We start from the raw sequence: 72,089 nt of genomic DNA, 5'->3' as shown, positions 1-72,089 counted from the left end.
ACTAGAACTGTGCATGTGCCACACAAAACTGGTCATATATAAATCGGGTACATAATTGAGGTTATACTTATTATACATAGTGCTGCTGAAATCCGAGCTGTCGATCTTACCTAATAAAAATAAAAACATATTTAGGCGCGTTTATTCACAGGAAGTAAAAATATTCAGACACGCACAAGACACCTTTCGGTACTAACATGGGAGTTTGGCACTAATATAACATGATGACACTAACAAAGGAGGATGACACTAACAGGAAGAGGATAACACTAACATAGGAGGATGACACTAACATAGGAGGATGACACTAACATAGGAGGATGACACTTATATAGGAAGATGACAATAATATAGGATTATGACACTAAAATAGGATGATGACACTAACACAGGAGGCTAACACTAACAAGAGGGGGATAACACTTACAAAGGAGGATGACACTAACATAGGAAGATGACACTTACAGGAGGATGACACCAATATAGGATGATCAAACTAACATAGGATGATGACACTAACAAGAGGATGACACTAACAGGAGGATGACACTAGCACAGAAAGATGACACTAACATGGGGTGACACTAATATAGGAAGATGACAATAATATAGGATGATGACACTAAAATAGGATGATGACACTAACACATGAGGATAACACTAACAAGAGGGGGATAATACTAACATAGGAAGATGACACTAACAGGAGGATGACACTAACATAGGATGATGACACTAGCACAGGAAGATGACACTGACAGGAGGATGACACAAACATAGGAAGATGACACTGACAGGAGGATGACACTAACATAGGAGGATGACACTATCAGGAGGATGACACTAACACAGGAAGAAGACACTATCAGGAGGATGACACTAACACAGGAAGAAGACACTAACAGGAGGATGACACTAACATAGGAGGATTACACTAACAGGAGGATTACACTATCAGGAGGATGACACTAACACAGTCAGGAAGATGCCACTGACAGGAGGATGACACTAACATAGGATGATGACACTAGCACCGGGAGATGACACTGACAGGAGGATGACACTAACATAGGAAGATGACAATAATATAGGATGATGACACTAAAATAGGATGATGACACTAACACAGGAGGCTAACACTAACAAGAGGGGGAAAACACTTACATAGGAAGATGACACTAACCGGAGAATAATACTAACAAGAGGATCACACTAACATAGGAAGATGACACTAACAGAAAGATGACACTAAAAGAGGGTGATGATACTAACAAAGGAGGATGACACTGACATAGGATTTCGACAGTAACAGTGATAATGACATTACCTTTGAATGATGACACTAATATAGGAGGATACTGAACGATCGAGCCTGGGACAGTCGTTACAGTGATCATAATCATGAGCAATGATGCATCGCCATACACCAAGCCTGATCATCACCATCCGATCCATTAAAGTAAGTGATAAGAGGTGTGATAACTCCCCGATTTGGTCATAATGGGGGGGGGGGGGTAGGTCATCGCATCATGCTTACCTAGCGACGCGTCATGTATAGTACATTCCTCTGAATGTCAACGTAAAATGTCTGGGATGACTTAACCAGGCCTTAATCAAGGTGTGTCTTTCAATGGAATTTGAATAAATGCACATGTTCTGAAGTACCTAGGCAAATGAGAAATTTAGACGCCATATGCTATTGCTGATGGTATATTGCTCTAGATGAAGGGTAAATTCACGACTGGAAAATCGGAATCATCTTCTAACTGTTTTGGTCAGAGGTGTTTCCTCTGGCTAGACCTCGCGCTTCCTGTGTGCAAGAGGTTCATGTCACTTGGAATTCAGGTTGGAAAATGATGCAATGTTGTCAAAAACACTTTAAAGGTTGCACTGAACATATTCTGAACAAAATGCAAAAATGCAAAGGATTTGTACTGACAAATTCATCAAATACATATATTACATGTACATGTATGTCGTCATTTCGATTGGGTTGGGTTAGCATTATGCCAAGCAACATCTAAACTCTATCTGCATCATGTCTGCATTTTATGTGTAACGTATCCGTGTCTCTGTTTTGTTTGTTACATGTCGGTGTCTGCATTTTGTATGTAACATATTGGGATGTCTGTATTTTGTATTTAAGATGTCGGTATCTGTATTTTGTCTGTAGCACATTGGGATGTCTGTATTTGTTTGTAACATGTCAGGAAGTCTGTATTTTGTATGTAACATATCGGGATATTTGTATTTTGTATGTAACATGTCGGTGTCTGTATTTTGTATGTAACATGTCGGTATCTATATTTCGTATGTAACATATCCGGATGTCTGTATTCCGTATGTTACATGTCGGTGTCTGTATTTTGTATGTAACATGTCGGTGTCTGTATTTTGTATGTAACATGTCGGTGTCTACATTTCGTATGTAACATATCCGGATGTCTGTATGCCGTATGTGACATGTCGGTGTCTGTATTTTGTATGTAACACGTCGGTGTCTGTATTTTGTATGTTACATATCCGTGTCTGTATTTTGCATGTAACATATCCGTGTCAGTATTTGGCATGTAACATTTCGGGATTTCTATATTTCGTATGTAACATATCCGTGTCTGTATTTTGCATTTAACATTTCGGGATGTCTGTATTTCGTATGTAACATGTAGGTGTCTGTATTTTGCATGTAACATTTCGGGATGTCTGTATTTCGTATGTAACATGTAGGTGTCTGTATTTCTATGTAACACGTCATCAATATTGAAGGTTATTGTAAGCAGCGCGAAGCGCGTGCTGTTCACATGGTTTTTGCGTGGGTTTTTACATTCGAACCCAGTCCATCCAGTGCCTCAAGTTGGTAGATATTCATGGCATAATTCATATGAAATATGTGCACCACTAGTATTTTGTATGTTTCGTGATCGTACATTCTATGTGACATGTTGGTATTTGAATGAAACGTGTTTGTAATAAATGTAAACTATTATTGTAATTTGTTGATATGTTCATATTGTGCATGTGGCGTGTATTTTGTATTGTTATTCATAAGTATATACTGTAATTGTAATTTGTGTAAATCAAAACGACAAAACACTTCCACGGTCATTGAGAATTATCTACTAAAATATTCCGACAATATCATAAAGCATGTTTTTAAGATTCACTTTCAAATAGTGATGATAGCAAAAAGCTGAGCCCTGAGTTTCCTGCCCTCCAGGTAGTAGATAAACTTCCATTGCAATACATACTCCCTAATTACAATTCAGAGAAACACAAGGGTCAATGTACACATATGTCAACAATGGCCCCAATCGTATTACAGCAATTAATCACAAGAGCACTTGACACGTTCACAGGCTTGGTGTTTCTCGTTAAATACATTTAAAGTCAATCAAGATCAACTGTGTGAAGCAATCTCGAGTCAAACAAACTTTGGTGTTGGATTTTTCAAATTTAAATATTTTTTCTTACCTCATGTGACGCCCTGGAATTGCATTACGTCGTCCATTTCCTGGAGGGAAAACAACACAAAAATAGCATGTTCTTGTGACTGATATATACTTCACCCTCGCCCTCCTCCCTTGCTACCAGAGGCTAATATATACAGTGTGAGCGTTGACCCCGCTCACTTCCTCACACATGTTTTTAGCAAACAAACACACTTTCCCTGGCTTCCGTTACCATTTCCTTACTGCAAAGCACAATGTGAGGGCAGAATGGGGCAATTAGGCCGCATATTTCTGGCATGAATGTCACGATAGCTTTCACTGGTTTGAAATCCAAGATATGAACTACCTATTTTTATCTGCATATTAACGGTTGATGATTTGAATAAGTACATTCCATTTGGAAAAAAACATATTTAACTAATTTGATTGAGACTGTGTAATGAAACGGTGAGCCTGACAAGACCGTATAGTAAAACAGTAAAGCTAAATAGACTCTGTAGTAAAACAGTGAATCTGACTAAACCGTTTAGTAAAACAGTGAACCTCACTAAGCCGTGTAGTAAAACAGTGAACCTGACTAAACCGTGTAGTAAAACAGTGAATCTGACTGAACCGTGTAGTAAAACATTGAACCTGACTAAACCGTGTAGTAAAATAGTGAAACTGACTAAACCGTGTAGTAAAACAGTGAAACTGACTAAACCGTGTAGTAAAATAGTGAACCTGACTAAACCGTGTAGTAAAACAGTGAAACTGACTAAACCGTGTAGTAAAACACCGAACATGAAACGACCGTGTAGTAAAACAGTGAAACTGACCAAACCGTGTAGTAAAACATTGAACCTGACTAAACCGTGTAGTAAAACAGTGAAACTGACTAAACCGTGTAGTAAAATAGTGAACCTGACTAAACAGTGTAGTAAAACATTGAACCTGACTAAACCGTGTAGTAAAACAGTGAAACTGACTAAACCGTGTAGTAAAACAGTGAACCTGACTAAACCGTGAAGTAAAACATTGAACCTGACTAAGCCGTGTAGTAAAACAGTGAACCTGACTAAACCGTGTAGTAAAACAGTGAAACTGACTAAACCGTGTAGTAAAACACCGAACATGAAACGACCGTGTAGTAAAACAGTGAAACTGACTAAACCGTGTAGTAAAACATTGAACCTGACTAAACCGTGTAGTAAAACAGTGAAACTGACTAAACCGTGTAGTAAAATAGTGAACCTGACTAAACAGTGTAGTAAAACATTGAACCTGACTAAACCGTGTAGTAAAACAGTGAAACTGACTAAACCGTGTAGTAAAACAGTGAAACTGACTAAACCGTGAAGTAAAACATTGAACCTGACTAAGCCGTGTAGTAAAACAGTGAACCTGACTAAACCGTGTAGTAAAACATTGAACCTGACTAAGCCGTGTAGTAAAATAGTGAAACTGACAAAACAGTGTAGTAAAACATTGAACCTGACTAAACCGTGTAGTAAAACAGTGAAACTGACTAAACCGTGTAGTAAAACAGTAAAGCTGACTAAACCGTGTAGTAAAACATTGAACCTGACTAAACCGTGTAGTAAAACAGTGAAACTGACTAAACCGTGTAGTAAAACACCGAACATGAAACGACCGTGTAGTAAAACAGTGAAACTGACTAAACCGTGTAGTAAAACATTGAACCTGACTAAACCGTGTAGTAAAACAGTGAACCTGACTAAACCGTGTAGTAAAACATTGAACCTGACTAAGCCGTGTAGTAAAACAGTGAAACTGACAAAACCGTGTAGTAAAATAGTGAACCTGACTAAACCGTGTAGTAAAACAGTGAACCTGACTAAACCGTGTAGTAAAACAGTGAAACTGACTAAACCGTGTAGTAAAACAGTGAACCTCACTAAGTCGTGTAGTAAAACAGTGAACCTGACTAAACCGTGTAGTAAAACAGTGAAACTGACTAAACCGTGTAGTAAAACAGTGAACCTGACTAAACCGTGTAGTAAAACATTGAACCTGACTAAACCGTGTAGTAAAACAGTGAACATGAAACGACCGTGTAGTAAAACACCGAACATGACCGGACAGTATAGTAAAACAGTGATTGTGACTAGCTACTGACAGTAAAACAATGAACCTGACTAAACCGTGAAGGAAAAAGTTGAACCTTAATGTTTCTAGAATATGAAGCAAAATATCGAACCTGCCTAAGAGGTGTTGAAAAACAGTGAACCTGTCTGAAATGTGTTGAAAAAGAGTGAACCTGACTAGAATATGTTGAAACACACGAACCAGTCTAAACTGTGGCATCCAACACTGAACCTGTGCTGTCCGCTATATGGCGAGTTATTGTCGATGTGACGTTACAGTTTAACTCACCTACCCCTTGAATGTGTTGACACAATAACGACATGTTGAAATAACCTTTTAAGTACTTCTCTAACCATTGTCGGCGGGCGTGTACAGTTATGGGTTTCAAATGCAGAGCAATAGTTACAACATTTGGCAATACATAGTGGGCAGAAAAGACGATATGAAGCCACGAAGACTTCGTGATAGAATGGGGTACGTTGCGCGAAGCCCGTAATGGTGCCCCCAGCCGGGGTATTGCTGGAATATTGCTTAAAGCGGCGAAGAAAACATTCACACTCACTCACCAGTAAGATCGTTCTAGATTCAATCTTGCGAGGTCAAATCTTCAGGTGACAGAGCTCTACATTAAAAAGAAAGTTTGTTTATCTACTCTAATATGTCATGGGGTTTTGTTCAGAGAATTCATTTAAATCTCACTTGTCTAGTGTTAAATAACGTTCATGGACAAAATCTCGAACTACATTCACGTGGCATGTGGAGACTATGATAAAGATGGACCAGCTTCCAAGTAATGTCAATAAAAGTGTCTGGATACTGACGAGTGAGTGGGTATAGTTTTACGCTGCTTTTAGCAATATACCAGCAATATCACGACGGGGAACACTGGAAAATGGGCTTCACACATCGTACCCATGTAGGGAATCGAACCCAAATTTTCGGTGTGACGAGCCAAAGCTTAAACAACTAGGCTACCCAAACCGCCTGTCATATATTTTGTATTGAATGTAGTTCATATCATTAATGCACTTATTTATGTACTTGTGTCATTGGAAACCCGTACAGTACCCTCCTGTGCTAATCCAGTTGAGGATGTTGGGGAGGTTGATTTTGAAGAGCCTTATCAACATAACGTTCAGTTGATTTCATAAACTTTACATTAACATGATGTAATAACGAGGATTTACTTATATTTTTAATAAACCAACTCTATCTTAACTAAATTGCAGTTAAAATAACCTGTATACGAGGAAACGTTTCACTATATATACATGTGAGTGAGTGAGTGAGTATGGTTTTACGCCGCTTTTAGCAATATTCCAGCAATATCACGGCGGGGGACACCAGAAATGGGCTTCACACATTGTACCCATGTCGGGAATCGAACCCGGGTCTTCGGCGTGACGAGCGAACGCTTTAACCACTAGGCTACCCGACCGCCCCTATATATACATGTAGAATAAACCACCAAATAAGTGGTTTCAATAGTGAAGAATTTTATTGTATCCTGTTTAAAGACGAATCTTTTCATTAAATGCGATATGTGCTGTGAATATGATTTTTTTACCTCGCTGAACATTTTTATTTAAATGTGCCTCCTGATATACAACTATGTAAATAACTTAGTACGCTGGGTTACACTGCTTTAATGCTTATTGCACGCGGTCATCATTTAATATCTCTCATTACAAGAAATGTGATAAATAGATGACATACCACGTGCGCTGATATATGGGTTGGTATGCCACGGTTAGGGAACTACCACTGCATAGATCATAGTTAATACATGCCACTCTGATTGTGACAAGGACTTTGATACTTAAATATACTGTACTACCAGCATACGCATCATTATCATAGTTGATACATACCACTTTATTGTGATAAGGACTTTGATACTTAAATATACTGTACTACCAGCATACGCATCATAATCATAGTTGATACATACCACTTTATTGTGATAAGGTCTTTGATACTTAAATATACTGTACTACCAGCATACGCATCATTATCATAGTTGATACATACCACTTTATTGTGATAAGGACTTTGATACTTAAATATACTGTACTACCAGCATACGCATCATTATCATAGTTGATACATATCACTTTATTGTGATAAGGTTTTTGATACTAAACTATACTATCCGACTTATATAAACATAATTACTACAGTTGACACTAACCACTTTAATTGTGATAAGGATTAGGATACTTAAATATACTATTCCTCTTGTATATACATAAGTATCATGGTCGATACATACCACTACAATTGTAATACGGCCTTTGATACTAAAATATATTATACTACTTGTATATACATAATTATCATAGTTGATATATACTATTCTTATTGTCATACGGCACAGGATACTAAAGAATACTGTACCAGTTGCATATACATAATTATCATAGTTGATACATATACCACTACAATTGTGATAAGACCTAGGATACTGAAATATACCATAACATTATCATCCTTGTTGATACATAGCACAAAGCCTATGGTAATGACATCAACACAACTAATTCATATACACATGGACCTATCATAAATCATCAATTTGGCGTGTCAGAGATTCTTAGTACTATAGTTGTCAAACGTTGAAATGTTTGAAATGTCTAGTCAAGAAAATAGCATACACTATACATATATATACTAGAGTTATGTGTCTAATTCAGTTTGTTGACCTCGATAATGTTCTACAAATAGCATCATTTACAAGTATTTTCAGAGAGCACCAATGTCACATTTTATGTTCAGAGTTGATGAACTTGCATTTCTTTAATCAACACATAACCTGTTATACGAAGGATGAATCTACACATACAGATCGGATGTTATAAAACCATATCTTGCAGCTTCGGTGTGGAAATTCCGTATACACTGAAAATGATCATTGTTTACAAATACCATACTGCAATTGGTAAACATTCTTACCTCACCTCTGCCCCGACCATAGCAATGTGACAACGTCTAAAGCGGAAACCTCGACAGTGTGTCCCAATTTTACGTCCAATTACCAGGTTTAAACGACTCTGCTGGTAACGAAAGGTCACGGCTGTGTGGAATTGCCGGAGTGTGAGGAAGAACGTCCACGTCCGATGCTGAGTTGATATCAGAATTACAATGAAATGTGTTAAAAGCGATAACCAGGTTTGCTCACATTTCCCTTGTGAGCCTGTCAGGATTCATCCCTATCGTAAGCACTGGTCATAGGTACTGATGGTTACAGTGAGCCACGTGACGGATTGCAAGCCATCTTGTCCCTTCTCTTGTAAATTGATATTCCTTTCATATAGCTGGCGTAGTTACTCAAGTACTCAACCATTCATGTGCGAGGCATAGGGATTGTTTCTGTGAGCTTATTATTATGTTCTGGGGGCACGGGTGGCCCTGTCGTCTAAGGCGCTGCAATTAGCTGTGCATAGTTGAGTCCCTTGGGGACGCCAGAAACCTATGATCGTGGGTTCGAATCCATGTCCGACCTGATGTTTCTAGGTTTCTCAGCACCATACTCATGCCCGTGGATTTCCCCAAAGTGGTAAACGTCTGAGATCGGCATGCCTTCGGGACTTTCCTCCCACATTAAACTGACACGCCGTGATATAACTGGAATACTGTTCAAAGTGGCGTTAAACCCAACATTCTCACTCACTATTCACTGAGAGGTAAATCAGATTGTCTGTAATCAAACACTACTCATTTAATCTGCCTCACACCTCTCACTCGTCACACTGAGAACCTTCGATTCTATGCCTGACGTGGGTACATCTGTGTCGCCCTTTACCCGAAGAGTTAGTTGTGTTTATGGCCGCTTCATGGGTAAGAAAGGAAAGTGTGAATTTACAACAACAAAACATATCCATGTCCTGCTAAACGCAATACAGCACCCTCCGTTTAGTTCATCGTTACATACGTGGTTTAGCGGTTTTATGTTGTATTGAGTCGTTATATCATTTAAGAATTGACGTTCACTGTATTGTATGGACTCTCAAGCGGAAATCAATTCCTATGTTATGTCACTATCTGGTGTTTTGTAGGATTTATTTTGCCAAACTTCCATTGTGTACACTACTGTATGTGTATTTTAATGTTAAACAAGGGTTGTAACTGTATTCCTTTGTTTCTGGTCAGGTTCAGTAGAAGCTCATGGCCTTGTATTTGAACAATGATTACTTGTCAGGAATGTAGTACGTTTTAATGTAAGCAGAGGTGAGGAATTATTTTTAGATGCTATGGTGATGTGTTAACTTCAGAAACAGGGAAGTCTGATGTTGAACATTGGAGAATAGTTTGCAAGTCAGGAACAGTGACAGTGCGTTGTTATAAATTGACACGACGACGCCAAACTGGTCGATACAATTACGCGTCGGGAGGGATTTCCAAAGTATTGGCACTGGACGTCCAGTCATCATTGCGACATTAAATAATATTAAAGATACGTCGAATAGGTACTGAAATAATTTGACAGATAATCACAGAATGCCGTAGACATAATCAGGTTTAACAACAGTTCTTTTAATATCCAATTACATACAAAACTCCTGCCCCTCAGTATATTATATTATTTGTATCAATTGAGTGTATCATAGAAATGTGCTGAAAAATCCTGTCTTAACTCCCTATATAGCCTTTCATATCCCTAGTAGTGACTGATTATGAACGTTGAACGAATGTGAGGATACGGTGACGTCAGCCCTATATTTCTTGTGTACGCTCTGACATCTGACGATTAATGGTAGCCACTGTTACTTCTTGCCCGTCAATGCTCGACAACTATGGTTCCTCTCTTTCCATCGATTAATGGTAGCCACGGTTTCTCTTCGTCCGTCAATGCTCGACAAGTATGGTTCCTCTCTTTCCATCGATTTATGGTAGCCACTGTTACTTCTTGCCCGTCAATGCTCGACAAGTATGGTTCCTCTCTTTCCATCGATTTATGGTAGCCACGGTTTCTCTTCGTCCGTGTATGCTCGACAAGTATGGTTCATCTCTTTCAATCGATTCATGATAGCCACTTTTACCCTTCGTCCGTCAATGATCGACAACTATGGTTCCTCACTTTCGATCGATTTATGGTAGCCACTGTTACTTCTTGCCCGTCAATGCTCGACAAATATGGTTCCTCTCTTTCCATCGATTTATGATAGCCACTGTTACTCTTCGTCCATCAATGCTCCACAAGTATGGTTCCTCTCTTTCCATCGATTTATTATAGCCACGGTTTCTCTTCGTCGTCAATGCTCGACAAGTATGGTTCCTCTCTTTCCATCGATTTATGATAGCCACTGTTACTCTTCGTCCGTCAATGCTCTACAACTATGGTTCCTCTCTTTCCATCGATTAATGGTATCCACTGTTACTTCTTTCTCGTCAATGCTCGACAAGTATGGTTCCTCTCTTTCCATCGATTTATGATAGCCACTGTTACTGTTCGTCCATCAATGCTCGACAAGTATGGTTCCTCTCTTCCCATCAATTAATGGTAGCCACTGTTACTTCTTGCCCGTCAATGCTCGACAAGTATGGTTCCTCTCTTCCCATCAATTAATGGTAGCAACGGTTTCTCTTCGTCCATCAATGCTCGACAAGTATGGTTCCTCTCTTCCCATCAATTAATGGTAGCCACTGTTACTTCTTGCCCGTCAATGCTCGACAAGTATGGTTCCTCTCTTCCCATCAATTAATGGTAGCAACGGTTTCTCTTCGTCCGTCAATGCTCGACAAGTATGGTTCCTCTCTTCCCATCAATTAATGGTAGCAACGGTTTCTCTTCGTCCGTCAATGCTCGACAAGTATGGTTCCTCTCTTCCCATCAATTAATGGTAGCAACGGTTTCTCTTCGTCCGTCAATGCTCGACAAGTATGGTTCCTCTCTTTCCATCGATTTATGGTAGCCACGGTTTCTCTTCGTCCGTGTATGCTCGACAAGTATGGTTCCTCTCTTTCAATCGATTTATGACAACCACTGTTACTCTTCGTCCGTCAATGCTCGACAACTATGGTTCTTCTCTTTCAATCAATTAATGTTTGCCACGGTTTCTCTTCGTCCGTCAATGCTCGACAACCATGATTCCTCTCTTTCGAGCGATTCATGATAGCCACTGTTACTTCTTGCCCGTCAATGCTCGACAAGTATGGTTCCTTTACTTCTATCAATTAATAGTAGCCACTGTTACTCTTCGTCCGTCAATGCTCGACAAGTATGGTTCTTCTCTTTCCATCGATTAATGGTAGCCACGGTTTCTCTTCGTCCGTCAATGCTCGACAACTGTGATTCCTCTCTTTCGAGCGATTCATGATAGCCACTGTTACTTCTTGCCCGTCAATGTTCGACAAGTATGGTTCCTCTCTTTCCATCGATTCATGATAGCCACGGTTTCTCTTCGTCCACCAATGCTCCACAAGTATGGTTCCTCTCTTTCCATCTATTTATGGTAGCTACTTTTAGTTCGTGCCAGTCAATGCCCGACAACTATGATTCCTCTCTTTCGAGCGATTCATGATAGCCACTGTTACTTCTTGCCCGTCAATGTTCGACAAGTATGGTTCCTCTCTTTCCATCGATTCATGATAGCCACGGTTTCTCTTCGTCCACCAATGCTCCACAAGTATGGTTCCTCTCTTTCCATCTATTTATGGTAGCTACTTTTAGTTCGTGCCAGTCAATGCCCGACAACTATGATTCCTCTCTTTCGAGCGATTCATGATAGCCACTGTTACTTCTTGCCCGTCAATGCTCGACAACTATGGTTCCTCTCTTTCCATCGATTCATGATAGCCACTGTTTCTCTTCGACCACCAATGCTCGACAAGTATGGTTCCTCTCTTTCCATCTATTTATGGTAGCCACTGTTACTTCTTGCCCGTCAATGCTCGACAAGTATGGTTCCTCTATTTCCATCGATTCATGATAGCCACGGTTTCTCTTCGTCCGTCAATGATCGACAAGTATGGTTCCTTTTTTTCCATCAATTAATAGTAGCCAAGGTTTCTCTTCGTCCATCAATGCTCGACAACTATAATTCCTCTCTTTCGAGCGATTCATGATAGCCACTGTTACTTCTTGCCCGTCAATGCTCGACAACTATGGTTCCTCTCTTTCCATCTATTTATGGTAGCCACTGTTACTTCTTGCCCGTCAATGCTCGACAAGTATGGTTCCTCTATTTCCATCGATTCATGATAGCCACTGTTTCTCTTCGTCCGTCAATGATCGACAAGTATGGTTCCTTTTTTTCCATCAATTAATAGTAGCCAAGGTTTCTCTTCGTCCGTCAATGCTCGACAACTATGATTCCTCTCTTTCGAGCGATTCATGATAGCCACAGTTACTTCTTGGCCGTCAATGCTCGACAACTATGATTCCTCTCTTTCCATCGATTAATGGTAGCCACTGTTACTTCTTGCCCGTCAATGCTCGACAACTATGGTTCCTCTCTTTCCATCGATGCATGATAGCCACTGTTACTCTTCGTCCATCAATGCTCGACAACTATGGTTCCTCTCTTTCGAGCGATTCATGATAGCCACTGTTACTTCTTGCCCGTCAATGCTCGACAACTATGGTTCCTCTCTTTCCATCGATGCATGATAGCCACTGTTACTCTTCGTCCGTCAATGCTCGACAACTATGGTTCCTCTCTTTCCATCGATTAATGGTAGCCACTGTTACTTCTTGCCCGTCAATGCTCGACAAGTATGGTTCCTCTATTTCCATCGATTCATGATAGCCACTGTTTCTCTTCGTCCACCAATGCTCCACAAGTATGGTACCTCTCTTTCAATCGATTTATGGTAGCCACTGTTACTTCTTGCCCGTCAATGCTCGACAACTGTGATTCCTCTCTTTCGAGCGATTCATGATAGCCACTGTTACTTCTTGCCCGTCAATGCTCGACAAGTATGGTTCCTCTCTTTCCATCGATGCATGATAGCCACGGTATCTCTTCGTCCACCAATGCTCCACAAGTATGGTTCCTCTCTTTCCATCTATTTATGGTAGCCACGGTTTCTCTTCGTCGTCAATGCTCGACAAGTATGGTTCCTCTCTTTCCATCGATTTATGATAGCCACTGTTACTCTTCGTCCGTCAATGCTCGAAAAGTATGGTTCCTCTATTTCCATCGATTCATGATAGCCACGGTTTCTCTTCGTCCGTCAATGCTCGACAAGTATGGTTCCTTACTTCCCATCAATTAATAGTAGCCACGGTTTCTCTTCGTCCGTCAATGCTCGACAAGTATGGTTCCTCTCTTTCCATCGATTTATGGTAGCCACTGTTACTCTTCGTCCGTCAATGCTCGACAAGTATGATTGCTTTCTTTCCAGCGATTTATGATAGCCACTGTTACTTCTTGCCCGTCAATGCATGACAAGTATGGTAGCCACTGGTACTTCTTGCCCGTCAATGCTCGACAAGTATGGTTCCGCTCTTTCCATCGATGCATGATAGCCACGGTTTCTCTTCGTCCGTCAATGATCGACAAGTATGGTTCCTTTATTTCCATCAATTAATAGTAGCCACGGTTTCTGTTCGTCCGTCAATGCTCGACAAGTATGGTTCCTCTCTTTCCATCGATTTATGGTAATCACTGTTACTCTTCGTCCGTCAATGCTCGACAAGTATGATTGCTTTCTTTCCAGCGATTTATGATAGCCACTGTTACTTCTTGCCCGTCAGTGCATGACAAGTATGGTAGCCACTGTTACTCACCGTCCGTCAATGCTCGACAACTATGATTCCTTTCTTCCATCGATGCATTTTAACCATACCGCGTCTCTTTTCATTAATATCTTGTTACTGTGTATCAGTCTTTATGTATTGGTACTATGGCTCTATCTCATAATTTTCGGATACTTCAATCGGTGCCCCAATTTGTCCATCAATCCACGTTAGCCACGGTGTTCTTTTATCCATCCTGCCCATAATATCTTATTCCGCCTCCCGTCGTGTCTCCAATGTAATTCTTGCGACATTTTGCCACAGCTCCTGCAGAGCGGAGCTTTCTCGAATCACAATCGATCTCTCAGATGCAATCAGCTGATCATAAAAAGTAACAAGAACCCACGAAAAATTGCATTTGGGCCGTCCAAGCAGAATATTCATGGCGGCGGTGACAGTCACGCTTCTTTGATGAAGTAGCGTTGCCTGATCTCCTTAGTAATGGTTAATAGCATAATGTCAATACATCAAGCTGAGATTATTCGTTGTCCTTTTCAAAAGACGTACTATCTCGTTCGGAAAGAATTCGTGTATTCGTTATCCGCAGTTAATGTCATTTGATTCAGTGAAAATCCTGTAATCACAGGACACTGCGTTTTGTTTAACGGTCAACACACATTTGTTGATGGCCAATCGGTGACACACTTCTATATGCCTTACTCCCGTAATTACAGTTAAGACAACTACTTGCAGGGCAATTCAACAGCCTGTGGTGATATTGTTTGTGCTATGTGAACACAGGGAAGCTTGATACAATCAATGATCGCTGGAATGTAGAATGTAGTTTATAGCACAAAGTTAATAATGCCAATAAAATTAGGTCAAAGCTCTGCAGTATGTCTGAGCCCAAACTTCTCCCTGAGTCAATACGGCAACAACGTTGTCGGCGTCGTAGACAATGTAGACGTTATAGACAGTGTAAACGTTGTAGACAGTGAATGTGTTGTAGACGTTGTAGACAGTGTAGACGTCGAAGACGCTGTAGACGATGTTTACGTTTCAGAATTCGCGCCAATTGGTTCTCTACACTTCACCGAGAAGTGTTAATCACAAAAACGCGTATCAACATACCAAGGATTATGCTCATGTCGTTAGAGTATATGCATTGCAGTCATACCTTCAACAATTAACACACATAAACAATATATTTTATCTAATTCAATCAAAGTGCATGTTATTCTCCTATATGTGAACTAACCATGTCTACAGTCACCTCCCTGCAACTAACCCATGGAGGAACACTTATATTTAATTCTATCAAAACGAGTGAAACAAATTATGAAATGAATGACAGTCGTGGTACAATCACATTCCCACAATGAGCCCCAAATCTGTCAGATGTACTGTCAGACCCTATTGTGACACGTGTGGAATGTGTGAAATTAAACAGAACACTCTCTCGTCGCTTCTGAAAACAGCGCACTGAAGTCAACACCAGTCAACACACGGGCACCAGCGGCCTAATGGCGCCGTTATTCGATGTGCGGCCTCCAATAGTGGGTTCGAATCCCAGAATGCGATCTTTGGTTTGTCAGGATCAAACCCGTGTTGTGAAGTTTAGTAAAATGATACACGTCCTGGACATTCTCTCCCACAGAGGGACCCGTAGTGATGTAAATGACACATTGTTAAAACAGCATTCAGCAGAAGTCCCTCACACATTGAAATGACCAGCATACGGTGGGGCTTCTGGTTTTGACATAATTCACGAAACACGAAAGTGCTATTATAGAAATACAGATTAGTGAATGTTGGAGTCAGGGGTAACCAAGGACATCCTATAAAATATAAACGAAAACACTATATATTAGTTTCTCAGAAGATTTGCGGATGTCACCATGACTACAAGGACTGGAGATTTCCCACACATCGCCCGACCTAGCGGTCGCTGGATAACAAAAAAAAATCACATCAAAAGTTGGGTGACTGTAGTGCCAGGCTGGCACTAACAAGCGACAGAAATCAGATCCGCAACAATTAGAGAAACTATGTCAGTTCACAACCCACAGTTCATGTAAAGCACTGCTTCCTTTGTGGTGTTGCAGACCGCGGTACATTGTGTACGTGGCCTATATAATTGCAATACAGCGTCATGCACTTCGTTTCGTTAGTTTCTGTTGAAGACAAAATACTTTTTAGCTCGCAAATTGATGCATTTGTTTTACAAACCAGGACAGTTTATAGATTTATAAACTTAAAGTCCAAAAGAATTTTACCACTTTAATAATGAAATTGCAAAAAGTTAAAAACACAAGTTCAAACTAAATAAATGTTCCATGCAGAAATTGATATACGTCCATGGCACGTTTTTTGTGACGAAAATGCGAAAAAGGGATAAAAGTGCCGCCTTGGCGGCCGATATATGAGCATGTCAGACACTCACGCTGATAAAAAAACATCACCACGGAAATGCCACGACTGACACCCGAACAACGCGAGCTAGCTCTGGGTATGATACAGATGGGAGCCACCCATGCCCACATTGCTAGAACATTTGGTTTCTCCTGTGTTGCTGTAACTAACCTCATGCAACGTTACAGACAGGCCGGGCAGATATCAGACAGGACAAGCACAGGCAGACCCAGGGTTACTAAGCCCAATGAAGACCGGTACTTGCGTACTTAGTATCTCCGGAATCGATTCCTGATAGTGACGTCATCAGTGACGAATACCTTAGGGCATACGGCTACTAGACAGACAGTGACCAGGCGAATTAGGAATCACATACCTTACAGACTTTACGTTGGCAACGACGTGACTGGCAGAGGGTCGTCTTCACTGATGAAAGCCAGCTCTGTTCAGAGCTGATGGAAGACAGCAAGTGTGTACCGCCGAAGGGAAGAACGAACGGCGGCATGTTGAGTTCAGGGGTCGTGCCGTGTGGTGGAGGGCGTGTTATAGTGTGGGCAGGAGAGACATACTGGTCATCGTTAACGGCAATTTGACAGCTCAGCGTTACATGGATGACATTCTTTGTCCGACTACGTTTCTACAACAGCTGCGACGTGGTGTCCTTTATCAACATGACAACGTCAGACCCCATACAGTCCGAATCGTACAGAACTTCCTTGCAGCCAACAACGTCAACGAATCGCCGTGTCCTTCACATGTCCCAATAGAACACCTCTGGGATGTCATGGATCGTCGTGTTCGACAGCGAACACATCTCAAGCAAATCGACAAAACCTTATCCAGGCCCTCAAGAAGAATGGCGACGTATCTCACATGACATCATTAGACGACTGACTTTTTTCTGTGCGTCTATCTTTTATGGTTTTCAAACTAGAGTGATTTAAAACTATGGTAAAGATTCTTTTGGTCGTAAGTTTAATTAAAGGGGGGCTATGTTCACTGGTGTGGTCACCAGTCCAGGCTGGGTCAAGACATTGTAAATAGTGCCACATGTGAAACTGAGGCATTGCCCCTGTGTACCTAACACAATCCTCAACAGGTTGATTGATAGTTACAATATAGTAGGGACGGGGGCTAGCTTAGTGGTTAAAGCCTTCGGTCGTCACGCCGTGGAATTGATGGAATATTTCTAAAGGCATGCCTGCTCCTCATTCACTCACTCTGTAGGACGGAGACGACCTGGTTTTGGTCCCAGTGCAATCCCCCTTGAAAAAGAGCAAGTGAGATCCTGAGTGATCGAGTTGGGTTTAACGCTGCTTTGAACGGTATTTCAGTTATGTCATGGCATGTCAGATTAATGCCAATCAAATAGACTTTTATCACTTTTGTGGGAACTCACGAGTATGGCTATGGTGCTGATAAACCTAGAAAGATAACTAAGGCGAACCTTGATTTGAACCCACGATCACAGGTTTCTGGGACGAAATTTGACGCTTTAGACGACTGGGACACCCTTGCTGCTAGCTTCAGAGTGAGAAAATGATAATGGCGTAATAATGTCATAATTATAGTCAATCAAAAGACACTCAGATTCGACTTGTTCATCGTCATTTGGAGTCGATGCTAAAATAGTGTGATCTTGTTGATTCGCTTCATCCTTTTGTGATGGAAAACTAAAAATCGTTGAATGTTAAAATGCATTTTATGTTGGAGGAAGGTAAAAAGTTTAAATTGCGCATGCACTGCGGTGTAATTGTCAGATACCAAATCATCTTGTCCGATTCCAGTATAATTTGACTCGTGATACAAGAAACGTGATGCCTTTGTAGTGCAAAATTGAATTTATTATCCTTTTTATTCCGTGGATGTGTTATTTCCCCGACAAGGAGACTCAGAAAAGACGTAATCGCGCCATAAAGAGATTCTAAATTGCCTTTCAATTGATAAAAACGTCAAATGCATATTCAGCTGAAATTTAGTTTTTCTTCTTTGGTTCACATATAATTACTTTAAATTGAAAACTTAACTTTTAAAACTATTGTCATCCAACAATTAACGCGACGAATGTACACACGGTGTATCGGCATGCAAGGGATGAAATAATAAGAAAATAATAGGCTTCGACCTATATTTATGATTATTATATAAAAATTATAAATAATTTGGTTCTGAAGTATCTGTAGTGCTGAAATATAAAAACAGAAACAGAAATAGTCAATTAGTTGTAGATTAACCTTTTCAATTACACTATATTATCAGTTCATCAATATGTGATCCCATAATATTATTTTAATGTTCTCGTAATAAAGATATCCTTTCTCATAAATTAAGTGAACTAGTGTGTGAGTTAGAAGATCAACATTTGGCGTTTTTTAGACTTTTCAGAAAACAAATACAAAGGTTTTCAACTAAGGCGAGGATACCAATTTATCAAAGGCTCAAAGATTTGTTCACGCCAAGATATAAGGTTCAACTTAATTGTGCAGTTGACCTTTAGCGCATGAGGGTTCATCTAAATACAATTTCACCAAGGTGTATAAGAAGGAAAAACAATCTGTCTAGATGTTCTCGGTACTGTACGTTCCACTATTGATGTCAAATGACATTTATAGAAATTAAACCAATTAAACAATCTGTCTAGATGTTCTCGGTACTGTACGTTCCACTATTGATGTCAAATGACATTTATAGAAATTAAACCAATTAAACAATCTGTCTAGATGTTCTCGGTACTGTACGTTCCACTACTGATGTCAAATGACATTTATAGAAATTAAACCATGTTTAAACTCATGGAATTGAGAAATATTGAAATAAGAAACATATGCGTAGTTAATTTTGAAGTCACTAAGAGGGCTGTGTCAATATAAAACATGTATTATCCAATCAAATTGGAATGTTTAACGTCCTTCCTTTCGGCCATCACATTTAATTTTCAGAGTAGAAATAATACAGTGTACATTTCAAAAACCAACATTATGTCGAACAAAGTGGTATGTGTTGTGCTTATATATGGTTTTCAAACACCAAAAAGAGAAAATATATTGATATTTGAGAGAAGTCTTCCTTCTGAGGTAAATATTCAGCAAGATATCGAGTTCTTTCTGAGCTATCCCATGCATTTTTGTCCAGTTGTGTCCAAAGTGTTGCCTTTCACTACCGGGTCTTTCGGAATTTGAAACATTTCCGTTTTTCCTTTTTTTCTGAATAGTAAATATAATTAGAATTTGATTTTAAATCATTTATTACGTAGGTGTACATAAATATATGTCAGTATATGCACTGTAGCCGAAGTCGTAACACATGAAACTAAAAGCTAAACAACGATCAACGAACTTCCGCTTCTGTCAGGTTTATTCCATAATATTAGGCCGCAGAGGCTGGTGTTACAAAATTAGAGTTGTGTCACATGGCACCACCACCGCTAGATGTCGCTGCGTTTCCGGAAACGTCGTTTATCCAGTTATTAACGATCTTCTCTAACAGTCTCAGCGGTACTGGACCATTCTCCAGAATCTGACTATGGAAGTCTCCTATATCGAATTTGGAACCTGAAATTATAAACCGGACATTCTTTGAATACAATTGTACAGTGCACCATATACATCAAGACCGTTGAAAAATAATGAAGCGATACAATTTTTGAAGTCTCTGAATGTTGACGATTCTGCTTTTAGTGAGTGAGTTAGGTTTAACGCCTTTTTTTTAACAATATTCCAGTTATATCACGGCGTGTCAGCTTAATGTGGGTGGAAAGCCCGAAGTCATGCAGGTCTCAGAGGTTTACCACTTTCTGTGAAACCCACGAGCACGGGTATGGTGCTGACAAACCTAGAAACATAATCGGGGTGAACCGGGATTCGAACCCACAATCATAGGTTTCTGGCGCGCCCAAGGGACACAACACTGCACAGCGAATCGCGGCGCCTTAGACGACCGGGCCACCCGTGCCCCCTCTGCTTTTAGGGACTGGTCATGCACATATGGATGAGCAAACCTTTCTTTTCATGGTGTGATAAAGAACTTACAGGAAGGTGTCCAAGTATACTTTTAAATTAGTTTTAGGGATAATGAATTCATTCAGTCTTACACGCAGCTACTACATCACGTGTCAAACCATCTACTACCCAACAGCTAAGTGTAATCTTCTGTATTGTATGAGGGAATTTCCTGTAGTAGCATGTCAATTAAAATATGGAACGAACCCAGCTTGTCCATCGCAGTTTGTCGCAGCTCCTTTATTTTAAGTTCTCCAATCTTGTAAGCACATGCTTGACCGGGCGTGGTGATGTAGCGGTTTATTTCTATCTCAATCTCATTTCGGCCCATCGGGGTGTGGTCAGCCATGTACGTGATGGCCTGCTGACGTGTCCATCTTCGATAGGAAAGAAAGATAGACATGGTTTTGGTCAAAATACACATAACTCTGGATCCACTACCAGCAAACGACGCCATCTCTGTGTAGTTACAGTCACCGATGATGTCAGGTGAAATGGGGTTTAACGTCGCGTTCAAGATTATTGGGCTTATATAGCCACGTGCATGCACGCGCGTATGCCTGTGTCTCTTTGTGTGTGTGTCCGAACCGACCAGTTCTTGTTGTAACCCCATCATGCTGTGCGCCAGGCAGGGTAACAACAAGTACCATCTTCTAACGTCTTTTGGTATGACGCGGCCGGGGATAGAACCCCTGGGCCTTCCGCTCCCCGGGCGGACGCTCTACCACTAGAACATTTGGGGCGGTCCCCTATGACGTCAGCAATACGTCATGTAGATGATGTCAGCAACGTGAGATTTGTAAGACTAAAAAGGAACTTTATGTATCATCATGTTTAGTATTCGTTTATTATTGTTATATTTTAGTGCAGGTATGTCATCCTCACAAATTCACTTTGATACCGAACACATGAACCAAATTCTTCTCTTCCTACTTCCCTATGAAACAGATTCCTACTTACCCAATGACAACATGGCTATTTTTGCAACGTTATTTCTTGACATTACCAGAGGTTGGTGAAGATCTAATGACAGAGACACATTGCTTTCTGTTCAGGCTGTTTCTGCCCACGTCAGACATGTCTCCACGTCTCAATCCTTCTCCCATGACAGACGCCTCTATCATCACATTCATGCTCAGTGAGAGAGTATAATCTTTAGAGATTAAAGAGACAGTTAAGTGTCTTTGTGAAATATATTTTTCCAATGCCATTACTGCCGCTTCCGACGTTGATCGTCCATCTGTGGTATGCAGCTACATTACGATAACACTTCATGTCTGCTGGGCACATGGAAGACATTGTTGATTGGAACTCACCCAAAGTAATGTAATCCCGTGTCAACGACCAGTCTGCACGCACGGAATATCTCCTCCCCATATCGACCAAGTCTGAGAATTGGAAACGAAACCATGAAAACAGGGGTTCTTTACTGTTAAACGTCGCGCAGGTCTTCCTATTCCAGCCACAATAATGATGCTGATTATTTTCATCATCACCATCACCATCACCATCACCGTCACCGTCACCGTCACCGTCACCGTCATCATAAATAGAATATTACGTGAATTTCAAATAACGCCCATAGCACATACATGTATTACTCTGTCAAGGATTCAATGTAAAATTTGCATTCAAAACTTCCTCGGGAGTATACAACTCAAGCTCTTTCCTGTCGGGTACCCATTCTCTGCTGGGTGAACTTCTAAATACTTTTTTAACTTCCAAGGGCTACATGCTCAGCAATGGCTATATGGACCATTGAAATTACCGTGGGATATTTTGCATGAAATGGTAATATGAAGCGCAGTAGACTATATTCATACTCACAGTTCGTTATCGTCTTTATAGATACCTAAATATTCTCCGAGAGATTCTGCGTATAGACCCCATCCCTGATAAAGAAACACATCAAAATAAAAGATCCATGAAGAAGACAGTCTGGAATGAGATATTGGTCTGCAGAGAGTGCGCATGGTCTGGACAATTTAAAATTGACTTATATATTGTAATACCATCGATGATGAATCTCTTACTACTGCCTCCAGAGGGAACCAATGTCATATTGAATACATCAATACGGACTTCATTGAAAATAATCGCAGATCGAGTCAATATGAGGTATTGTCTCTGCGCATAATGGCCATGGCCTATCGTTGAATTATAATATCACAGCAGCCCAATCAGAGAGTTATTGGGCCTGGAAGCCCCGGGGTTAAAATACAATGCATCTTCCTGTTCTGGTGCTTGGTTCTGCCCTCAGACTGTTACCAGTATTGACTGAAATGAAGTAATTTAAGACCCAAATGTGTAAAAGACCATTTCTGCCTTAAACGGAATGTATATACATTCTTTAATAATGAAAGGCAATTTGGAAGAGCACTATAAGGAATGAGTTTAAGCTCATATTCAATTCCATAAAACAAAGAAAATATATAATGAATTCTGAACATACACAAGAAAATGTCCAACAGGCCTCACCAGTACCATGAATAAAGATTGACTAATACAATACTGTCTTCATCCAATATAATCTCATATTCAGCTAATATGACTTATTGTCTATTGCCATAGCTTTTATACCATACAAAAATAATGATTCAATATCACAGCGACCCAAATGCAATGCCTTTTCTTGTTCTGATGCCTAGTTTCTCTGCTTTGACTGTGTCCAGTGTTTTTGCTTAATTCTGTGCAAGTGAGTGAGTGAGTTGGGTTTAACGCAGCTTTTAACAGTATTACAGTTATATCGCGGCGTGTCAGTGGGAGGAAAGTCCGAAGTGATGCAGGTCTTAGACGTTTACCACCTCGGTGAAACCCACGAGCACGGGTATGGGGCTGACAAACCTAGAAACATAATCGGGGCGAACCGGGATTCGAACCAACAATCATAGGTTTCTGGCGTGCCAGAGGGACGCAACTCCGCACAGCGAATCGCGGCGCCTTAGACGACTGGGTCACCCGTGCTCCCAATTCTGTGCAAGGGTTTGATCTGATGTTAAAGTTGTTAAAGAGAAACACTCTATTCTGATAACAAGTATATGTCTAGGTCCAGGAGTTGTATTTGGTGTCATGTGTGTAACCCAGACATTTGTACGTATTCTTGGTTGTCATTAACTGTTAGATTTATATACAAAATACAATTTGAGTTTGTAGTTAAACAAAGTGTTTGATGGACTTACGTCATACTTGCTTGGATGTAGACCACACCCAGCTACTCACCTCAGTGTACGCCGTGTAAAACGGAAAGTGATAAGGAACGGCAAAATATTTCTCATATTCAATATTTCTCTGGAAGTCTGGCAGGCTGGCAGTGAGTGCGTACACGGACTGAAACGATGGGGAGTAGAAGGTATTCACTGATTAGGTGGCAGCAATTATGTTACAACATGTAGCTGGGTATACCATCTCTGAGAACGTGTTTACACTTTGTGATCATGTCAACGACGCACCTGTAGATGATGACCAGGAACTGTTTCATGTAGAGTCAATGCCATCATACTGAACGTGTTTCTGAAAGAAGATACATCGACAGAACTGAGCACCAGAACACGTTAGATATGGTGTGTCATGGTGGCGTCGCTAAGAACATATATATATATATAATGGCATAACATTGACCAGGTACTTTGTTTTAAAGGTGAGGTGAGGTGAAATTGGGTTTAACGTCGCGTCCAAGATTATTGCACTTATATAGCGACGTGCATGCACTTTGTTTTAAAGACTGCTGAAACGAAATTATTTTGTACCAACGCCACTACATGTAGGTTATTAGTGAGTGTGAGTGAGTATGGTTTTACGCCGCTTTTAGCAATATTCAAGCAATATCACGGCGGGGAACACCAGAAATGGGCTTCACATATTGTACCAATGTCGGGAATCGAACCCAGGTCTTCGGTGTGACGAGCGAACGCTTTAACCACTAAGCTACCCGACCGCCCCTGCAGGTTATTAAGTTACCACATATACTAAAGACATTTTACTGAGCACATATCACTACCAACGACTGGCACCGACGAATCCGACAAAGAACAAATAATCCATTTGGTTTGACCTAATCTGTAATGTAGGTTCAGCATACATATAATGTATTTACTTCTCTGATTGTGAGTATCTCAAGCATATAAGCTCAATATCCGAGTATGGTAATGTTAATGAACAATTCATTTAAGGTGATTCTTTCGTATCAAACACGACAAACATGAGGAAAGATTTCATGGGGGCGTTTGTCAAAAAACGTAGTTGCCATAGATATACTAACATATCTATCTACATGCCTTTGCACATGTGTTTGTGACAGGCGCGATCGGCGGGGCAGGATACGGTCGCCTTTTCGCGAAAATCTGGTATCATCACTATTTGATAGTGATTCATAAAAACCTGCTTGTGATATAGTCGGAATCGTACAATGGTCAACGAAGATTTCTTAAGATTATGGAAAGATATTTGACGCTGTTATCATTTACGACAGAAACCCGAGTGTGTTATTCCGGAACTGTTTTTCGGTTAATTAAAGGAAAGTGTTAACTTATGATGATATATTTACTTACGTTTCGTTTGGCCTTTTAAGGTTGACCTGGAATACTCCCTGTCGTGATCCGTCCGCTGTTCCCGCTATGTACGCCCCCCCTGTACCGTCATTAGGCATGGACTCCACACTGGTGACGGAGGGTCAACAGGGATAGTTCTTTATATATTGCAACTTTCGTTAATGAACGTCAGCGACCCCTTCAGTTGTAAAATGGATTTCAACGCTCGAGGTGTTACTCGGGAGCGTTGAATGCATATCTTTCGCGATCGTGCGATGATTGTAATGAACTGTAGAGCACGTCCCAATAATCGCGACTTTGACGCGAGACATTCGCGCCCCGGTCGCGATCGATGGGACGTTTCTTTTGAACAGAATAACAAATAACAAAGGTCAAAGATACAATTTTCACTGCTACAGCAGTAACTAGGACAACTTCTACCAGCATATTTATAGAACGTGTGTGTGTGTGTGTGTGTGAACTTGTAATAGTCCGGACTTATGCCGGGGTTATAGTGCTGGCCCATTGGCGATACCATGCCGCGGTATAACATGCATACACCACTTAGACACAGCCGAGCCGACCAGCCAGTGTTTTATCCTCTTAAATGCCGAACGCCAGACAGGGTAGCAACACGTACCATATGAAGGCTTTTTTGGTATGACGCGACCCGGGGATCGAACCACCGACCTTGCACTCTCTGGGCAGACGCTCTATCCACTAGACCACGGATGCCATCTCTCAAACAATAATAACATGTATCTATAGGAAGGCTGCTAATAATCATTGTTTACGGCAATTTCGGCTTTAAAATATGATTTAGAACAACATGTGACCATAGACCAAGTGGTAGACAGGCAGATTTTAATCGGCAGCCATTGATATTTGCGGCGAATGGACAGAACTCTGCCAATCGCGTTGCGGCGTCATTTCATTGTCTTACGCCTAGCGCAATCCATGTGTGTCTTACCTGACATTGAGGTTTGGTATATTCTTGAATGCCCTCGACAACTGTGGGTATATTCTCTCATATACCATATATCGGTATTCCTTCAAGAGTTCATCCTGGAATTATAGAAAGGGAACTTCTTCAATATAATTTCAATTCCTTCGTCTTTCGTACTTCTTTCCATCTTGTAAACACGTAAACATTCAACATGCGTGATAATCGTGTGAGTGAGAAGGAAGCTGACCTTGGTACTAGTATCCGAGGAACATTACATGGGCTCCACATGAACCCGTTTGGGGATTCGAACCAAAACATCTGCTACATACTTAAACGCACTAACTCCTCCGCTAACCAATACTCAATAGGAGGGTGATATAACAATCCTGGTTGGAAATAAACCACGGATATCCATTCAGGTTTACATATTTATGAATTCGTAAGAATTTAATTGACACAAATTGAAACATCTAGATTATGTCATCTGCCTTTCCTTTTCCTCAACATATAACGATTATTTAACTTCGATAATAAGAGCTATCTTTATAAGTGCATCGTAACCCCTGGTGATGCTACATGGAAACGGGAAGTTATAAAGATCCGAAATACTTGTATATATCAATCGCTGCACATGAATCACCTCAACTTACGGCACTGTTCAGATGAAACTGGGGTTGTTCTTTCAACTGCTTGTAAAATTCTGCTACTGTCCCAGTAAATTTTCTTTTCCGCATTATCTAAAATGAATTCATCCATTAAGGTAGTTTTATACTCAGTTTGGAGATGTGTATAAACTACAGGTAGTGGAGACACATACCTCGTATCAATCCACTGTAAGGTAAAATGATGGCATTGAAGAATTGAATGATAGTCTAAAGGGAATGTCATACGTTTCCAAAAGCTATTTCTTTTCATTCCTTATTTCACTTTGTCGATGCTAGTGTTTCCTTCCTTCCATCCTTTATCTCACCATCTGTATCTCTGAGCTGATCCGCGCAACCTCCTCCTTGCCCTTCTGATGCACCTCCTCTGGGGTGAGGTCCACCGAGATGTGCCACTTCAGGCAGGCCCTGTACAAGTCTTTACCTTTAGGCAGCCCCAACACACCGTACGTGCTGCGTGTCTGGAATATGTAGTCCTGCAACAGAACATGGCATGTGACTCGCAGTAGAAGTACTTGGGGCAGCTGTCATTCCGCGGGAATGAGTGATGTCAGTTGGTGTGAATGAGTGACGTCAGTTGGTGTCAATGAGTGACGTCAATAGATATGAATGACTGACGTCAGTAGGTGTAGATAAGTGGCGCCAGTAGGTGTGAATGATTGACGTCAGTTGATGTAAATGAGTGACGTCAGTAGGTGTCAATAAGTGACGTCAGTAGGTGTGAATGAGAGACGTCAGTAGGTGTGAATGAGTGACGTCAGTAGGTGTCAATGAGTGACGTCAGTAGGTGTGAATGAGTGACGTCAGAAGGTTTGAATGAGAGACGTCAGTAGGTGTGAATGATTGACGTCAGTAGGTGTGAATTAGAGACGTCAGTAGGTATGAATGAGAGACGTCAGTAGGTGTGAATGAGAGACGTCAGTATGTGTGAATGAGTGACGTCAGTAGGTGTAATGAGTGCCGTCAGTAGATGTGAATGAGTGACGCCAGTAGGTGTGAATGAGTGACGTCAGTAGGTGTCAATGAGTGACGTCAGTAGGTCTGAATGGGAGACGTCAGTAGGTGTGAATGAGTGACGTCAGTAGGTGTCAATGAGTGACGTCAGTAGGTGTGAATGAGAGACGTCAGTAGGTGTGAATGAGTGACGTCAGTAGGTGTGAATGAGTGACGTCTGTAGGTGTGAATGAGTGATGTCAGTAGGTGTCAATGAGTGACGTCAGTAGGTGTCAATGAGTGACGTCAGTAGGTGTGAATGAGTGACGTCAGTAGGTGTGAATGAGTGACGTCAGTAGGTGTGAATGAGAGACGTCAGTAGGTGTGAATGAGTGACGTCAGTAGGTGTCAATGATTGACGTCCGTAGGTGTCAATGAGTGACGTCAGTAGGTGTCAATGAGTGACGTCAGTAGGTGTGAATGAGTGACGTCAATTAGGTGTGAATGAGTGACGTCAGTAGGTGTGAATGAGTGACGCTAGAAGGTGTGAATGAGTGACGTCCGTTGATGTGAATGAGAGACGTCAGTAGGTGTGAATGAGTGACGTCAGTAGGTGTGAATGAGTGACGCCAGTTGGTGTGAATGAGTGACGTCAGTAGGTGTGAATGAGTGACGTCAGTAGGTGTCAATGAGTGACGTCAGTAGGTGTGAATGAGAGACGTCAGTAGGTGTCAATGAGTGACGTCAGTAGGTGTGAATGAGAGACGTCTGTAGGTGTGAATGAGTGACGTCAGTAGGTGTGAATGAGTGACACCAGTAGGTGTGAATGAAAGACGTCAGTAGGTGTCAATGAGTGACGTCAGTAGGTGTCAATGAGGGACGTCAGTAGGTGTCAATGAGTGACGTCAGTTGGTGTAAATCAGTGACGCTAGTACATGTAGGTGAACGAGTGGCCTCAATATGTATTATTAAGTGATGTCAGTAAATTATATGAATGGTTCACTAAAAATCAGTGACAGCACCAGGTGTTAACGAAAAGCTTAAGCATGCCCTGCTCTACCGGTAACCTACACACAACCCAGGCAGATAAAGGGTACTAACAGAGAGCTTCCACATCCACCGTCATTAGTTGTTACCGAAATACATTGAAATATTGGAAGTTTCCTCGTGTATAGTAAACCTAAGAATTGGTAAACCATTATCACGCGACAGAAACACATATAAACAATATACATATAATATAGAGGGTCGGTGGCGTAGCCTTGTTGTCAAAACGTTCGCTCGTCACGACGAAGGGTTCGATTCCCCACATAGGTACAACGTGTGAAGCCCATTTTTGCTGTCCATATTGCAGGATATTGCTGGAATATCGCTGAAAATAACTTTTATAATGTCAATACAAACAACCAAACACTTTTTTATAACACTCAGCTATAAATCAACTAACCCTCGGGAAATTCCAGGCGCGACCTGCCCTAAACGACAATGAGAGTGGTCTCTCAAGTATTTTATCATAGAATCTCATCTCGTAAACAACTACCGTTCAGGAAAGCGGAATCCTTGTATTTCGAACATATGAAACAAAGTCAAATGAACAAATATAACATGTAAAAACGAGAAAGAGCATATTGACTTTTACTAGTTATCTAACGCATGCTATCAGCGCAAATCAGTTTTCTGCTTCACTACTCCATTCAGTCCTACCAGCCCTGTGTGTACCTGCTCAATGTATTCCTTGATTCCCTTGAACCCGTCCAGCAGATTCACCACAGCCTGTCGACCACGAGTGCGTAAGTCTGTCCTGGAAATAAATAGACAGACTATATACGATGGATTTAAAGATTATTGCACCGTATCCTGTCGTAACAAACGTTGTAGGCCAGTGTGTCACTCTTATTACGCCTCAACAGCTTATTGATTACATTTTCCAACCGTACGAATTAAAACGTTGAGTCCATCTACATGGAAACTCTAAATACTTTTACATGTCACAATATTTTGAGACAACTTTACAACTTTACTTTATAATTTGGTATGTTGAACTCTGATCCTCACTCACATATTCTACACAATCCATACGAAAGAGTTATTGTTTGGGCTACAGTTTTTCAGTTATGCCACATCGTGACAGTTTAATGAGGACGCAAAGCCATAACCAGGATGAATCTGGGAATGTTACCCACTTTCAATGGAGAATGGCACTTGAAAGGAACGAAATTCTGCACAGCGAGTTGCATTGCCAATCCCCAGAGGACTAGGTAATCCGTATTTATTATCATTTTTAAGAGTTCTATTGCATCCCTTCCACATACTTGGCAGTAATGGAGATGGGCAGCTTGTCGACGTCAGTGGTGAATGGCTTGTAGAAGACTGATGTCTCAGGGTTTGCCACCAGCAGCGGCTCAATCTGTCCTGGGAGTTTGTCCTGGAGGGTTATACACGTAGCATCAGATTCAAGACAGATAATTGAAGTCACTATATATTTTTATATATGTTTATATTTATCGTCGTCACATGTTTTACACTATGGTGATTCTTTTCAATGATAAAGCATCCTTTCGTTAAAAAAAGTGAAGATAAACTTGTCGATTGCTTCATGTATGCATTTCATACTTATTACTCCAATGCAACATATAAATATTGCCTGTGAATAAACAATCCGGTTTCGAATAATCAAGCACCGATACAAACACCATGGTAAGATGCCATCCAATCAGCCTGGTCATTAAATCTACCCATTCTCATCTCAAGAGCCTAATGGAGAGTTGCATAACAATAGATTCCATATTTCATAGAGTGAGATAAAAAAAAATAGATAACACCGTTTGTTGTTTCCTTTTGATAAAGATATAGATCCAGATATACAATTACTTGTAACACTTGAAAAGGCGCCTGGTTCGAGAGAAGATACAAATGTGTCACCCGTCAATTTCTATTAAACCATGGACCAAAGATGTTTTGCCTTGACGGTTGTCTTGTATGTGTTCTTACCACTGAGACTCGATGGTACGTATGTCCGTTCTTCGCCGCTTCCTTGAACCGTGTAATGTACTGGTTAAACTAGAACATATTGTGTATATTATAATTATGAGGTATAACTAATGTTGATATGTCAAATCATTAACGATGAAAGCACGAAAAGTTACATTTACAAATTCAACGTAGATATCTTAAACGAATGTAGTTCATGAGGTGAACATTAAAGCGTCTACTCTCATGGATATTGAAATGATGACATTTTATCGTTAATCCTTGCTTTCCCAAAATATGTATAAATCTATGTTTGTGGAACTATTCAATAAAATGTGTTTACTTGCATGTTTTAACTGCATTTATACAAGACAATGCGACAATGAATGAAAAGGGATTGTAAAATGTGCATCCTAAATGTAGAATTCTCGTTCTAGACATGGAACCAACACGGTACAAATATTGTCACAAGACGAATTTAAGACGAACGGACTTACATCCTATTGCGTGTCTACAACCAGATGTGTAGCACTCAAAGATATCCCATTAGAAATCTACATGTCAGTTTGATCGGTTTGACTTCATGATCAGTTATAGGACATGACGTATCGGGCACGTAATTCAACCATATATTAAAACCACAATGACATGGTACATTATCTTCCGGTCATATGTAAATCCTATGCTAACAGTTGTCCGGCCAGCAGTGGTATACTGGCGAGAGAAGAACAATAGCGACATTCCACGGTCATACGTGTTGTGCTTATGACAATTACTAGCTTGAAATGACTAAAATACATCTTAATAAGACCATTTCGGACAGTGAGCAGTCAATGAATTTAACATTTGATACATAAACACATTTGATCAAACCACAAGACAAGAAAACAATAAACTCCAGTTTACCTTAGTCGGCCACAGTTGTAACCGGGAGAGGTAATTCTCGTAATCCTGTTTTGTTTCATAATTAAGGATGCGTACAGTGTATGCAGGATCGATCTGGTCGCCTTCTAGGAAGTTGAGAGGATTCAGGGGACCATAGCTGAAATAAGGATATATAACAGTAACAGGAGAAAGTACAAATATGTTAATCGTGTCAGAATTGTGTCATAAAGCATCGAATAATGTAACAATTGTCCTGACTGAAAATGTATTGTGTGAAGAAGCACTTTAAAGGCAAATTGTCACATGATGAAACAATTTCAATCACATTTCTAACATAATACAAATACATGAATCGTATCCTTACTGGTAATCCAGGATTTTGAGACAAGTAGGCGGTGCACCGAAGTTGGGCAAACATATTTGGTTTATTATACAGGTAGAGAGGGTGTATGCATATTGTGCACGTGCAGGTCATGACGATGAAACTGACTACGCTCCCATGGACACAAGTGTTGCCCATAAGACCATTATGTCGATACCAGAATTCTTAGCCGAGACATCCATGGTACTACTTGTCGAGGACCACCCGCTACCCCTCTCTTTAAAATGGCGCACGCCAATGGGCGGACCTCATACATAGTCATAAGGGGTTAATTGTCAGGTCACAACTCAGCTTATCCTGGCTGGCTTACCTGTAGGTTACTATTATAATGACTTACCATGTAATACAAAGTAAGTGATAGGTATAGCAGCATAATACAAAGATAGAGATACGTATTCTATCATATTGGTTCGTTGTTGGTTGGTTTGTTGTTTAACGCCGCACTCAGCAATATTCCAGCTATATGACGGCGGTTTGTAAATAATCGAGTCTGGACCAGACAATCCGGTGATTAATATCATGAGCATCACTCCACACAATTGGGATCGATGACATGCATCAACCAAGTCAGCGAACCTGACCACCCGATCCCGTTAGTCGCCTCTTACGACAAGCATAGTCGCCTTTAACGGTAAGCATGGGTTGCTGAAGACCAATTCTAGCCCGGATCTTCACGGGTCGAATTCTATCATAAAGCACATAATGTGAAACGCATCTTGATATCACAAGCACCACATTAGGAACATATACGTACACGCGCCACTGGTGGTTGGAAGAAAACGTGGATAGAGTGTCGTTAAACACTTCATAACTGTACTTCTCTGATGTCGTCAAGGCGTCGGTGCTGATGGTGGAGAGTCGGCGGATAAAGTCATCTATTATGGCCTGAAATTAAATATCACATAACGTTATACAAGCACACCTTTGAGTCGTTGATTTGTCGACCCAGAAATGTACACAGAGCTCACGCTAGGGGCATCATCATCAGTGAGGAAGAGCGGTCAGTCTGGAACACAGATCGATGGCAAGGACATGTCCATATAGAACAGATGTCGCGTGAGTGTTCAAAGCATGAATACACCAAATTTCGGTGAGTATATATCACACAAATTTCCAAAAAAACGGTTAATACAATGTCCTTTTCTGGAAATGTCATGTGTGTTCTTTTCAATACCTCGGCTGGAAAGATATTAATACTGAAGTACGGAGGTGAGGTGAAACGTCGCATTCAAAATTATTGCACTTCTAAACCGACGAGCACGCACTGGTGTGTGTGTGTATGTGTGTCTGTATATAAACAACATGCCGGAGAGGAAGACCCTATTGCCTGACAGTTTGTACATGAGCAACATGCTTGAAAAGAAGACCCCATTACCTGACTGTCTGTCTGTTATAAACAACATTCGGGAGAGGAAGACCCTATAACTTGACAGTCTGTACATAACAACATGCTGGAGTGGAAGACCCTATTACCCTGACAGTCTGAACATAAACAACACGCTGGAGAGGAAGACCCTATTACCTGACTGTCTGTACATAAACAACATGCTAGAGAGGAAGACTTATTACCCTGACTGTCTGTACATGAACAACATTCTGGAGAGGAAGACCCTATTACCTCACAGTCTGTACATAAACAACATTCTGGAGAGGAAGACCCTATTACCTCACAGTCTGTACATAAACTACATACTGGATCGGAAGACCGTATTACCTCACAGTCTTACATAAACAACATACTGGATAGGAAGACCCATTTCCCTGACTGTCTGTACATAAACAACATTCTGGAGAGGAAGGCCCTATTACCTCACAGTCTGTACATAAACAACATTCTGGAGAGGAAGACCCTATTACCTCACAGTCTGTACATAAACAACATGCTAGAGAGGAAGACTTATTACCCTGACTGTCTGTACATGAACAACATTCTGGAGAGGAAGACCCATTTCCCTGACTGTCTGTACATAAACAACATTCTGGAGAGGAAGACCCTATTACCTCACAGTCTGTACATAAACAACATTCTGGAGAGGAAGACCGTATTACCTCACAGTCTGTACATAAACTACATACTGGATCGGAAGACCGTATTACCTCACAGTCTTACATAAACAACATACTGGATAGGAAGACCAATTTCCCTGACTGTCTGTACATAAACAACATTCTGGAGAGGAAGGCCCTATTACCTCACAGTCTGTACATAAACAACATTCTGGAGAGGAAGACCCTATTACCTCACAGTCTGTACATAAACAACATACTGGAGAGGAAGACCGTATTACCTCACAGTTTTACATAAACAACATTCTGGATCGGAAGACCGTATTACCTCACAGTCTTACATTAACAACATACTGGATAGGAAGACCCATTTCCCTGACTGTCTGTACATAAACAACATTCTGGAGAGGAAGACCCTATTACCACACAGTCTTACATAAACAACATACTGGATAGGAAGACCCATTTCCCTGACTGTCTGTACACAAACAACATTCTGGAGAGGAAGACCGTATTACCTCACAGTCTGTACATAAACAACATGCTGGAGTGGAAGACCCTATTACCCTGACAGTCTGAACATAAACAACACGCTGGAGAGGAAGACCCTATTACCTGACTGTCTGTACATAAACAACATGCTAGAGAGGAAGACTTATTACCCTGACTGTCTGTACATGAACAACATTCTGGAGAGGAAGATCCATTTCCCTGACTGTCTGTACATAAACAACATTCTGGAGAGGAAGACCCTATTACCTCACAGTCTGTACATAAACAACATTCTGGAGAGGAAGACCCTATTACCTCACAGTCTGTACATAAACAACATACTGGATCGGAAGACCGTATTACCTCACAGTCTTACATAAACAACATACTGGATAGGAAGACCCATTTCCCTGACTGTCTGTACATAAACAACATTCTGGAGAGGAAGGCCCTATTACCTCACAGTCTGTACATAAACAACATTCTGGAGAGGAAGACCCTATTACCTCACAGTCTGTACATAAACAACATACTGGAGAGGAAGACCGTATTACCTCACAGTTTTACATAAACAACATTCTGGATCGGAAGACCGTATTACCTCACAGTCTTACATTAACAACATACTGGATAGGAAGACCCATTTCCCTGACTGTCTGTACATAAACAACATTCTGGAGAGGAAGACCCATTTCCCTGACTGTCTGTACATAAACAACATTCTGGAGAGGAAAACCCTATTACCTCACAGTCTTACATAAACAACATACTGGATAGGAAGACCCATTTCCCTGACTGTCTGTACATAAACAACATTCTGGAGAGGAAGACCCTATTACCTCACAGTTTGTACATCAACAACATTCTGAGGAGGAAGACCCTATTACCTGACAGTCTGTACATAAACAACATTCTGGAGAGTAAGAGCGTATTACCTGACAGTCTTACATTAACAACATACTGGATAGGAAGACCCATTTCCCTGACTGTCTGTACATAAACAACATTCTGGAGAGGAAGACCCTATTACCTGACAGTCTGTACATAAACAACATTCTGGAGAGTAAGACCGTATTACCTGACAGTCTTACATAAACAACATACTGGATAGGAAGACCCATTTCCCTCACTGTCTGTACATAAACACCATTCTGGAGAGTAAGACCCTATTACCTCACAGTTTGTACATAAACAACATTCTGAGGAGGAAGACCCTATTACCTGACAGTCTGTACATAAACAACATTCTGGATCGGAAGACCGTATTACCTGACAGTCTTACATAAACAACATACTGGATAGAAAGAACCCATTTCCCTGACTGTCTGTACATAAACAACATTCTGGAGAGGAAGACCCTATTACCTCACAGTCTGTACATAAACAACATTCTGGATAGTAGGACCGTATTACCTCACAGTCTTACATAAACAACATACTGGATAGGAAGACCAATTTCCCTGACTGTCTGTACATGAACAACATTCTGGAGAGGAAGACCCCATGACCTGACAGTCTTACATAAACAACATACTGGAGAGGAAGACCCTATTACCTGACTGTCTGTATATAAACAACATTCTGGAGAGGAAGACCCATTACCCTGACTGTCTGTACATGAACAACATTCTGGAGAGGAAGACCCATTTCCCTGACTGTCTGTACACAAACAACATTCTGGATAGGAAGACCCTATGACCTCACAGTCTGTACATAAACAACATACTGGAGAGTAATACCCTATTACCTGACAGTCTTACATAAACAACATACTGGATAGGAAGACCCATTTCCCTGACTGTCTGTACATAAACAACATTCTGGAGAGGAAGACCCTATTACCTCACAGTCTGTACATAAACAACATTCTCGAGAGGAAGACCCTATTACCTCACAGTCTTTACATAAACAACATTCTGGAGAGTAGGACCGTATTACCTGACAGTCTTACATAAACAGCATACAGGATAGGAAGACCAATTTCCCTGACTGTCTACATAAACAACATTCTGGAGAGGAAGACCCCATGACCTGACAGTCTTACATAAACAACAAACTGGAGAGGAAGACCCTATTACCTGACTGTCTGTACATAAACAACATTCTGGAGAGGAAGACCCATTACCCTGACTGTCTGTACATGAACAACATTCTGGAGAGGAAGACCCATTTCCCTGAATGTCTGTACACAAACAACATTCTGGATAGGAAGACCCTATGACCTCACAGTCTGTACATAAACAACATACTGGAGAGTAATACCCTATTACCTGACAGTCTTACATAAACAACATACTGGAGAGGAAGACCCATTTCCCTGACTGTCTGTACATAAACAACATTCTGGAGAGGAAGACCCTATTACCTCACAGTCTGTACATAAACAACATTCTGGAGAGGAAGACCCTTTTTCCTGACAGTCTTACATAAACAACATACTGGAGAGGAAGACCCTATTACCTGACTGTCTTACATAAACAACATTCTGGAGTGGAAGACCCTATTACCTCACAGTCTGTACATAAACAACATTCTGGAGAGGAAGACCCTATTACCTCACAGTCTTACATAAACAACATACTGGAGAGGAAGACCCTATTACCTGACTGTCTTACATAAACAACATTCTGGAGAGGAAGACCCTATTACCTCACAGTCTGTACATAAACAACATTCTGGAGAGGAAGACCCTATTACCTGACAGTCTTACATAAACAACATACTGGATAGGAAGACCCATTTCCCTGACTGTCTGTACATAAACAACATTCTGGAGAGGAAGACCCATTACCCTGACAGTCTTACATAAACAACATACTAGAGAGGAAGACCGTATTACCTGACAGTCTGTCTGTACATAAACAACATTCTGGAGAGGAAGACCCTATTACCTGACTGTCTGTACATAAACAACATTCTGGAGAGGAAGACCCATTTCCCTGACTGTCTGTACATAAACAACATTCTGGAGAGGAAAACCCTATTACCTCACAGTCTTACATAAACAACATACTGGATAGGAAGACCCATTTCCCTGACTGTCTGTACATAAACAACATTCTGGAGAGGAAGACCCTATTACCTCACAGTTTGTACATCAACAACATTCTGAGGAGGAAGACCCTATTACCTGACAGTCTGTACATAAACAACATTCTGGAGAGTAAGAGCGTATTACCTGACAGTCTTACATTAACAACATACTGGATAGGAAGACCCATTTCCCTGACTGTCTGTACATAAACAACATTCTGGAGAGGAAGACCCTATTACCTGACAGTCTGTACATAAACAACATTCTGGAGAGTAAGACCGTATTACCTGACAGTCTTACATAAACAACATACTGGAAAGGAAGACCCATTTCCCTCACTGTCTGTACATAAACACCATTCTGGAGAGGAAGACCCTATTACCTCACAGTTTGTACATAAACAACATTCTGAGGAGGAAGACCCTATTACCTGACAGTCTGTACATAAACAACATTCTGGATCGGAAGACCGTATTACCTGACAGTCTGTACATAAACAACATACTGGATAGAAAGGACCCATTTCCCTGACTGTCTTACATAAACAACATTCTGGAGAGGAAGAGCCTATTACCTCACAGTCTGTACATAAACAACATTCTGGATAGTAGGACCGTATTACCTCACAGTCTTACATAAACAACATACTGGATAGGAAGACCAATTTCCCTGACTGTCTGTACATAAACAACATTCTGGAGAGGAAGACCCCATGACCTGACAGTCTTACATAAACAACATACTGGAGAGGAAGACCCTATTACCTGACTGTCTGTATATAAACAACATTCTGGAGAGGAAGACCCATTACCCTGACTGTCTGTACATGAACAACATTCTGGAGAGGAAGACCCATTTCCCTGACTGTCTGTACACAAACAACATTCTGGATAGGAAGACCCTATGACCTCACAGTCTGTACATAAACAACATACTGGAGAGTAATACCCTATTACCTGACAGTCTTACATAAACAACATACTGGATAGGAAGACCCATTTCCCTGACTGTCTGTACATAAACAACATTCTGGAGAGGAAGACCCTATTACCTCACAGTCTGTACATAAACAACATTCTCGAGAGGAAGACCCTATTACCTCACAGTCTTTACATAAACAACATTCTGGAGAGTAGGACCGTATTACCTCACAGTCTTACATAAACAGCATACAGGATAGGAAGACCAATTTCCCTGACTGTCTGTACATAAACAACATTCTGGAGAGGAAGACCCCATGACCTGACAGTCTTACATAAACAACAAACTGGAGAGGAAGACCCTATTACCTGACTGTCTTACATAAACAACATACTGGAGAGGAAGACCCTATTACCTGACTGTCTTACATAAACAACATTCTGGAGAGGAAGACCCTATTACCTCACAGTCTGTACATAAACAACATTCTGGAGAGGAAGACCCTTTTTCCTGACAGTCTTACATAAACAACATACTGGAGAGGAAGACCCTATTACCTGACTGTCTTACATAAACAACATTCTGGAGTGGAAGACCCTATTACCTCACAGTCTGTACATAAACAACATTCTGGAGAGGAAGACCCTATTACCTCACAGTCTTACATAAACAACATACTGGAGAGGAAGACCCTATTACCTGACTGTCTTACATAAACAACATTCTGGAGAGGAAGACCCTATTACCTCACAGTCTGTACATAAACAACATTCTGGAGAGGAAGACCCTATTACCTGACAGTCTTACATAAACAACATACTGGATAGGAAGACCCATTTCCCTGACTGTCTGTACATAAACAACATTCTGGAGAGGAAGACCCATTACCCTGACAGTCTTACATAAACAACATACTAGAGAGGAAGACCGTATTACCTGACAGTCTGTCTGTACATAAACAACATTCTGGAGAGGAAGACCCTATTACCTGACAGTCTGTACATAAACAACATTCTGGAGAGTAAGACCGTATTACCTGACAGTCTTACATAAACAACATACTGGATAGGAAGACCAATTTCCCTGACTGTCTGTACATAAACAACATTCTGGAGAGGAAGACCCTATTACCTGACAGTCTGTACATAAACAACATTCTGGAGAGTAAGACCGTATTACCTGACAGTCTTCTATAAACAACATACTGGATAGGAAGACCCATTTCCCTGACTGTCTGTACATAAACAACATTCTGGAGAGGAAGACTCTATTACCTCACAGTCTGTACATAAACAACATTCTGGAGAGTAAGACCCTATTACCTGACAGTCTTACATAAACAACATACTGGATAGGAAGACCCATTTCCCTGACTGTCTGTACATAAACAACATTCTGGAGAGGAAGACCCTATTATCTCACAGTCTGTACATAAACAACATTCTGGAGAGTAAGACCCTATTACCTGACAGTCTTACATAAACAACATACTGGATAGGAAGACCCATTTCCCTGACTGTCTGTACATAAACAACATTCTGGAGAGGAAGACCCTATTACCTCACAGTCTGTACATAAACAACATTGTGGAGAGTAAGACCGTATTACCTGACAGTCTTACATAAACAACATACTGGATAGGAAGACCCATTTCCCTGACTGTCTGTACATAAACAACATTCTGGAGAGGAAGACCCTATTACCTCACAGTCTGTACATAAACAACATTCTGGAGAGGAAGACCCTATTACCTCAAAGTCTGTACATAAACATCATTCTGGAGAGTAAGACCCTATTACCTCACAGTCTTACATAAACAACATTCTGGAGAGGAAAACCCTATTACCTCACAGTTTTACATAAACAACATACTGGATAGGAAGACCCATTTCCCTGACTGTCTGTACATAAACAACATTCTGGAGAGGAAGACCCTATTCCCTCACAGTTTGTACATCAACAACATTCTGAGGAGGAAGACCCTATTACCTGACAGTCTGTACATAAACAACATTCTGGAGAGTAAGAGCGTATTACCTGACAGTCTTACATTAACAACATACTGGATAGGAAGACCCATTTCCCTGACTGTCTGTACATAAACAACATTCTGGAGAGGAAGACCCTATTACCTGACAGTCTGTACATAAACAACATTCTGGAGAGTAAGACCGTATTACCTGACAGTCTTACATAAACAACATACTGGAAAGGAAGACCCATTTCCCTCACTGTCTGTACATAAACACCATTCTGGAGAGGAAGACCCTATTACCTCACAGTTTGTACATAAACAACATTCTGAGGAGGAAGACCCTTTTACCTGACAGTCTGTACATAAACAACATTCTGGATCGGAAGACCGTATTACCTGACAGTCTTACATAAACAACATACTGGATAGAAAGGACCCATTTCCCTGACTGTCTGTACATAAACAACATTCTGGAGAGGAAGAGCCTATTACCTCACAGTCTGTACATAAACAACATTCTGGATAGTAGGACCGTATTACCTCACAGTCTTACATAAACAACATACTGGATAGGAAGACCAATTTCCCTGACTGTCTGTACATAAACAACATTCTGGAGAGGAAGACCCCATGACCTGACAGTCTTACATAAACAACATACTGGAGAGGAAGACCCTATTACCTGACTGTCTGTATATAAACAACATTCTGGAGAGGAAGACCCATTACCCTGACTGTCTGTACATGAACAACATTCTGGAGAGGAAGACCCATTTCCCTGACTGTCTGTACACAAACAACATTCTGGATAGGAAGACCCTATGACCTCACAGTCTGTACATAAACAACATACTGGAGAGTAATACCCTATTACCTGACAGTCTTACATAAACAACATACTGGATAGGAAGACCCATTTCCCTGACTGTCTGTACATAAACAACATTCTGGAGAGGAAGACCCTATTACCTCACAGTCTGTACATAAACAACATTCTCGAGAGGAAGACCCTATTACCTCACAGTCTTTACATAAACAACATTCTGGAGAGTAGGACCGTATTACCTCACAGTCTTACATAAACAGCATACAGGATAGGAAGACCAATTTCCCTGACTGTCTGTACATAAACAACATTCTGGAGAGGAAGACCCCATGACCTGACAGTCTTACATAAACAACAAACTGGAGAGGAAGACCCTATTACCTGACTGTCTGTACATAAACAACATTCTGGAGAGGAAGACCCATTACCCTGACTGTCTGTACATGAACAACATTCTGGAGAGGAAGACCCATTTCCCTGAATGTCTGTACACAAACAACATTCTGGATAGGAAGACCCTATGACCTCACAGTCTGTACATAAACAACATACTGGAGAGTAATACCCTATTACCTGACAGTCTTACATAAACAACATACTGGAGAGGAAGACCCATTTCCCTGACTGTCTGTACATAAACAACATTCTGGATAGGAAGACCCTATTACCTCACAGTCTGTACATAAACAACATTCTGGAGAGGAAGACCCTTTTTCCTGACAGTCTTACATAAACAACATACTGGAGAGGAAGACCCTATTACCTGACTGTCTTACATAAACAACATTCTGGAGTGGAAGACCCTATTACCTCACAGTCTGTACATAAACAACATTCTGGAGAGGAAGACCCTATTACCTCACAGTCTTACATAAACAACATACTGGAGAGGAAGACCCTATTACCTGACTGTCTTACATAAACAACATTCTGGAGAGGAAGACCCTATTACCTCACAGTCTGTACATAAACAACATTCTGGAGAGGAAGACCCTATTACCTGACAGTCTTACATAAACAACATACTGGATAGGAAGACCCATTTCCCTGACTGTCTGTACATAAACAACATTCTGGAGAGGAAGACCCATTACCCTGACAGTCTTACATAAACAACATACTAGAGAGGAAGACCGTATTACCTGACAGTCTGTCTGTACATAAACAACATTCTGGAGAGGAAGACCCTATTACCTGACAGTCTGTACATAAACAACATTCTGGAGAGTAAGACCGTATTACCTGACAGTCTTACATAAACAACATACTGGATAGGAAGACCAATTTCCCTGACTGTCTGTACATAAACAACATTCTGGAGAGGAAGACCCTATTACCTGACAGTCTGTACATAAACAACATTCTGGAGAGTAAGACCGTATTACCTGACAGTCTTCTATAAACAACATACTGGATAGGAAGACCCATTTCCCTGACTGTCTGTACATAAACAACATTCTGGAGAGGAAGACTCTATTACCTCACAGTCTGTACATAAACAACATTCTGGAGAGTAAGACCGTATTACCTGACAGTCTTACATAAACAACATACTGGATAGGAAGACCCATTTCCCTGACTGTCTGTACATAAACAACATTCTGGAGAGGAAGACCCTATTATCTCACAGTCTGTACATAAACAACATTCTGGAGAGTAAGACCCTATTACCTGACAGTCTTACATAAACAACATACTGGATAGGAAGACCCATTTCCCTGACTGTCTGTACATAAACAACATTCTGGAGAGGAAGACCCTATTACCTCACAGTCTGTACATAAACAACATTCTGGAGAGTAAGACCGTATTACCTGACAGTCTTACATAAACAACATACTGGATAGGAAGACCCATTTCCCTGACTGTCTGTACATAAACAACATTCTGGAGAGGAAGACCCTATTACCTCACAGTCTGTACATAAACAACATTCTGGAGAGGAAGACCCTATTACCTCAAAGTCTGTACATAAACATCATTCTGGAGAGTAAGACCCTATTACCTCACAGTCTTACATAAACAACATTCTGGAGAGGAAGACCCATTTCCCTGACTGTCTGTACATAAACAACATTCTGGAGAGTAAGACCCTATTACCTGACAGTCTTACATAAACAACATTCTGGAGAGGAAGACCCATTTCCCTGACTGTCTGTACATAAACAACATTCTGGAGAGGAAGACCCTATTACCTCACAGTCTGTACATAAACAACATTCTGGAGAGGAAGACCCTATTACCTGACAGTCTTACATAAACAACATTCTGGATAGGAAGACCCATTTCCCTGACTGTCTGTACATAAACAACATTCTGGAGAGGAAGACCCATTACCCTGACAGTCTTACATAAACAACATTCTGGAGAGGAAGACCGTATTACCTGACAGTCTGTCTGGACATAAACAACATTCTGGAGAGGAAGACCGTATTACCTCACAGTCTGTACATAAACAACATTCTGGAGAGTAAGACCGTATTACCTGACAGTCTTACATAAACAACATACTGGATAGGAAGACCAATTTCCCTGACTGTCTGTACATAAACAACATTCTGGAGAGGAAGACCCTATTACCTGACAGTCTGTACATAAACAACATTCTGGAGAGTAAGACCGTATTACCTGACAGTCTTCTATAAACAACATACTGGATAGGAAGACCCATTTCCCTGACTGTCTGTACATAAACAACATTCTGGAGAGGAAGACTCTATTACCTCACAGTCTGTACATAAACAACATTCTGGAGAGTAAGACCGTATTACCTGACAGTCTTACATAAACAACATACTGGATAGGAAGACCCATTTCCCTGACTGTCTGTACATAAACAACATTCTGGAGAGGAAGACCGTATTACCTCACAGTCTGTACATAAACAACATTCTGGAGAGTAAGACCGTATTACCTGACAGTCTTACATAAACAACATACTGGATAGGAAGACCCATTTCCCTGACTGTCTGTACATAAACAACATTCTGGAGAGGAAGACCCTATTACCTCACAGTCTGTACATAAACAACATTCTGGAGAGTAAGACCGTATTACCTGACAGTCTTACATAAACAACATACTGGATAGGAAGACCCATTTCCCTGACTGTCTGTACATAAACAACATTCTGGAGAGGAAGACCCTATTACCCCACAGTCTGTACATAAACAACATTCTGGAGAGGAAGACCCTATTACCTCACAGTCTGTACATAAACATCATTCTGGAGAGTAAGACCCTATTACCTCAAAGTCTTACATAAACAACATTCTGGAGAGGAAGACCCATTTCCCTGACTGTCTGTACATAAACAACATTCTGGAGAGTAAGACCGTATTACCTGACAGTCTTACATAAACAACATACTGGATAGGAAGACCAATTTCCCTGACTGTCTGTACATAAACAACATTCTGGAGAGGAAGACCCTATTACCTGACAGTCTGTACATAAACAACATTCTGGAGAGTAAGACCGTATTACCTGACAGTCTTCTATAAACAACATACTGGATAGGAAGACCCATTTCCCTGACTGTCTGTACATAAACAACATTCTGGAGAGGAAGACCCTATTACCTCACAGTCTGTACATAAACAACATTCTGGAGAGTAAGACCGTATTACCTGACAGTCTTACATAAACAACATACTGGAGAGGAAGACCCATTACCCTGACAGTCTTACATGAACAACAGACTGGAGAGGAAGACCGTATTACCTGACAGTCTGTCTGTACATAAACAAAATACTGGAGAGGAAGACCCTATTACCTGACTGTCTGTACATAAACAACACGCTGGAGAGGAAGACCCTTTTTCCTGACTTTCTGTACATAAACAATATTCTGGAGAGGAAGACCCATTACCCTGACAGTCTGTACATAAACAACATGCTGAAGAGGAAGAGCCTATTACCTGACTTTCTGTCTGTTATAAACAACATCCTGGAGAGGACGACCCATTACCCTGACAGTCTGTACAAAACCAACATGCTGGAGAGGAAGACCCTAGAGAGGTACACGCATCTTTCTAGTATCTGGATATGTCGTACTTGGGTGAGGTGTCTAGCCACACTCACCTTCAATTTGTCGTCTCTAATCACACCATACACGGGGAGACAATCCAGACACACTCTCTCGCATCTAATCACACCATACACGGGGAGACAATCCCGACACACTCTCTTGCATCTAATCACACCATACACGGGAGACAATCCAGACACACTCTCTCGCATCTAAGTGCACCATACACGGGGAGACAATCCAGACACACTCTCTCGCATCTAATCACACCATACACGGGGAGACAATCCAGACACACTCTCTCGCATCTCATCACACCATACACGGGGAGACAATCCAGACACACTCTCTCGCATCTCATCACACCATACACGGGGAGACAATCCAGACACACTCTCTCGCATCTAATCACACCATACACGGGGAGACAATCCAGACACACTCTCTCGCATCTAATCACACCATACACGGGGAGACAATCCAGACACACTCTCTCGCATCTAATCACACCATACACGGGGAGACAATCCAGACACACTCTCTCGCATCTAATCACACCATACACGGGGAGACAATCCAGACACACTCTCTCGCATCTTATCACACCATACACGGGGAGACAATCCAGACACACTCTCTCGCATCTAATCACACCATACACGGGGAGACAATCCAGACACACTCTCTCGCATCTAATCACACCATACACGGGGAGACAATCCAGACACACTCTCTCGCATCTTATCACACCATACACGGGGAGACAATCCAGACACACTCTCTCGCATCTAATCACACCATACACGGGGAGACAATCCAGACACACTCTCTCGCATCTAATCACACCATACACGGGGAGACAATCCAGACACACTCTCTCGCATCTAATCACACCATACACGGGGAGACAATCCAGACACACTCTCTCGCATCTAATCACACCATACACGGGGAGACAATCCAGACACACTCTCTCGCATCTAAGTGCACCATACACGGGGAGACAATCCAGACACACTCTCTCGCATCTAATCACACCATACACGGGGAGACAATCCAGACACACTCTCTCGCATCTAATCACACCATACACGGGGAGACAATCCAGACATACTCTCTCGCATCTAAGTGCACCATACACGGGGAGACAATCCAGACACACTCTCTCGCATCTAATCACACCATACACGGGGAGACAATCCAGACACACTCTCTCGCATCTAATCACACCATACACGGGGAGACAATCCAGACACACTCTCTCGCATCTAAGTGCACCATACTTGAGGACATTCTCAGTCGGTTTTTCGTCTCCAAGTAGCCAAACAGAGACCTAGCAACACTGAACCTCTTCGTCTCTCGGGACATTAAACCAAACTCACCTTTCTCGTCTCCAAAGACACCATGCTGAAATCTTCTACTGTGTTGTCGTACGTGTGGACGCCAGTCTCCGTGGTAAACTCCGGGGAGTCCATTTCACGCCATCGGTAAAACTCGGCCTCCAGTGACCGCAGGTCATCGCCAGCTGATCCACCTATACCAACCGGTAAAATTACATTGCGGTCAAACCAGTCACGTGTATATTTCAATAAGCTTTTAAGTACTCAATAAATTACACTGTCTACATTATCAAATACCGAAAAAAATGGTGGCCTAGTGATTAAAGAGTCGACATATCGGGTTAAATTCCCAACAAAGGAACACGTGAAGCCAATATATAGTACACGAACGAACGAACGAACGAACGAACGAACGCACCCACTAATTTTTACCTTCCTACGAAATGGTGAAGGCAAAACATGCAAAAACCCTTATCTATAGTTATCAAATCAGAGACTCGGTCATATTACGTTACATACGCTACAAGCTATGGTCCTGGGAGTATAAAAGTCGGTACACCGACATTTTCGTTCCACATAGTGAAAGGTCACAGGTCAAGATTTGACCTATGGTGACACCAGTGTAAAAGCCCGTTGTTCAAGCCAATGTCATTAGCGGTTTAGAATGACAAAGTGCCCGTGGTAGTGTGGAGTGGAATGCATCAAGCTGGTGACAAACAGCTACACCTCACACGGCCTGGGTGTCTGATGTGTAAATGCGCATGTGAATGTGTGAATAATAGCACATGTAGTAGTTATTTACGTGAGTCAATTCTGTTTACAAACAAGTTCTTGTGTATTGTATGAAGATGCACATTACTATAACGGTAGTTTTAAAAGGATTATCTTTAAACATTTTTAAATAACCGGATTATGACTCTGAATAGCATAAACCTTGTTTGCATAAATGTATATTGATAATGTTTTATTAATTATACAACAGTGTACAGATGTACATATATATGATACGAGTATTAATGTGAATATCTGAAGGAAAGTATTCAACTATGTAACAAATGTATGTGTAGAATAAAGCTTGGTTACCTAATGTACAGTGCCGAGAATTATTAACAATCAAATGTACGCATTTCACATATGTGTACTGTATAAAAACATAATATGGAGATCGACATTACAAGGTGTACGTATAGTTAACAGGGAATACATGCACACATATAAAATGATACAACTACCAACGCGCCTGACACACATTATCAATGCTTGCATGAAACTGTTATTATGATATGTGAAATGTACAAAGGCTGTCAGAATGACATATGAAATGAACACTCACCAGCTGACGGAGCCAGCTGTGTGGCCAGCACAATAACAGCAACAAGCACCAGGCTGGAAATGAAGCAAGCAAATAGACATTTGGCAGAAACTTTGAATCTGGACGCCGACATGGCTGCAGTGATCTGCCGAATGCAGTTGGCCCCACACTCCGAAATCCCTACTCCCTCTATCTGCCATCAAGGATAATAAGTCTCTTTATTATTTATTCATGTTCTGAAATATAATAACGGCGTGCAGGGTATACAGTGCATTACCTAAGGTGTAAAAGGCCTCTCACACCCCTGGGACGTCAACTGGTGGCAATGTGTCACCCCGGGCTTCTCAATTCAATGAAAGTGAGTTCATGTCCATCCCTGGTGCCCGCAACTGTAATCTAATACCGCTTTACAAAGGGATTTAACACAGATCTAGGAGGTGCAGGTCTCTCACATGAAACATGTCTCACCTAGATGTCATCAATCCGCTTATCACGGCTGTTTCAGATCGCGATATCGTCTTGTTTAAAAGTATTCCCTCCGATGCGTCTCTCCTATTGAACCACATTGCAGTATTAACTATATATCATGGAGGCTTGCTGCCACCAGATCCCTTTAATGCTAGGCCTATTGCCTCATTAGCCATTTATAAGACCTGCGTCAGATCGATCCGCATCTGTAAATGCTACGGCATAGTTCATTTCATTCAAATCTAAACCCGGTTTCGCTTAATCTTTTAACACACGCACGCCCAGGCACGCGCACGCACGCGCACACACACACTGATGATAATAACAATTATGTAACCTTGTAGTTTAAAGAGTTCGCTCGGACGCTGAAGACACGGGTACAATGTGTAACGCCAATGTCAGTGCCAAAATCGAAATATTGGTAAGTAATATATAAACGTTGATACAGAAAGTTGATATGCTGTGTGAACAACTGGTGAAAATTAGTTGAGGGTCGAAATGTTTTGTGTATTTTGGATAAACAGATCATAGATGCCTGGCATTGCATGCAGCAAATATTACGTCCACGGAATCTTTTGGTGAAGGACTCAAGTAAGCGACTCTTTCAGTAATCATACGAAGTGACATGATTTTTATACGTCACTGTCGCGATTATTGAGACGTTTGTTTGTGTTCAGTTGTTAAAACTGTATCTTTACAGTAGTTATATTCAATTTATAACATGTTCCCTCACTAGTGTGGAGGCTATGCCTAACGACGGACCAGGAGGGATGTACGTATCGGGGACAGCGGACGGATCACGTCAGGGAGTATTCCAAGTTAACCTTAAAAGGCCAAACGAAACGTAAGTCTACAAAAATATACGTAACACAACTCTTTCCATAATCACAAGATTCCGATTCCGTACGATTCCGATTCCGATGAACACACAATACAGTGATGATACCAGGTGTTTGTGAAAGGGTGAGCGTATCCTGTCCCACCTATGGCATTCGTTACAAGCACACGCGAAGGCAAGTCAATTATTCTCCTGACAAAAAACACCAAGAACTTGAATGTTGTAATTTTTTAGAAAGATATAGAGTCGTGTGACGCTCTTTGAAAACTTCGTGGAAAGAGCATGCTCGATTGTACCTCAAACGTTGTGAAATGTACACACTAATGGCTGGAGCTGCTGGGATTCTGGGAAACAGGAAAGTTGACTATAGGAAAGATGAAGTCTTCCTCCCTGACGTAGTCTTGTTTTGATCTCTCTGAAATACTAGTATGAAACAGTTTCATTGGTCTATTGTATTTCTGCTCAGATGAGTGGAAGGAATTTAGCATTTTGACCATCGTTGAAAGGTATCAAATTTTCGTAATACCTGAAGCATAAGTTAAACTTCTGGCCAAATCCCCTTGTTTTGTTCTTTAAACAGCTTTATTGAAATGCATTAAGAAACAGATCAGCAAGGAAAGCGGTACAATTGTACACATTGGGATGCTACTTCTTGCCTAAATGTCTTATCCTCAAATTTCACATATTGCTTTCTTAGTAAACTTAGATTTGCATTTATAGTTGAAAAAAATGTGCTTGAACTTTGAAGACAGATGTACCTATATCTATGATCACACCGAGGGATGTTATGAGATATAAAACCCACGAGTGAAATAAATCCAAGGAATAAAACCGAAGTTTGACTTTTTATCTGACTCAAAAACCGTCTTGTGCTACTACATGATTAATATCTATGCACACCATTTCGGAAAAGAAACACGGTCGATATAAATGTAAATATATATAAATCTATATATACTCACCGACATAAGAAACGCGAATACCATATGTGGGTTAATATATGAAGAATAACTCATTATGAGATACGAGATTGGGTTGATGCACAAACAAGCATGCTGGTATGTTGTGTGAACCGACGTTCATGAACGCATGATGTGACGTCATAGATTCATGACTCGAGATGCACCACTTGTCTCGTGCAGGATTAGGGTGTAAGGTTTGGAAATCACGTGCAGCATATCGTGACAAGAACAAAGACACTCTGTGGTAACACTTGATAGATTGTCAGTTTTATCATCAATTAATACACATTGGAAACATCTCTACTTCTCTATGTTTCTATGGTTCGCGTTTCTTTTGACGATGAGTATATAATATAAATGTAAATATAAGTGCTGGCACGATTGATAAGCTTCATGAGAAAGACGAGGGCGATATTTCAATCTTCCTTTACTCTCAGTGCCCTCTTCTAGGGAACTGGTTTATCGTCTCAGATACTGCCGATGAAATTTGTCAAAATATAATACGAATATATGCCAAATATCGACCAAAAAATAAGTACTTGAGCTGGATTTAATGGAAGGACTTTTTGTGAGATAAAACAAGGTCGAAAAACAAAGTTATGATGTCACTTGGGGTTTGTAAATTTGTTTTGGATATGATACAAAAGGTTAACGATATGGTAACTGTTTTACGTCAATGATGTTTGTGAAATTGTTACATAGAATTAATTTACACTCTCGAAAAATAGCAGGAAATCATGAAATCTATATTTCATGATCGGTCGAAAGAAGGTCGATCAGCTTTGAAAAATGCCAGGGATAGAACGGTTTCGGGACCACAACGTTAACGTACAAGCACACTCGAAACATTGCACGTGTGATAGAACGGTTTCGGGACCACAACGTTAACGTACAAGCACACTCGAAACATTGCACGTGGGATAGAACGGTTTCGGAACCGCAACGTTAACGTACAAGCACACTCGAAACATTGCACGTGGGATAGAACGGTTTCGGGACCACAACGTTAACGTACAAGCACACTCGAAACATTGCACGTGGGATAGAACGGTTTCGGGACCACAACGTTAACGTACAAGCACACTCGAAACATTGCACGTGGGATAGAACGGTTTCGGGACCACAACGTTAACGTACAAGCACACTCGAAACATTGCACGTGGACCAGGGTTCCTCCCCGCAAGTTGGTCATTCTTGATTCACTTGATTCACTTTAGTGAAACCGCTCTGAACCATTGGTATTGTTGATTTTCTTACCCACAGTAACATGTACGCTCTTGCTTCAATACAAAACTTGTGATCAGATTGGGAATGCGTTGTAGAACCTGACGAACGCCTAAAAACTATTGGCACGTTTCAACTGGTTGTTGGTTTATTGTTTAACGCCACACTCAGCAATATTCCAGCTATATGACGGCGGTCTGTAAATAATCGAGTCTGGACCAGACACTCCAGTGACTGACACCATGAGCATCGACCCAAGCAATTGGGATACGATGGACACGTTTCAAACTGGAAGAACTCAATGAGTGGTTGTCGATATGCTCAGTGTGTCTCAGACTGTGATTTGCATACTTTGTAACATGTTTCTGCAGAACGAAACGCCAATAATCGGCTCTAATGATCAGGCCGCCCTGAGTATACAACACAAGTCCGGACATCGATTGATAAGAAGAGCCAATCAGGTCAGCCAGGTCACCGAAGTGTAAGTGAAGTTAGGTTTGTTTGGTTTTTAACCCTGGACTCAGCAATATTCCAGCTATATGACGGCGGTATGTAAATAATCGAGTCTGGATCAGACAATCCAGTGACTTACACCATGAGCATCGATCTACGCGTTTGGGATACGATGACATGCATCGACCAAGGCAGCGAGCCTACCACCCGATCCTCTTAGTCGCCTCTTACGACAAGCATTGCCGCCTTTTTCGGCAAACATAGTGTACGTTAGGAACCAGACAATTAGAAATCGTCCGCATGTTGCACCACCGTTAACAAATCAACACATTCCACTTGAACGCCAATTGTGTGTAGAGCGTAGAAACAGGGTGAATCGCGGATGGCATCGTGTAATGTTTTCAGATGAGTCCAGATTCAATCTGGGCTTTCTGGATAGGCGTGACCGTGTCCTAGCGAACGTCAACAGAAGGCAACACGACAGATTCAGGGTTATAGTTCCAAATGCCAGTGAAAAAAGTCAACCAAAATTTCACGAATTGGTGCACTTAATTTCTTTTCAACAATTTGGTAAAAATATATAGTGGAACAAAATCGAACCTCAGATGGTACACACAATAAATAATTATTCAATGGATGCCCTGAGACATTAAAAGGTAGGTGGTACCTTTATTGTATAGATTAACATAAATATATGTCAGTATTTAGTTGAGTGCGAGTGTTGGGTATAACACATGGCACTTAATATCCCTTCTGCATTTCAGTCAGCAGTTATCCCACAATATTAGGAAGCAGAGGCAGGTTGGGAGAGTTCTGTCCCGTGGCATCACCACCGTTTATCCAGTTATTGACGATCTTCTCTAAGAGACTTAGCGGTACTGGACCATTCTCCAGAATCTGACTATGGAAGTCTCCAATGTCGAATTTGGAACCTGAAATTATAAACAGGACATTCTTATAATGTATTTGTACGATCCACCATACAATTACAGATCGTTTGAATATAATGAATGTATTTCTGAATTCTCTGAATGCCGACAGTTCTGCTTTTAAGTACTGGTCACCCGCAAGGGCAAGAGTACACCTTTCTTTCCATGTTGATAAAGAATTAATGAGGACATTTGTGTGTTTATTTGTTGGTTGTTCAACGCCGCACTCAGCAATATTCAAGATATATGACGGCAATCTGTAAATAATCGTGTCTGGACCAGACAATCCAGTGATTGACACCATGAGCATCGATCCACGCAATTGGGATGCGATGACATGCATCAACCAAGTCAGTGAGCCTGACCACCCGATCCCGTTAGTCGCCTCTTACGACAAGCATGGGTTGTTGAACCTTCAAGGGTCTGTAGTCTTCCTTTTATGAAAGGGAATTCCCGATGATAAAATGTCAATTAATTAAATGCAAAGCAACGATAACATCTAGAACGAACCAAGTTTGTCAATAGCAGTTTGTCGCAGTTCCTTTATTTTAAGTTCTCCAATCTTGTATGCGCATGCCTGTCCGGGCCACGTGATGTAGCGGTCTATTTCTATCTCAATCTCATTCTGGCCCATCGGGGTGTGGTCAGCCATGTACGTGATCGCATGCTGTCGTGTCCATCTGGGTCATAATAGAAAACAAACATGAAGACATCCTAATATACACAGTTATTGACCATCTACCCGCTGACCGCCCTAATGCAGAATGGGACATGCGTCCATAGTACATGTACATCTACATAACCCTTGTATTATTGAGTGAGTGAGTGAGTTGGGTTTAACAACGCTTTAAACAGTATTCAAGGAAAGTCCGAAGTGATTCTCAGACGTTTACCACTTCAGTGAAACCCACGAGCACGGGTATGGTGCTGACAAACCTAAAAACATAATTGGAGCGAACCGGGATTCGAACCCATAATCAAAGGTTTAAGGACGTCGCCATATAAGTGCAATAAACTTCGACGCGACGTTAACACACACCCCCCCCCCCCCCCCCCCCCCCCCCCCCCCCCACCTTTCTCTGATACATGTACCGTCCACATGAACAAAACTCTCCATCCTGCTACGTCCTACTTCCCGACGACTACACTGTTTACCACATATAGTATGGGGCACTTCAGATTCCTGACGGGCGTGAAATGCAAAAATATTGGTGATAATTATATAGATAGATCACTGAAAATTAGTGATGACACCAGGTGTTCACGAAGAGGGTAAACATGTCTTTGTTTGTTTGTTGCCTGACGCCTCACAGGGGTGTTCCTGCCGTAAATAATGGTGTCTTTACCAGACAATCAAGTGATAGTGGGCCAGACAATCCAGTGATGCAATAGCGCGTTTACTGAGAGGTTGTTCTGCTTCAATAATCCTAGCAAAAACAGCAAACCAGTGGTTGGTGAAGATCTAATGACAGACATTGTTTTCTTTTCAGGTCTCATGCCCTCGTCCGACATGTCTCAATCCTTCTTCCATGACAGACGCCTAAATCATCACATTCATGCTCAGTGAGAGTGTATAATCTTTAACGATTAAAGAGACAGTTTACTGTCCCTTGTGAAATATATGTTTCCCGCCGCTTCCGACGTTGGTCGTCCATCTGTGGTATGCAGGTACATTACGATAACACTTCATGTCTGCTGGGCACATGGAAGACATTGTTGATTGGAACTCACCCAAAGTAATGTATTCCCGTGTCAACGACCAGTCTGCACGCACGGAATATCTCCTCCCCATATCGACCAAGTCTGAGAATTGGAAACGAAATTATTAGGACAACGTCACTGTATTGTTGAAGGTCGTACAGGAAGGCGGGAATTAAAGATTGCCCGTCCTCCTCGTCAAGCAATGATAATAGGAAGAAGAATAGTGAGCAAGTGAGTATGATGGCAATATGACGGCGGGGGACACCACTTTGCACGAATGTGGTGAATCGGGCTCGGAGTTTCGGCGTGACGAGTGGACGCTTTATCCTCTAGGCTACCCAACCGCCCCAATAATAATAATTATTGCCCAGCTTTGGCAAAAGCACAGTATCTTAAGCGACATGATCTTTTATTACCGTCCTCGCCATGCTTGTGGTTTTGATACAGAGGTCCATCCATGGTACGACCCGGAATATGTAGAGGGCGTCATGGGAAATGATAACTACAAAATTCTTTGGAATAGGCCCGTATACAGCCTCAGACCTATCCAGGACCACAAACCTGATCGTGTCCTTTTTGTAAATCAAATGAAAAGATTTCTATTATTGTATTTTATCTCCCTTTTTACACTAATGTGATTGACAATATTCAGGAAAAACATGGCAAATATGCAGACCTCGAAATGTCACGCTTGCATCCTATGTACCAAGTTGTCCGAACCCCCATTGTTCTCGGTGCCTCAGGTTTAGTACCTCTCACTCTGTTGACTGACATTGGGAGAGTACCCGGGTTTGCTTCCAGGAATACAGCCCTTCTGACATTCTGGGTAATGCAGAAGGTTGCAGTGTTGGGGAGTTTTCACATTCTCCGAAAGGTTCTGATTCGACTGTCTGGTCTGCATGTAGAGAGGGCTAGGGCCCTGAACTGATGACTGTGCCAGGATCACCCAAACCTTTGCTGCATTTATTTATTTATTTATTTATTTATTTAATCTCCAAATCCTCATGCTCAGCAATGGTTGCATGCGTTACCAAACTGAGATAGATACAATTGCCATTGTTGTTGGTCATGTTTATTTGCCATATAAGGTGTGACTTTTTTTATACTCACAGTTCGTTATCGTCTTTATAGATACCTAAATATTCTCCGAGAGATTCTGCGTACAGACCCCATCCCTGAAAAAGAAACACATCAAAATATAAGTTCCATGAAGGAGTCAGTCTGGAACGAGACATTGATCTGCAGGGAGAACGGTCTGGACAGTTTTGACTGAGTGGCGATACATTGCAAACCTCACGGCCAAATATCAACACCTGACTGATGAACAACCTCTCAATATTGACCCCAGAAGGAAACCAAAAGGAACGCGTTAAGAAGAGATGTTTCCAATGTGGACCACTTAATGACAAAACTAACAAACAGTCGTGTGTTACCACAGAGTGTCTATGTTCTTATCACGATATGCTCTGTGTGTTTTGTTGTTGTTGTTTTTTGTGTGTGTGTGTGTGTGTGTGTGTGTGTGTGTGTGTGTGTGTGTGTGTGTGTGTGTGTGCGTGAGAGAGAGAGAGAGAGTGAGTGTGTGTGAGTGAGTGTGAGAGAGAGAGAGAGGGATATTTGGGATGTACGCTTCGTAGTCATGAACTGTTAGACTGATATACATAATAAACTCGGAGTTTGCAGTACAACACAGTGTAATATTAAGTTTGATCATACTTGCTTGGATGTAGACCACACCCAGCTACTCACCTCAGTGTACGCCGTGTAAAACGGAAAGTGATAAGGAACGGCAAAATATTTCTCATATTCAATATTTCTCTGGAAGTCTGGCAGGCTGGCAGTGAGTGCGTACACGGACTGAAACGATGAGGAGTAGAAGGTATTCACTGATTAGGTGGCAGCAATTATGTTACAACATGTAGCTGGGTATACCATCTCTGAGAACGTGTTTACACTTTGTGATCATGTCAATGACGCACCTGTAGATGATGACCAGGAACTGTTTCATGTAGAGTCAATGCCATCATACTGAACGTGTTTCTGAAAGAAGATACATCGACAGAACTGAGCACCAGAACACACTTCATCTGTCATGAAGACATCACTATGATTCGTAAAGTACCAATTATTAGATGTTATTTCATATACGATTTTAGGTTCAATTTTTAGATTGAATCTGATGCAGCAACGAGTTTATTTTGAGCCAGCACTTATCTGTATATTAGGTTATTACGTTACCAGAAAATAACTCCAAGACAGGAGGCTAAGATCTCGACAAACAAACCCAGGATTATTTTTTTCAGTGAAGTCAGTTCCACTCGCATGAATATAATACTCTTGGGCATACAGATCTCCATCTAATGCTATAGCTTTCCTTACAAGTGTCAATTGTGATGTACACGCACTGTTCTTAAAGGTAGGCGTTTCAGAATATAGCAGGAGTACGGCAGGCGTACTGCAGTGCTCCATCAGGAACCAACACGTACGTTTTATGCATATTGTGAGTGGAGGGTGCTACGCTAGGGTAGGGTTTGCTTACCCTTGCCTTTGCATGTGTTTGTGATAGGTGCCTGTGATGGGACAGGATACGCTAGCCTGGTATCATCACAATTTCACAAACACATGGCTTATGATATAGTCGGAACCGGATACTGGACTCTGGACTCTGTTAATCACTTTTATTTTTGTGGACTTACGTTTCGTTTGGCCTTTTAAGGTTAACTTGGAATACTCCCTGACGTGATCCGTCCGCTGTCCCCGATACGTACATCCCCCCTGGTCCGTCGTTAGGCATAGCCTCCACACTAGTGAGGGAACAAATATTATAAATTTAATATTGTAACTTCTGTTGAGATAGTTTGCACAATTGAACACAAACAAACGTCTCAATAATCGCACTTATGGCGCGAGACATTCGATTGTCAGGAAATTATCTTAAACAGCTGACGTTTTAGCTGAAGAGACATTCTTCAGACATTCGATTGTCGGGAAATTATCTTAAACAGCTGACGTTTTAACTGAAGAATAACAATCAAAGACTCAAATTTCACTTTACATCACACTAACTATGTCATCTACAACTGCCGCAACAGCGACCACTTCTTCTAACATTTACACAAATCGCCAAAAAACGCCTATATCTTCATCTAGTTTCGATTTATAGTTGGTTGGTTGGTTGGTTTGTTGTTATACGCCGCACTCCGCAATATTCCAGCTATATGACGGCGGTCTGTAAATAATCAAGTCTGGACCAGACAATCCAGTGAATGATAGCATGAGCATCGATCCACGCAATTGGGATACGATGACATACATCAACCAAGTCTTCGAGCCTGACCACCCGATCCCGTTAGTCGCCGTTTACGACAAGCTTAGTCGCCTTTTACGGCAAGCATGGGTTGCTGAAGACCCATTCTAACCGGATCTTCACGGGTCGTTTCGATTTATGAATTGATTGGTAAGTGAGATACAATGATCACCGACTTGACGTGTCACATTCTGGCCTTGTGTACGACAATTACGACAGTTATGTATGGTTAAGACCGAAATGATGTAATGACAGATCCAGAGTTAGAATGACAGATATTAATGGGGAGCCAGTTCCATCTGTGGGACGCAATGCTGCCTCACAAGTTCAGCGACATATCATTGTGCATCAGTGTGATCCATAGTATAAATTCCTTACGTGACATTGAGGTTTGGTATATTCTTGAAGGCCTTCGACAACTGTGGGTATATTCTGTCATATATCATATATCGGTATTCCTTCAAGAGTTCATCCTAAAAAGGGAAATGCCACATTATTATTTCAATTTAAATGTCTTCATTAAAACTGAGTTCAACATATGAGTGAGTGAGTGAGTATGTTTTTACGCCGCCTTTAGCAATATTTCAGCAATATCACGGCGGGGGACACCAGAAATGGGCATCACACATTGTACCCATGTCGGGAATCGAACCCGGGTCTTCGGCGTAACGAGCCAACGCTTTAACCACTAGGCTACCCGACCGCCCCTCAACATATGAGCTCATGAAGTGAGTGAGAAGGATATTGACCTTGATGGCTTCCGAGGAACCTTTCATCAGCCTTTGTGGAATTCGAACCAGGACCTCTAATACACACTCGAACTCCTAAACTAGTCGCTGATAGAAGAGAGCGTAGCTTACTTTTTTATGCGTGCAACCTAGGGTATGTTTTAAGCTAAATATTAGAAAACAACTAAATTATTAAAATATCATATATCTAGGTTGTTTTATCTATTTTTCCAGAGATAGCGATTATTGAACACCATAGCCCCTAATGAGGCTACACATCTTCGTTAAATCCTTGATACAACCTGGGGTTATAAAGAGTCGATGTACGCTGTTCATAAATCGCCTACACTTACGGCACTGTTCAGGTGAAACTGGGGTTGTTCTTTCAACTGTTTGTAGAATTCCGCCACTGTTCCAGTGTAATTTCGTTTCCGCATTATCTAAAAGTAAGTCATTCATACAGGTAGTTTTATACTCGGATTGGGGATGTGCATATATTAGAGGCAGTTTGTCTTTTCACTTTTTGCACGTAGACCATATGTACCATGAGATTAGTCATAACGTTCAACATGTCTGAATTTCCTTGTGTCAAGTTTCCATGGCATTTAGTAATTTCCGAACTTTCTTGTGAGAACAATCATATCAAATGACTTTTACAAACCAAGGTACTTAAAACTCGTATTTATTACATTTTGTCTTTGTTTAAAAAATAAAATTTAACGTCATTATATCTTCTTTTTTTAAATTATCCTACTCTCTGTATCTCTGAGCTGATCCGCGCAACCTCCTCCTTGCCCTTCTGATGCACTTCCTCTGGGGTGAGGTCCACCGAGATGTGCCACTTGAGGCAGGCCCTGTACAAGTCTGTACCTTTAGGCAGCCCCAACACACCGTACGTGGTGCGTGTCTGGAAGATGTAGTCCTGCAACAGAACATGGCCCGTGACTTGCAGTAGCAGTACTTGGGGCAGCTGTCAGTCCGCGGGAATGAGTGATGTCAGTTGGTGTGAATGATTGACGTCAGTAGGTGTGAAAGAGTGACGTCGGTGGGTGTGAAGGAGTGACGTCAGTGTGTGTGAAAGAGTGACGTCAGTGGGTGTGAAAGAGTGACGTCAGTGGGTGTGAAAGAGTGACGTCAGTGGTTGTGAAAGAGTGACGTCAGTAGCTGTGAATGAGTGACGTCAGTAGCTGTGAATGGGTGACGTCAGTAGCTGTGAATGAGTGACGTCAGTAGGTGTGAATGAGTGAAAGTGAAGTGGGTTGAGGTGAAATGGGGTTAGCGTCAGGTCTCTGCGACATCATTGTAATCCACATCCACCCTTACAGCCCGCCCAACACCATTTGACAGCAGGTAATACAACCCAAAACTTTCAACTTTTTGAAGATCTGATGTCTCAACAAGCTATCAAGTTGTTTAAAAAGACACCACTGGAAAACATCCAAAGGTATACACATGTACATGTATTTGCATACGCAAACATTTTGGCGGTACACAAATTGATCACAAGATATTACATTACACACTTATGTTGAGAGTGGACAAAGTCGTTGTGTTGTGGACAAATATATATAGCATTGTCTATATCTTCCGTCAGATTATCGCAATGCATATTCAGGCCCATTCTTTTAACATGACGAATCTCAGCTTGGTAAGCGCCAAATTGAAATATTTTAGCTACCTAAGTGATTTTAGAAGTTCAAATTAGTTTCAATTGTACAAGTCTTTGCGTCTACCTGTTCTAGGTATTCCTTGATTCCCTTGAATGCTTGCAGCAGATTCACAACAGCGTGTCGACCACGAGTGCGCAAATCGTTTCTAGAAGTCAAAGAGAGAAACTACATGTATGAAGATAGCTATGCCAAACTACAAAACTAGGTTCCGCTGTAACCGGAATAGGAAGAGGGCAGTGTATCACGCTGTAGTCAGCCTCATTACCCTCGTCAAAATGTTGGTAGTTTCTTTATTTTTGCGACAAGAAAGTGTCTCTCGCAAAGTACCTGTTTAGGCTACATGGAAGTTGCATTATTTTAGATGTCATACGTCTTATAAATATACGTGTCATATCCTTTACTATTGTCGTCCGTAGCTCACCGTTCTGAACAATATTCCAGTTGTAATAGCTAAGTGTGGGCGGAAAGCCAAAGTGATACGGGTATTAGACGTTTACTACTTTTGTGAAACCCACGAGCACAGGTACTGTGAAGTCAAACCGAGAAACATAATCAGGGCCAACCGGAAGTCGAACCCACGGTTATAGCCTTCTGGCGTACTCAAGGGACGCAACTCCGCACAACGAATTGCGTCGCCTTAGACGACTGGGCCACCCGTGTCCCCGAAAGTGAGAGTTAGTGATAGGGTTAGAGATTATGTCATCATGTGTCACCTGAATGTGGAGTAAAGACCAAGTGACGCAGGTCGTAGATAGTTTCGTGAAACCCATGAGCACGGGTATGGTACTGACAAACCAAGAATAATAACAAGTGCACATGTGGGATTCGAACGCACTATCATTGAACTGTGGAAAGTTATCTTGCCGTCTGGCCTACCCGTGACCCACAGGTTGAGATACCGCTGAATGGTCATCATGTCATGGTCATGTGTTTAGTGTTCAGCTGTATCCTTTCACTTACTTGTCATTTGTGGAGATGGGCAGCTTGTCGACGTCAGTGGTGAATGGCTTGTAGAAGACTGAGGTCTCAGGGTTTGCCACCAGCAGCGGTTCAATCTGTCCTGGGAGTTTGTCCTGGAAGTCAGGTTATACACGTCGCATCAGATCCAAGACAGCTCATTGAAGTCACAATGACCGTTTTAATCATTTTCTGTATCTTTGTCGAAAGTTCTTTTCAAATAACAAAATTATTCCTCAAAATAAACACAAACTTCACGTATACAATCTTTACTTATTAATCGAATGCAATTTAAAAGTAACCGATGAATAGCCAATAATAATCTTTAGAGTTCAAGAGCAAGTCGCTTGCTTAACACGGATAACATATTTCATAACGTGACATAAAAAATAATACTGTCTGTTGCATGCTTTTAATATCAAGTTGAGGATCCGGATATACTATTTGCAGTAGCACTGGGAAAAGGCGTCTGGTTCTAGCCTAGATACATATGTGGTACCAATCAAATTCTTTAAACTACGATACAACGATTTGTTTTGCCTTGACGGTTGTCTTGTATGTGTTCTTACCACTGAGACTCGATGGTACGTATGTCCGTTCTTGGCCGCTTCCTTGAACCGTGTGATGTACTGCGTAAACTAGAACATGTTGTGTATATCCTTGTGTTAACTTTGACTCGACCGATGCTGATATGGCAAAAGATAACTCAAGAAACCACTAAAAGTTACAATACAATACAATAAATGAATATATGGTAATTTATCATTATCAATGTTAACATTCTACACAAAGTATATTTACAGGGATTTTAGCATGTTTGAAGTAACCGTTCATAGAATGTTAAAGCGTTTTCTTGAATTGAAATAATGATGTCGTTATTGCATTTACTTAAGACCATGAGACAATTTGAAGGGAGACACGAAGACGGACTTTAAATATTATACGATGTTAAATACAATATGTACAATGGCACCAGATCAGAGACTCACGACAAGTTTGTTTGTTGTTAACGGCGCACTCAGCAATATTCCAGCTATATGACGGTGGTTTGTAAATAATGGAATCTGAACCACACAATCCAGTGATTGGCATCGTGAGCATCAATCAACGCAAATGGGATACGATGACATGCAAGCTGGAGAACTATTCTAACCCGGATCTTCACGGGTAAGTCAGGCATTGATCGTATGTAACAGCTGCCTGTCAGAAATATATCATTGTTGCAAGGCGTTTTTCTTAAAAAATTCCAAGCTTACATATTTTAAATGATTTCCAAATTCAATCGTGTAGCAGAGGCTTACTTTGTCGCTAAATCATATGCTTGGCCTTGCAGTCAGAAAATTTAGTAGCTGGACATATAAAAAGGCAGATGCCATTCCGGCCATTCCGGGTAGTGAGCCGTAACATTGGATATAAATAAAGCACTTTCCTTAATCATAAGAAATGTCCGTAAGAAGTGACCACTGTACGATTCGTACTATATGATAAGCATCTGTCTTGCTATGAATCAGTATTAAACAGTGATGATACCAGGTGTTCGTAAAAGGTGAGCGTATCCTGCCCCATTGGTGGCACCCGTTAAAAACACATACAAAGGTATTATGATATCATTTGTTCACCTGAAAAAACACGGGAACATATGGCTCAAGTCAAATGCCAAGGAAATGCCATCGGTCATCATTTTTGTTACTGATGGAATGCTGCTCGACATGAAGGGAAAGTTGTCTATTGGAAAGATGAAGTCACCCCTCGCGTCACACAGTCTTTTGGGTAGCTTTGAACAACATTTAACAACGATTAGATTAACACCCAATAAACTCAAGCTTACCTTAGTCGGCCACAGTTGTAACCGGGAGAGGTATTTCTCGTAATCCTGTTTTGTTTCATATTTAAGGATGCGTACAGTGTATGCAGGATCGATCTGGTCGCCTTCTAAGAAGTTGAGGGGATTCAGGGGACCATAGCTGAAACAAGAAATTACACCGGCTGTCACACTTACACTGACTAGTCCATCCTCATTCTACCTGTTCGCAGCTCGTGGACACTTTATAACCAGAGCCAGTAGTACGAAGTTAATAATGACTATTTAAAGCCCCGAAACCAGAATGACAACTGAACCTCGCTGATCCGTCAAAGGAAGATGCAATCCACCAAACACAGTGAATGTCATGCTTGCTTATAATGTCATTGTTGGCCTTTAATGGCAAAGTTCCACAATGAATAAATTCAACAGATCGCCAAACGTAATTATCAAATATACTGTTACTCCTCGTATTTTAACATCTCAATTTGGCATCACATTAGGAACATACGTACAAGCGCCATTGGTGGTTAAACGAAACCGTGGACAGAGTGTCGTTAAACACTTCATGACTGTATTTCTCCGATGTCGTCAATGCGTCGATGCTGATGGTGGAGAGTCGGCTGATAAAGTCATCTACTTTGGCCTATAAATAAACAACAAGAACGTTCAGTTCGTATATCACATACTTATCATATTTCTTTAGTGAGGCAAGTGAGTGAGTGAGTGAGTGAGTGGATGAGTTGGGTTTAACGCCGCTTTTAACAGTATTCCAGTTATATCGCGGCTTGTCTGCTTAATGTGGGAGGAAAGCCCGAAGTGATGCAGGTCTCAGACGTTTACCACTTCGGTGAAACCCACGAGCACGGGTATGGTGCTGACAAACCTAGAAACATAATCGGGGGGGACCGGGATTCGAACCCGCAATCATAGGTTTCTGTCGTGCCCAAGGGACGCAACTCTGCACAGCGAATCGCGGCGCCTCAGACGACTGGGCCACCCGTGCCCCCTAGTCTGTTATAATAGAACTACAGAAGCACTGTATATTAAGGTTATGCAATTGTGTAAATATGTCGGCTTAATACTATTTGTTAGGAGATATATCTGTCAAAAGCATAAACACTATCTCATTTTGGAACAAAGACCATTTATTTCCAGTCGAAAAAACGTTGAGAACGTGTTTAATATATTTCCACAGAAAACCACCATCAGACATCATGCAGTGCTCAGTACTGAGCCCGTTTGACATCTTGCTGTATTTCCGTCAATCCATGAGGTTTTGTAATCTTGATCCACATGGCGTCTTCTGATCATTTAAGCTATACATGCTCCTCTCCAGGGGATGTCCCTGGACGTTTCCTTATGAGACGTCTTGCGCACAGACACAGTTCACAAATAACATGTCACGCATGTCGTTGTTATCCAAATCATGTCTGTCGTGTTTATGAATACTTGTCGTCACTTAGATAATATCATAACTGGCCTTCCATCTTCGCAGGACAACGTTGTTGATCTTCTTGTCCACATGACCATTATTCCACTGGAATAGGTGCTCTAGGTGTATCATGTAATATACAATGGAATTTTAGCCGCGTTGTCCATCGTACAATTTAATGTGCCAGGGATCATCTAGTCAACGTTTCGTCCTCGTCTCCAGTTATGACATACTGTAAGACCACTAGCAATATTCACCTCCCTCGTCTCTAGATATGCCATACTGGAAGACCACTAGCAATATTCACCTCCCTCGTCTCTAGATATGCCATACTGGAAGACCACTAGCAATATTCACTTCCCTCGTCTCTAGATATGCCATGCTGGAAGACTACTAACAATATTCACCTCCCTCGTCTCTAGGTATGCCATACTGGAAGACCACTAGCAATATTCACTTCCCTCGTCTCTAGGTATGCCATGCTGGAAGACTACTAGCAATATTCACTTCCCTCGTCTCTAGGTATGACATACTGGAAGACCACTAGCAATATTCACCGCCCTCGTCTCTAGGTATGCCATACTGGAAGACCACTAGCAATATTCACCTCCCTCGTCTCTAGGTATGCCATACTGGAAGACCACTAGCAATATCCACCTCCCTCGTCGATCTTGTCACACTTAACTTTCTCATCTCCGGATAGGCAATACTAAGGAACCATCTGGCCACACTCACCTTCCTCGACTCTAGGTACGCCATACTTGAGAACATTCCGGGCACACGAAGCTGTCTCGTCTCAATATACGCCAAACCTGGGGCGACCACGCAGCAACTTTCTCGTCACTGAAAGCGTTGGAGCGCCATACATGGGGATACTATCTCGTCAACTCAGCTACCTCTCCTCCAGGTACATCAAACTAACGTGTCATTTTGCCACACTCGCCTTCCACATCTCAAAATATGCCATGCTTTAGGTTTGCGATCATCTGGCCACACTCACCTTCGTCGTAAAGAGCTACGACATTCAAGGTGAGACCATCTAGTCACACTCAACCTCCTGAAGGTCATTAGGCCAAGCATCACCTTCTCGTCTCCAGGTAAGCCATACTTGAAGCCATTCCCGTAACACTCACCTTTCTCGTCTCCAAAGACACCATGCTAAAATCTTCTACTGTGTTGTCGTACGTGTGGACGCCAGTCTCCGTGGTAAACTCCGGGGAGTCCATTTCACGCCATCGGTAAAACTCGGCCTCCAGTGACCGCAGGTCATCGCCAGCTGATCCACCTGACATATTCCAATCAACAATAGTCTTAACGTATTCAGTTATTTACGCTGTGTATACTAAGAACGTTTCACTGAAAATGTGACGTGAAAGCTTGGTGACTAAAGAGTCCTGAAGACTTATCTGCAAGAGTACACTATGTAAAGCCTATTTGTAGTACAAGGTCACATTGCAATATTTGACCTATGGTGACACGTGTGTAAAAGCTCGTCGTTCAAGCCAATGTCATTCGCGGTTTACAATGACAAAGTGCCCTCTGGTTGTGTTTAGTGGAATGCATCAAGCTGGTTTTTGTTTTTGTTTGTTTGTTGTTTAACGCCGCACTCTGCAATATTCCAGCTATATGACGGCAGTCTGTAAATAATCGAGTCTGGACCAGACAAACCAGTGATTGATATCATGAGCATCGATCCACGCAATTGGGATCGATGACATGCATCAACCAAGTCAGCGAGCCTGACCACCCGATCCCGTTAGTCGCCTTTTACGACAAGCATAGTCACCTTTTACGGCAAGCATAGGTTGCTGAAGACCTATTCTACCCCGGAATCTTCACGGGTCTCATCAAGCTGGTGACAAACAGCTACACCTCACACGGCCGGGGTGTCTGATGTGTAAATGCCAATGAAATAGCACATGTTGTAGTTGTTTACGTGAGTCAATTCTGTTTACAAACATGTTCTTGTGTATCGTGTGAAAATGTACATTAAAATTACAATAGATTTCAAAAGATTATTTCCAAATTATACATCAATGAACTGTTTTCAAAATAATGGGATCAGATTCTGAATGTGGGATGCAAAACCGTAAATTGACAATGCATACATAATGTTATAGTGCAAACCATTTCAATACTTTTATTTAACATTTCATTTATCTTAAATACCTAATTGGTGCAACATATTTCAAAGTGCACCAAAATTCTGTGCCTTTTGTCTGTTTAATATAATCAGGAAACATTAGGCGTATCCCTTCTTATCATAAGCCCCTCCGGGAAGGACCCTTAATCTCCAGCGCTTTCTATAAATGTCAGTTAACACCTCCTCACGTCGCCGGATCTTACGTATATAAATACACGTGGCACAATGACCTTGCCACTCGTTATGTGATACCTCTGACGTGACATTGTCAGTCAGGGAGACGCGGCACTGATCGATTTGTAAAAGTGACAGGGCGGGTCTCCCCACCATGGGAACATTGGACCCACTCCCGGTGTGCGTTCTGTCACATTATTATCAACCTGTACCATTTCGACCTGCAACAATAAACATGGCTGCTGTCGTCTTAAACTTCCCCCCAGAGTTTTGTCATCCGTCATCACCCTGAGCTACCATCCGAGGGCCGAAACTTACGCTCTTGGACAATAGCATACACACCGCCAAAAGTAACGCGAACCACAGAAACATATAGAGAAGTATGTACGTTAGGAAGAGATGTTTCCTATGTGTACCACTTAATGACAAATCTAACAAGTGTAACCACAGTGTCTTTATTCTCGTCACAATATGATGAACGTGATTTCACTTTTCACGTCAATCCTGCACAAGACGAATGGCGCATCTGGAGTCATGGATCTATGACGTCACATGTGATGCGTATACGGGCGGCGGTTTACGCACATAATCGTATGTCCGTTACAAAACAGTATGTTCGTTTGTGCATCGAACCAATATAATATCTCTTGAATAAGAGTTATTCTATATATGATTTCAGCCGAATTTACTTGAAAGATTATAATGTACAATGTAATATATTTAACATGTGAAGTTCAGCTTGGTTCCCCAATTTCCGGAGCTGAGAGCTTAAATATATGCATGTATATCAGTGCCTAATCGTTGAAATGGTTAATTAAACGGTTTAATCAACCATTTCAACGATTAGACACTGGGGTCCGAGTGATCTAACATACTTAAACCATGTCCAATATTTATGGCACCTAAAATGCTTTAAAAACATTGTTTTGTGAAAGGTAATTTGAAAGATATTCAGGAACTCTATGCTCAACCGTGAGAACACTGTGTGAGTCGGCCCTGCATGAAGGACGTGAAATGTGTTCCCCGAGCCTTTCGCACGTGCACCTCGCACTTTGCCGATTTGGGTTATGAAATGCATGTCCCGGGGCAAGTATACCATTCATTTTGGACCAACTCGAGCACATTTATCAATCAACTAAATATTACTTGCCCATGTTGATGGGCCTATTATGAGCAAATATAGCCCTGATCAAGATAATAGTAATTATTTCTTTTCTCTCTGTTCGTTTCGTTGAACGAAAAGCTACAAATTCACAAGTACTGTACAATTACTAGAATGCATAAAGTAACATACTGTATAAATGTATAAATGCATAAAACATAATTCACAGTTCATAAAGGGATAAGCAATTGGTATTGATGTTAGTAAATATTTAGTTGTTAATTTCACACCCTTTCTCCCATGTCGCCGTGGCAGAAGACTACATTCGACAGCCTTCAGTGCGGACTTCGCGGGTTTGAATCCCGCTGGCGACAAACGTTTTTCAGGACATTGTTCAATCATCAAGACAAATGATAGGGGGCAAAAGAAGTTCCGTCATGGCCATGGTGGTGTTTAACTAACAATTCAGTCAGTTAGACCACGGTCAAAGACAAAGGAGCCATGGTTTATACGACATGATGGATATCGACACAATTTCTACGAGAAGTGCACACAGTGAAGTATGACACGACGCACCCGTGAAGATCCGGGTTGGAATTGGTCTTCACCAACCCATGCTTGTCGTAAGAGGCGACTAACAGGATCGGTTGGTCAGGTTCGCAGACGAGGTTGATGCATGTCATCGTATCCCATACTCATGATGTCAACCACTGAATTGTCTGGTCCAGACTCGATTATTTACAGACCGCTGGAATATTGCTGAGTGCGGCGTCAAACATGAAACAAACAAACCAGCATTGAGTTTTCATCGGTCAATACCTACCGGTGTGTGAAACAATCAATGCGAGCATGAAACGTACATGAACTGTCAATATATGTGAAATGTACATAAGCTGTCAGAATGACATATGAAATGAACACTCACCAGCTGACGGAGCCAGCTGTGTGGCCAGCACAATAACAGCAACAAGCACCAGGCTGGAAATGAAGCAAGCAAATAGACATTTGGCAGAAACTTTTAATCTGGACGCCGACATGGCTGCAGTGATCTGCCGAATGCAGTTGGCCCCACACTCCGAAATCCCTACTCCCTCTATCTGCCATCAAGGATGATAAGTCCCTTGAAATATAATAACGGCGTGCAGTGTATACAGTACATTACCCAGGGTGTAAAAGGCGTGTGCCACGCTTGTCAATGTCAATGAATGTTAATATATAGGTGTATCACTGGCGTCTCGTCCAGTAATCTAATACACGTTTACAAAGGGATTTAACACCGATCCAGGAAACATGTCTCACCTAGATGTCATCAATGCGCTTATCACAGCTGTGTCAGCTCGTGATTGGGAGAATTAAGAATTTAACTGTTAGTTGGTTAGAAAATGCACAGACATCACGATAACCACGTACAGCCTCGATCTGATTCTGCACATGAATGTGTCAGACGATAATCTCAACAACATGTCATAATATTTCAAATGAACACCGACCTTATTCAATGCCTTGCATGTTGGGTGCTGGATACTAGAGCACGTCAAGTTACGTTTATACGTAAAGCAAGCATGTGCCTAGTGCTTATCTATTCCCATAACCCCCCGGACCTCTGAAGATCCGGGGTAGAATAGATCTTCACCACCCCATGCTTCCCGTAAAAGGCGACTATGCTTGTCGTAAGAGGTGACTTACGGCATCGGGTGGTCAGGCTCGCAGACTTGGTTGATGCATGTCATCGATCCCAATTGCGTGGATCGATGCTCATGATATCAACCAGTGGATTGTCTGGTCCAGACTCGATTATTTACAGACCGCCGTCATATAGCTGGAATATTGCTGAGTGCGGCGTAAAACAATAAACCAAAACCAAACCCACCATCCCCAAGGAAGTAATGGACTACGCCACTCATGCATATTCACAGGGGTCAACTGTCAGGTCAACCTGCTTGTTAGCACGAGCTTCATGCACTGTTCGAGAGTGTCAGTGTGAATGTTGTAGCAATATCATCTTTCACTCCCGATCGAGGGTTACAGTCCCAAGCATATCCGAGTCGTGCTTTATCTATTTTTGAAACCGCAGACCCTATATGTCAAAATAAATTTTGAATATTTGTAAAATTCCGATCAAAAATAAATACATCGGCTCTTTGATCTCTATACGTAGGTAGACTCGACCGGCGTTTTGTCAATTCTTCGCACGTGCACACATTTTTCGTGATTAAAATGTCACTGGACGTTTTCGTTATGATTATTAACGGTAATGCTCACACATAAAGCACATACATAAAGAAATCAACACGATAATGACAAAGTCACAAAAACAAAGTCTAAAACACACTTCTCCCTAAACATATCATTGAAACATGTCGGAGAACAGTTGATGCTGTATCATTATGGTGTGGGTGAATGTCTACTACAGGCCATCTGTTGCACTTCATGCTTCAAAAACCTGGTATTAAATATCGACATATATCGATAAGCCTATCTACCACACTTATGCTACCTTTTCTAGCATACTCACTAAATAAGGTATGCCAGCTACACATATTGAAGTAGGTAGGCGTTTACAGAGTTGCATGAAGGGTGCGTGGTTGTTGTTTTACGCCGCAATTCAGCTATGCATTGCGGCCTGTTAATGGTGGGAGTATGCGCAACGATCCAAACAGTCGGGATGTTTGGACATATTCTACCCCCAATCCTCAAGGGATTAACTAGTCCTCCACCTTGGCTAGTCCGGGTTAGAAGTGGTCCCCATCAACCTATCCTTTTTCGAGGCGACGAAAAGAATCGGTAGCTAAGGTGACTGAGTGTCATAGTACCCCGACAGCCTGGAACGTTGCTTCTAAACAACAACAACAAACAAACAAACAAACAAAACTAGAGAACCTCATTATAGACTGTCGTCCTAATTCGCGGGCGGATTCTCAACCCTGGTGGTCACGACTCACGGGGTGTTTTCAACAAGAAATGGGGACAACGTACCTCATTCCGTGTCCATATGGTGGGGTATTCCGCACTTGACAGGTTGTGCGGGTCCCAGGTGACTGAGACCAGATGTTATTTAGTGCTATCGGGGTTAGGGGCCTTATCCTGGCATCTCTTCATTGGCGATTGGCTGGTTAGGATAGAACAGCTGTTTCCCGACAGGTAGAGAAGAGAATATTATTTATTAATATGTATTCATCCTAAGTCAATCCATCCATTCATTTATTGATTCAACGTCAAAACACTCATTCTTTCATTCCTTTCATTCATCCATTCAACCCAATTTATTTACTATGTTGTCGTTTACTTACTCTTTCTCTCACGAACTCATGTGTTTAATCATATACTTTGTTTGCGATTGCGTCAAAGGCCGTGCGCATGTATTGTTTTAGCGGAAGTACTCTAATCAGTGCTGATGAGCGGTGCTATTTGGTGTGTGATTGGATTAATGTAAGGTTGGATGAGGGTGAGGTGTAAACCTGACAGAGGACATTTTCTTTAGATATAAATCCACTGATGCTTGAGAGGAGGGGGGTGTCGCATTCATATTGAGTCGCATTATTGAATGGGGCCAGCGGTCGCATTCTTTTTGAGACGCATTAATTTCACGATTTACAGTCCATAGTTTAATCGCTTACTCAATCATTTACTCGGAGAGCGGAAGGTCCAGGGTTCGATGCCCGGCCGCGTCATACCAAAATATGTTAAAAGATGGTACTTGTTGTTACCCTTCCTGGCGCTCTGCATTAAGGGGCTAAAACAAGGACTGGTCGGCTCGGAGTCAGTATACTGTGTCTGAGTGGCGTATTCATGTTAAACTGCGGCATGGTATCTCAGTGGGCTTGTACTTTATAATCTGTATTAGTCCGGACTAGTTCAAGCAGCCACACACACACATGCATGCACGTCACTATATAAGTGCAATAAACTTGGAAGTGACGTTAAATCCCAGTTCACCTCACCTCACCTCGCCATTCATTCATTCATTCAATCAATCAATCAATCATTAGCCTTACATTCTTCAATTAATATTTTACTCATCTATCCGTTCACTGAATAATAATAATGTTTATCTTTTTCCATTTATATCTCCATCAACTCCAATGTAGGCACCTTGGAACACTTGTTACCCAGTCGGGGATCGATTCGCCTCAAACAAAAACACAGTCCAGCTGTTCAACCGCGTCATACGGCCACTCTACTGAACAGTTACAGTGTGGACTCCAGCTAAATTGCACCCAGGTGTCTGAGGGAACTAGCGCAGACCGGTCGTTGGAGGACATTGCCCGTGACCTTCAGATATCCAGGCATCTGCCATGGTTTGAAGCACACAAGGGCTACTGAGTCCGCTTTA

The 72,089-nt window shown here is 41.5% G+C and overlaps 3 protein-coding genes across 9 annotated transcripts in view; all 3 read right to left on the bottom strand.

The window, feature by feature from the left end:
* Positions 1 to 8,749, bottom strand: part of LOC124131354 (histamine H3 receptor-like) — a 12,410-nt gene extending 3,661 nt beyond the window's left edge. Inside the window, exons 1-3 of one of the 2 annotated variants that reach the window (XM_046494575.2) lie at positions 8,490 to 8,749; positions 6,104 to 6,159; positions 3,472 to 3,511 (exon numbers count right to left, since the gene is read on the bottom strand). The gene's annotated coding sequence lies outside the window, so the exon portion shown is untranslated. The remainder of the gene's footprint in view (positions 1 to 3,471; positions 3,512 to 6,103; positions 6,160 to 8,489) is intronic. The other variant, XM_046494574.2, reaches the window with a different exon arrangement.
* Positions 8,750 to 19,855: 11,106 nt separating this feature from the next.
* On the bottom strand, positions 19,856 to 48,443 carry LOC124131355. Of its 3 annotated transcripts, XM_046494576.2 has the most exons (18): positions 48,336 to 48,443; positions 47,889 to 47,941; positions 46,598 to 46,749; positions 32,686 to 32,816; positions 31,571 to 31,706; positions 30,686 to 30,754; positions 30,007 to 30,119; positions 29,414 to 29,495; positions 27,070 to 27,237; positions 26,750 to 26,836; positions 26,124 to 26,218; positions 25,175 to 25,282; positions 24,077 to 24,137; positions 23,847 to 23,954; positions 22,455 to 22,519; positions 21,944 to 22,015; positions 20,835 to 21,004; positions 19,856 to 20,180 (listed from the first exon to the last, which is right to left on the bottom strand). In XM_046494576.2, exons 1-18 carry the CDS (start codon positions 48,431 to 48,433, stop codon positions 20,035 to 20,037), a joined length of 1,914 nt encoding a protein of 637 aa, XP_046350532.2. In that variant the 5' UTR covers positions 48,434 to 48,443; the 3' UTR covers positions 19,856 to 20,034. The 3 variants fall into 3 exon arrangements, with proteins under 3 accessions (XP_046350532.2, XP_046350534.2, XP_046350535.2); XM_046494578.2 differs by lacking the exons at positions 47,889 to 47,941; positions 48,336 to 48,443 and adding an exon at positions 47,075 to 47,155; XM_046494579.2 differs by lacking the exons at positions 46,598 to 46,749; positions 47,889 to 47,941; positions 48,336 to 48,443 and adding an exon at positions 45,269 to 46,189.
* Positions 48,444 to 52,457: 4,014 nt separating this feature from the next.
* On the bottom strand, positions 52,458 to 70,882 carry LOC124131356. Of its 4 annotated transcripts, none has more exons than XM_046494581.2 (18): positions 70,733 to 70,882; positions 68,682 to 68,734; positions 65,471 to 65,622; positions 63,418 to 63,548; positions 62,930 to 63,065; positions 61,671 to 61,739; positions 61,105 to 61,217; positions 60,208 to 60,289; positions 59,229 to 59,396; positions 58,828 to 58,914; positions 58,125 to 58,219; positions 57,136 to 57,243; positions 56,419 to 56,479; positions 56,189 to 56,296; positions 55,553 to 55,617; positions 54,473 to 54,544; positions 53,252 to 53,421; positions 52,458 to 52,744 (listed from the first exon to the last, which is right to left on the bottom strand). In XM_046494581.2, exons 1-18 carry the CDS (start codon positions 70,735 to 70,737, stop codon positions 52,584 to 52,586), a joined length of 1,836 nt encoding a protein of 611 aa, XP_046350537.2. In that variant the 5' UTR covers positions 70,738 to 70,882; the 3' UTR covers positions 52,458 to 52,583. The 4 variants fall into 4 exon arrangements, with proteins under 4 accessions (XP_046350537.2, XP_046350538.2, XP_046350539.2 ...); XM_046494582.2 differs by lacking the exon at positions 70,733 to 70,882 and adding an exon at positions 70,637 to 70,726; XM_046494583.2 differs by lacking the exon at positions 70,733 to 70,882 and adding an exon at positions 69,247 to 69,266.
* Positions 70,883 to 72,089: the final 1,207 nt, after the last annotated feature.

This window comes from Haliotis rufescens, unplaced genomic scaffold, assembly GCF_023055435.1.
Source record: "Haliotis rufescens isolate VD_foot unplaced genomic scaffold, xgHalRufe1.0.p SCAF_1, whole genome shotgun sequence".
Classification (NCBI taxonomy): domain Eukaryota; kingdom Metazoa; phylum Mollusca; class Gastropoda; order Lepetellida; family Haliotidae; genus Haliotis; species Haliotis rufescens.
Note: the sequence above shows the minus strand (reverse complement) of the source record. Positions and strands in the feature narration are given on the sequence as shown.

Coding starts and splice junctions, on each gene's coding strand:
- LOC124131356 (XM_046494580.2), bottom strand. Junction 61,740..62,929: donor TACAACTGTGGCCGACTAAG/GTAAGCTTGAGT, acceptor AACATGTTCTAG/TTTACGCAGTACATCACACG. Junction 54,545..55,552: donor TATAAAGACGATAACGAACT/GTGAGTATAAAA, acceptor TCCAATTCTCAG/ACTTGGTCGATATGGGGAGG.
- LOC124131355 (XM_046494576.2), bottom strand. CDS start 48,433: ATGTGGTTCAATAGGAGAGACGCATCGGAGGGAATACTTTTAAACAAG. Junction 47,942..48,335: donor AGCGGATTGATGACATCTAG/GTGAGACATGTT, acceptor CTTCATTTCCAG/CCTGGTGCTTGTTGCTGTTA. Junction 24,138..25,174: donor CTTAAAAGGCCAAACGAAAC/GTAAGTAAATAT, acceptor ATCTTCTTTCAG/AAACACGTTCAGTATGATGG.